This window comes from Myxine glutinosa, chromosome 6 (genome assembly GCF_964187855.1).
Source record: "Myxine glutinosa chromosome 6, kmMyxGlut1.1, whole genome shotgun sequence".
Classification (NCBI taxonomy): Eukaryota; Metazoa; Chordata; class Myxini; order Myxiniformes; family Myxinidae; genus Myxine; species Myxine glutinosa.
Genome location: NC_136266.1, coordinates 8,247,560 through 8,319,648, shown reverse-complemented (window position 1 = coordinate 8,319,648; position 72,089 = coordinate 8,247,560). Strand labels below are relative to the sequence as shown.

The following is a 72,089-nucleotide window of genomic DNA, read 5'->3' as shown; positions in this document are numbered from 1 at the left end:
TTCACACTCACAGGGGGAATGAATGAAGGATGGTTCATGCGCTGAAAGCGCTGGCTCCGTTGTTCAGGAACAGCTCGCCCCGCGTGGCCCTCTGCCGGTCACAGCACGTCCCTCGACGAAGGCAGGCAGGCAGGCAGGAGGGATCTTTGCGGCACGTATCTCGAACCAGGGCAGGCAGGCGAATATGCGCGTCTTTCGCCCAGCTCGGCGGTTCCTCACAGCGCGATTAATCAACAGCGCGCTTTTACTCACGTAACTCAATAGTGGATCTGCCTCAAGCTCAACCGAGTGTTTATCTTGAAACTCAATTCAACACGCGCACTCTCAGAACTGTTCAACAGAGGACCCCAGCTCGTAACTTGTTCAAGCGCCTCTCCCCTCAAAACTTGACGAGCGCCTCTCCCTTCTCATAACTCAAGCTCATCACTCAGCGCATGTCCTTCTTGCATGGGCTTGCCTCATAACTGAGGTGGGGGCTTTGCGCAAAAGGGTTATATTGCCACGCCCTTAGCCCGCATCGAAAGTTCCAAACCACGCCTTTTGACGCAGTGCTAAGCCACTCCCTTCGAGCCCTGATTGACGACTCTTGCTTACCGTCACTCCTTCCCCACCTTCCTTCGCCCTTGATGGACTTGTCAGGCCGGCCTCATGGCATTTTGCGCCAAAGCCAAAGTATCAAGGCGGCATAAAGCATTGGAAGGACCTAACTCTCATTATTCTACTCAACGCAAAACTAACACAGGAAAAGGACTATGCTTACATTTACTATGAAATAACTGAACTATCGCGAGGTAAGAAGGGAAATGAGAAGTGATATGAAAAAGATGGGGGTGGAGATTGGGCGTAAGTTGCGCGAGGAGGTCGCGGTGGTACTCGACGGGGTGAAGCGGTGTGGAGAACACGTGGGGAGTGAGATAAAGAGGAGCACAGCCAAATTGACGGGGGCTATGGGAGTAGTGACGTGGGGGGTAGAGAAGCCGACGATCGTCGAATTGGAAAATAAAATTTGGGGGGCGCCGGCGAAGGCTGAGTTGGAAAAGGAAATTTTAGGGGCGCCGACGATCATCGTGTTAGAAGAAGAAACAATTGGGGTTGAAGAGACGGGAGAGACAGAGAATAAATCACGGGAGATGGAAATGGAATGCGTGCAAGGTTCGTGTTCACACGGTGATGCCATGCTTGCTGACCAAATACGGTCGGGGCGGTCACGGTCGGGGCGGTCATGGTTTTTCGAAGCTGTTCCACGATCTTCTAGCACGCTCGAAGTTAAGTCATGGTCACATTTGTATTTTTGTCGAAACTGTATTTATCTTCCGTGTGTGTACCTTTTGCATGTCCCTCGGCAGATTTATCGGTGTTAATCTTTCATACCTGTAAAAAATAGTCGAGTATTTCGTGCCACGCGGTCCAATGTTGTTGAAGCTTCCGACCTTGACGCTTGGTTCTCTCCGGGCATCCAAAGCGGTTATTTTTTCATTCGTGTGTTTGTCAAATTTCAACTCGTTATTTTATCGTCCATGCATTATTGTTTGTTTATAGTTAGTTTTGGTTTGAATTTCCTGGAACTCGTAATTAATTAATCGTGTTCTGCTCCTCGTGTGCGGCCTTGTACCTCCGTCGGTGTTTGTTAACTTAAGTCCCCTACATCGTGTTTTGCTTGGCTCTTAGTTTTTTCCCTTCTACCCCGAACATAATACTCTTTGTCTAACGTTTTAAATCCCCACCCCACCCCCACCCCCCCCAAAAAATTAAAAAATTAAAAATAACCAAAAACATTTATTTTCCTTTCTCCACATGTGCTGTTGTCTCATCCTGTACTTTCTGTCCAGGTGTGCTGTTCGCCCTGCCCCCATTATCTCCTTGCGATCCACCATTTGCCCTGTTCACGCGACTCGTGGTGGTCCCTCTTGGCCCTCCCCCCGTTGGTATTTTGTGCATATAAGATTGTTTACGGTTCTGTTTCAATATTATTTAAATATGTTTAACCTTTCCCCTTCAGTGTTTTATTCAGTGGTATATTACAACATGCTGTTTTTCTTCCTATTTAAAAGGCTTTTCTCAATTTCCTCTCCAACTCATTCCACGTCAAAAAAAAGAAATTCAATCTCTTATACGTCTCCCTCACTACATGGTCTAAATTCACATTCATTCCACCCCTCCTCCATCGTTCTGAATCGGATTGCTAACTTGAAAATGACAACAAACCCAATTTGTTATCAATGTTCGTCTTTCATTAATCATCCACTTTCTAAACTCCCCTCTTGCCCCTCCCCTCCAAATCCCCCCCCTTGCACCTACGTCCTACACTCCTAAACTCCCCCCTTGCCCCTCCACTCCTAAACTCCCCCCTTGCCCCTTCACTCTTGAACTTCCCCCTTGTCCTTCCCCTCCTAAACTCCCCCTTGCCCCTCCCCTCCAAATCCCCTCCTTGCCCCTCCACTCCTAAACTCCCCCCTTGCCCCTCCCCTCATGAACTCCCCCCTTGCCCCTCCCCTCCTAAACTCCCACCTCACTCCTCCCCTTCAAAACTCCCCCCCAATCCCTCCCATTCAAATCTCCCCCCATACCATTCCTCTCCAATTCTCCCTCCTCCCCCCTCCTCCTCAAAGCTGCCTCCTCCCCACTTCGTCTCCCTTCTTTCTCATACCTCCACCCCCCCCCCCAACCTTCTACTTTCCTCTGCCCCCCCCTCAAACAACCCCTCACTGTGCCTCATCCCTTCACCATCAAACCTTTCATCCTCCTCATCCTTCCCTTTCTTGGAACTCTTCTGTAATCTCTGACACACTATCAACTGCTCTCCCTACCTCCCCCTCTCATCCATCATCTTCCCCTACCCCTCCCCTCCCCTGTCCTGTACCCGATGCTCCCCCTCTCACTTCATTAACGGTATGGACCTCAAACATCCGGGGCCTTCGCTCAAACCTGACTGATCTCTCCATTCAGGTTGCTTCTGACAATCCAGACTTGATCTGCTTAACAGAGACTTTCCTCCTTCAAGATGTCTCTAATTCCTTAATATCTCTTCCTGGTTACTCCCTCCTCCGGTACAATAGACCTGAGCCTCGTCCTGGTGGTGGGGTGGCTATCTTTATCAAAAACTCTCTTCCTCACTCTCCTTGCACTGCCCTCTCTCTTCCTCACCCCCAGGAGTACCTCTGGCTACGGCTTCCTCTCCGCTCCCACCTTTTGTTCATATGTGTTCTGTACCATCCCCCAAACAGTGCTGACTCCATTTACATTTCACTGTCTGACAACATGGACCAACATCTATCCACTCATCCCAACTCTCTCTTCCTCATATGTGGTGACTTCAACTGTCATCATGCCACCTGGTTGGGTGTGGGTTCCTCTCTCACCAGTCATGGCACCTCAGCAAAGGACTTCTGTGACTCACTGGGATTGACACAATCTGTCAATTTCCTGACCCGGATCTCAGCCAATGGAGTATCTTCTCTTCTGGACTTGGTTATGACAAACTTCCCTGCTAATGTCTGTTGCGCTTCTTCTGCTCCAATCGGTTCTTCTGATCATGTGCTTGTCAAAGTGGACATCTCTCTGGCCATTCTCAGAAAGCCTCCTCAGCGTCGACGAGTCTGGAATTTCACTCAGGCCGACTGGGACGGTCGTCAAGCAGCCATCAATCGTCTGGATTGGTCTCCCATCTCCACTGCCTCTGACATCAATTCTTCCTGGGAATTCTTCCAAAGCAAACTGCTCTCTCTCTCATGCACAGATTTATCCCATCTCGTCTTCAGTTGTGTTACCCTTCCTCCAGTCCATGGTACACGGAATCTTATGGTGAGGCAGTTGCCCTGAAACAACTTGGCTTTGCCTCTTGGAAGGCTAATCCAACTGAAGGCAATCTCAGTTCCTTCCACCAAGCTCGGAACAAGTGTGTGTCTACCCTCAGGAGAGCCAGGAAGCACTATCTCTCCTCACTCAAGAATGAACTCTCAAACCTGTCTCCTTCCTCCAAATCCTGGTGGCATCTCGTCAAATCCGTTTCTGGTGTTTGTTCCCCCTCCACCCCCTCCCTTACCTCAAATGGCCACACAGTTGACATCGCATGTGACAAAGCCGAATGCCTCAACTCTCTGTTTGCCTCAAAATCTTTAGTCCCAAACCCATCTCTCTCTGTTCCCACCTTTCCCAGTCGAACCCAACTGCTCCTGGACTCTGTGTCCTTCTCTCCTGACAAGGTGGAAGAGTTTTTGTCTCACCTCGACTCTGATTCTGCAACTGGACCAGACGGCATCAGCCCACGGGTCCTAAAATCCTGCTCTGCCGCTCTATCTCACCCTCTCTCTGTTCTTTTCACCCTATCTTTTGCTCAAGGTCATCTGCCAGCATCCTGGAAATCAGCAAACATTACCGCTTTACAAAAAAAAGGTGCAAAAACAGATCCTTGCAACTACAGACCAATCCGCCTGCTCCCAATTATCAGCAAAGTCATGGAATCCATCATTGCTTCGGATATGAAATCTTTCCTCTTCTCCAATGGCTTGAACTCTGATCATCAATTTGGTTTCAGACCAGGTCACTCTACTCTGGACATGCTGCTTCTGCTGTCTCAACAATGGATGGAGGTCCTCAATGCCAAACAGGAAATCAGAGCTGTCTCCCTTGACATATCACGTGCCTTCGATACGGTCTGGCACCCAGCTCTGCTCACCAAACTCTCCTCCTATGGTATCCATGGAAATCTCCATGCATGGCTTGCGGACTTCCTCTCTGGCCATAGTCAACGTGTGGCCCTGAATGGATTTCTCTCATCTCCCCTTCCTGTTCAGGCTGGAGTTCCCCAAGGCAGTGTGCTGGGCCCTGTGCTTTTTCTGGTCTTTATCAATGATCTCTCCGACTCTCTGGAAAATCCTCTCTATCTCTTTGCTGATGACTCCACTCTCTGCCGCTCCATTCCTCTTCCCTCAAATCGGCAGTCTGCAGTCTCCTCACTCTCTGAAGACCTGGACAAAATCACAGACTGGTCAAACAAGTGGAACATGTCTTTCAATCCTGACAAATCTCACACTCTTACTATGTCTCTCCGAAAAGATCGACTGGACAACCCTCCCATCTACTTTCTCAACAATCCTCTCCAAGACGTTCTGTCGCTCAAGCTTTTGGGTCTCACTCTCTGCCATGATCTTTCTTGGGAAATCCACATTTCCAAGCTGGCCTCCAAAGCCAGTCGCCGACTGGGCATCCTCCGTCGTGTGAAGTCCTTCCTAGGCACACCTGAGCTCCTCACCACATACAAGGCTTTCATCCGCAGCTCAATGGAATACTGTTCTCCCCTAAGGGCTGGTGCTCCTGCCTCACACCTAGCTCGGCTTCACGCTGTTGAAACCAAAGCTTTCAGAATCATTGGAATCTCCTGCGATGAAGCTATCTCTGAAGGCCTTTCACTCACTCACCGCAGGCAGGTAGGTGGTCTTTCTGTCTTCTACCGACTCCTCTCCGGCCTTGCTCCCCCAGCTCTCTCTGTGATCTGTCCCCCAAATATTCCTACAGGTCGCACAAGATCTGCCAGCAACCCTCTGATGGTTAAACTGCCGAAATCTCGGCTCTCTGCTCACCTTCACTCCTTCATTCCTCTTTTCTCCCGCCTTTGGAACAAACTCCCACACTCCCTTCAATCCCACTCCACCCTCCAGGTCTTTAAAACAGCTGTTCACCACCATCTCTTATCTTCCCCCATCCAAAACCTTGATCTTTTCTACCCCCACGAATTCACCCCAGATCCACCTTGTTTGAAATTCCAACCTCTTTCCTGGAAGTCCTGGCAGTGTCCATATGTTGTATACCTCTCCCACCCCCCCCCCCTTCCCATGCCTCCCCCCCAAAGCCCTCTCCCTCCCACAAATCTCTCGATGTCTCCATGTCTCTCGGTCCCTGCTCTCAAATGTTGTTTGTGTCCTTCCCCCTCTATCCCCATCTTGTCTACCGCTCCCGATGTTATTTGTTTTATGTGTCGGTTTGTCTTTGTGTGATTAATGTTCGCTCTTTCACGAGCCTCGATCTTGTATACAAAAAAAAAAAAAAAAAAAAAAAAGTTTGCAGGTGCTGGCGGAGAAACAGGGGAAGGAGAGCCCCGAGGTGAGTGGCGCTAATGGTGAGAATGTGTTTGGCGCGAACGGGTGCTCGGCGAGCTTGGGAGAGAGGCGAGACCCGGGCGTTCACAAAGGGCCCATTGTGCAGTATGCGAGGGAGTGCGTACCGGAGTGCGTGGAGCGAGAGTGTGTTACGGAGTGTGTCGAAGAAAATTGTGCACCGGAGTGTGCGATGGACGAGTGTGTAGAAGAAAAGTGTGCACCAGAGTGCGAGGAAGAATGCACAACAAAGTGTGTGGGGGGCGCGTGTGCGCCTGGTTGTGCGATAGCGGAGTGTGTGGGGGGCGCGTGTGCGCCTGGTTGGGCGATAGCGGAGTGTGTGGGGGGCGCGTATGCGCCTGGGTGTGCGAGTTTGGAGTGGGTCCGCGCGTGGTGAGGATGCGGGCCAGGCATCGACACAGACCGGGGTAGAGCTTAGCGGGACGAGTAGCGTACGTGAGCCCCCGGTGAGTTGTGTGCTGCAAGGACCGGAGGGAATCGGTGCTGCGTCGGCCTCACATGGACCGGCGTGCACGATTCGTGCCTCCGGCCCCTGCACTGTATCGTTGGTGCTGTATGGCGGCGAGGGCGATCGGCCGGGTTCGAGGGGAGATTTTGATTTTAGGAGCCATGCACCTTATCGGGTGAGGTGCTCGGACCGTGGCCGGTTGGATCATCGTGCGTGGGACCGCGAGGCCCCGCACAGGGATGGAGCCCGGCACCTGGGCCCATCAATCCCTCCCCCCGCGGATCGTCAATGCCGGACGGACACCACATACAGGCGACCAACCACCCGCATGGAACGCTCGGCCCTGCGAGGCTGAGCTGTGACAAAGCACCTCCATAGATGGGGGCTCATAGCAGAGAGGACTGGGGAGAGTAGTGTACCCCACGTGGGGGAATGGTAGTGCGACCTTTCCTCCCATGGGGGGGCCATGAGCATTAGTTTAGGGGGATGGCAGTGTTAGGCCTATGGAGGGGCCAGCAATGGTTGCCTCCATGGGGCACCGAAGCTAGCCGAGGGAGGGCTAGGATAATTGTTAAGGATTTAGAAGACCTTAGGGACCAATATTTAAGTAGCGACATCTGAACTGTAGAGGGGATGTAGAGAGTTTAGGTGGTTGTTAAAGAAAAGGGTGTGCATAGTGTAAAGGGACGACGAGGGAAGCACGAGTTTCAGTGGAAATTAGTGAGGCAGATGATGCTGTGTGTTTAATGAGGCATTGTGAGTGAGATAAACGGAGTTGTGTTGAGGTGTGTGGAAGAAAATGGTGTGTGAAAGTAGTTGAGGTGTGAAAGGTCTGAAATAAAAGGTGTGGAATGCATGGTGCGAAGGATCGAATGGGGGGAAGTGGAACCCATTCGCGATAGCCCGGGGGGTCGTTTAAAGCCAGGTGGAGGGCATAGGTAAATTGCATGGATATTGACACCTGTGGTGTGGGTAGTGGAAAGTAGTGTTTTGTAGGGTGCAGTAGACTGTGGAATGGCTGGGCATGTGGCTTATTGGTGAGTATAGTTATTGGGGCACTCCGTCACTGGTAGCTTGTCGGCTAGGTTACGCCGCAGGTAGGCTCTGGGAGCCGGTTAGGGTAGTTGTTTGTGAGTGAGTGGGGCCTGAGGATCCCAGGAGAGGACCCGGGTTGCCCGATGCAGAGGTGGGCATAGAGGGGGTAAGTGCCAGGGAGGGCCTTCCCCGGTTAGAGTAGTCGTGAGGAGCAGGCAAGCCCGGGAGGCGGCTTCAGTGGCGGAGGTGCGCAGGTAGGTGGACCTCCTGGTGGAGCCACACGACCCAGCCCCGAAATTGTGCGAGGGCACAGTGTTAAAATTCGTTGGGTGAGACCCAAATTCGGAGGGCACCACAGTGTGGGCAATGGGAATTCGGGTTCTTAGAACCACATAGTTTAAAGAGGCCGATTGGCAGGGTACGACCCCAGGTAGTTTAACAGTGTGTAATGTTATTAGTGTAGTTAGGATGTGAGATCCCTTCGTACCATCCACAGCCAGTCACCGAGGAGGACGAGCTTCACACTGTAAGGCTCTGTAAGCTGTTTGGATGGTGAGACGCATCATGACGTGAGTGAGACGTTGTTTTTGTTCCATCCCTTCCTTCCTGGGAGGGATTTGGAGACGAATTTGGTATAGAGGGGGATATGGGAGACAAGACATAGAGACGGATTGTAAATACAAGGGGGGTTAGGGTAGTGTAGCTAACGGTGGGGGGTATGGACGGTTAGGGACGAGCTTGCTCCGCTCGCTCTACCGCGTCCCTCGAATCGCACCAGGTATGGTGGTGCCTGGTCACCTTGCTTTTATTTTGCCACCGTGTACCTTTCCTTTTGCTTGTTGCACCTCGTCTTCCCTCCCCGCCCCAAGACCGATTTGAGGCCGAACTGTGCAGCACCATCGCACCTGTGCAGCATCGATTCTGCCATGTCACACCTGTGCAGCCGACCTGTGCAGCATCTTGCTGCAATTCATCTTGCACCTTCGGACCACCTGTTTGAGTGGCACTGACCCCACGCAGTTGGACCACGTGAAAGTGGCCCTGCTGGCCAGTAAAAAGGAAATTGTGTGCTATTGTGTGCCAAGTGTGAAGATAGAAGACTTAAATGGCCCTGATGCTTCACATGGCCTGTATACCGGTCAGGGCCAGCGGATTTTGTTAGCCGCACACAGAAGTGTTGATGCAAGATGCAAGATGCAAGCAGCAAGTGCCATATTGAGTGCTTGATTTTCCTTTCCTCCAATTCTTTCCTAAAGTGCATGTCCTGGGTCATAGAATTGTAAATAAAGGTTAAGTTCTGTGTTGTACATATAAGAATGCATCCACCGGCTATGTGTTTAGTTTGAAGATTCCGGAAATACTTGGATAGTTATGGGTGTGAGTCCGATAGAATAGCTGCTCAACGCATTAGGAGGGACATATCTAGTGTTAAAAATGTCGCACACATGGGTCAGAATAAATGTTAGGGGGATTACACCTATGTATCACATTAAAAGTAATTGTAAAATTGAATGCCAGACTCTACCGGTTGTTCCGACTGGGGTCGACTTGGGACGAGTCTGGTGAGAGAGGGGGGTCGTGTTATAGTTTTGAGAAATAAATGCAAACCCCCCCTCTTAGTTAGTTGCACCACAACATGTAGCCTCGCTTAGTTCAGTTATTTTTTATTAAATGTTAAGTATAGTCTCCTTTCCTGTGTTAGTATGCATTGAGACAGGCCAGTAAGTGTAGGCCTCATTGGGCTGGAATGCCATGTGCTAGGGCCTGGAACAAGTCTGGGAGACCTGAGGGAGGAGCTGAAGGGGAGTGGCCGGTAAGCGGCAAGCAGCGAATGGGAGCTAAAGGGGAGTGGCCAGCGACGGCGGCCAGGGGAGGTGCTTCAAACATTCGGGTGGGACTCTGGGAGGGGCTATAAAACCCGGTCCGGATCCCCGAACACTCTCTCTGCCCCCGAACTCTCTCTAAGCCAGGACTCCGAAGCACGAACTCTCTCTCCGTGGCCAAGCTCCCAGCTCTCTCTGCGCTCTGTGGTTGAAAGCACGAACTCTCTCTCTGTAGTCTGCGTTTTGCCCCTGCCCTGTTCTCTGCCGCCTGTTATAAGCACTTTTGCAGGACAATCTCTCCCGGGGCCCGAGACTCCAACGATCTCCCTGCCTGGGCTCCCTGCATGTGCGCGCGTTGGCCTCACTAACATTGGGACATGCTGGGCGGATTCCCGTGCATGCACGACCGAGGCCGACGTCCGGGCCGCGAACATCCGCAAGGGAACGCCCAACGAGCTGTCTGGGGCGAACTGCACCAACGACCGCGCTTGAGCGCGTTCTCTTCTCTTCCTTACTTTCCACGCATGAGTGAAAGGGCCCTTGTCTGGGGAACCAAGTTAAGGACGTTAAGTTTCTACCCTGTGTCTCTTCCTTGCCTTGACCATTGTACATTTATAAATAAACCTGTGTTCTTTCCTTCCATTTGGCCGTTCACATCTTTTCCCACCATTGGCCTTGCATTTTATGAAATAAAACCGCTCAATCGGGTTCATAATCATTAACGGCATGAGTCACGTGACACGCAAATAGCTCTGGCGTATCAGACTAGCGTGACTCGTGCAAGGTACAGCCCCCGTCTTCTTGGCTGCGTGTGTATAGAAGGTACTTGGGAATTTGACCAGAGACCCTTCAGCACGCTCACTGCGGGGGTGGCGCCTGGAATTGCTCCGCAATCCGCCCCACGAGTGTAAAGTGGGTAGCGGCCTCGTGGACTCGAAGGCCCGAGGGGGAAAAGGGTTTAACCCCCGTCTTTACGTCGACGGCCTCGAGATCCGCAACTATATATATATATATATATATATATATATATATATATATATATATATATATATATATATATATATATATATATATATATATATATATACTGAAACGCAAAAGAAACTTACCACCTTTGAAACCTTTAAATATCAACAATAACACTGTGTGTAGTAAATGTGTGAACTTATTTGTGGACAATAGTGTCCTCGCTGTCAGACAAAACGGTCACGGATGGTCACTTGAACCTTCAATGGTCACTTCATAGCACAGCTGTTGAACAGCCGTTTTGACTGTCAGTGATTAGCCAAGGGGTACTGGATGATTTTAATGAGCTGCACGTGATGTCTTGGCATTGGCTTTAAAAAGGCCAGTGCAAAATGGGCATTTCAATCAACATGCCACGATTGTCAAGGGATCAACGGCAGCGTGCCCTGGGCATGCTGCAAGGTGGACTGAGCTACTGTGAGGTTTGTTCTACAGTACAGAACAGCACAGGGTGCAATGTCAGTCCCCTTTCAATAGCGTGTGTGGCCACCATTGTTTTGGATACAGGCAGTGCATCGTCGGCGTATACTGCCTACCAGTCTTTGGATGGATTGCTGCTGGATTCTGTCCCACTCAGTCCTCAATGTCTGAAGCAGCTCTGCCCGTGTCCTGGCCCTGCCAACTACGCGTCTCCCAAGCGCATCCCACAGGTGCTCTATGGGATTCAGGTCAGGGGAGAGCACAGGCCACTGCATGGTGTTGATGTTCTCGCCTTGGAGAAATGCAGTGGTAAAGCGAGCAGCATGGGGACGAGCGTTGTCATGCTGAAAGGTTCTCAGTTCTGGGTAGTCTAGCAGGAATGGCAGCAGATGAGGTCGCAGGATGTTATCCACATACCGCTGGGCGTTAAGATTCCTATCCACAACCACCATTGGCGTCCTGTACCAGCCTGATATGGCGGCCCATACCATCAAACTTGGGCCACCCCACCTGTTGGCTTGACGCACGCAACAATCGGCATATCGCTCGCCAGTTCTTCTCCAGACACGCTCACGCCCATCAGGACTGTCCACACAGAACCTTGACTCATCGCTGAAAGCGACCTCGTTCCACTGCGCCAAGGTCCACCGCTGATGCTGCTGGCACCATCTCTGTCAGTTGCGGCGATGGGCAGCCGTCATCACGGGGCCTCTGTATGGTCTTCTGGCAGTCAGACCATAGTCATGCAGTGGTCTTCGTGCAGTATCATTGGAGATCCGTGGGTTTGCACGCCCCGGAGTTTCTGCCGCAGTGTGGGATGCTGGACGGAATCGATCCCGCAGGTGACTTCGGGCCATCTGCCTGTCCTGCCTTGCAGTGGTGACTCTGGGCCTCCCTGATCGAGGTCTGTCATCTGCAGAGTTGTGGAGGGTGTCTCTGTCCACCAGGGCCGATATCGTCTGGTGTGAACAGCCAAGGCGACGTGCCACCTCACGGTAGCTCAGTCCGCCTTGCAGCATGCCCAGGGCACGCTGCCGTTGATCCCTTGACAATCGTGGCATGTTGATTGAAATGCCCATTTTGCACGCCTTTTTAAAGCCAATATCAAGACATCACGTGCAGCTCAATAAAATCATCCCATACCCCTTGGCTAATCATTGACAGTCAAAATGGCTGTTCAACAGCTGTGCTATGAAGTGACCATTGAAGGTTCAAGTGACCATCCGTGACCGTTTTGTCTGACAGTGAGGACACTATTGTCCACAAATAAGTTCACACATTTACTACACGCAGTGTTATTGTTGATATTTAAAGGTTTCAAAGGTGGTAAGTTTCTTTTGCGTTTCAGTATATATATATATATATATATATATATATATATATATATATATATATATATATATATATATATATATATATATATATATTGTTGCGGATCTCGAGGCCGTCGATGTATATATATATATTGTTGCGAATATGGAATTTGGCCTCCATATCCGCTTGTAAATATTCCCCTATTTCCCCAATACTCCCCAACTATCCCCAATCCCCCATTCCCTAGTCCCATTGTCTGTAAACAACACTCTGTAGAACCGACCTTCCACTTTTTCCCCCATTAAATGTCGTGCCCAGGTCCACCGCATCCCACGTAGACAACTTTCGGACATCTTGCTAGTTATTCTTAGTCTATGTCAGTTAAGGACTCCTTTCCATTAATTCTGACTCTTCGTTGCACCAGAATGTGATTATATGGCACCAGTAGTGAGTTTAGGACCTTCCCATACCTCCTTCCATCTTCTTCCCCAAACAACAACTACAGCTACAACAACAACTACAACAACAGAGGGGCACGGCGCTGCGCGGGGGAGTGTGCGTCCTCACACCGGCTCGGTTAGCCGCCATTGACAATGCGCTCCGGACCATGCGCTCCACGGGGTTACCACGAAGGGGCTCCCTGTCAGCCCCTCGTCAAGGGTGGAGCCGGTAACCCCCCCGCACGCACCCAATGAGAAGCAACGAGCCGATTCCATCTGGGGCGGAGCTAACGAGCCGAGGGCGTGTCACTCCCCGCCGGATATACGCAGCGACTTACCGGATGTGAGGTCAGATGCGCCCCGAGCTTGAGAAGACAAGAGAGCCACCTCCGAGCGCTGAGAGACCTCCTGCATCTTTTGGGCCGCGCTATCCTGTCCCTGAGCACAAGGTGCACCTTGTGCTGGCCATCGAATACCCGCTTTCCTTGCCATCAATCCCCGTGTGAGTCAGTTTTTGTCCTGTTTATCTGTGGTCTGTCGGGTTAATATAAGATTGTGTCTAAGTGCCTATCTTCCTTTGCTGTCCCTCTTGTAGTTGTAATCTAACCTTCCGAACGAATATAATCTCCTCCGGAGGTCTTGAGAACCGTATCCCTGGTGTCGTGTCATTTTAATCCCAGCCGTGTGTCTTCTCCTTCATTGATCTGGCGTAGCGCGATTAGTCAACGTTCGGGTATAATCGGGTAACTTGTGCAGACGTGGTCATACCAAACCGCTCGGTAAATAACATCTAAGCCGCGTCTGTAACAATTGGTGTCGAGGAGTGAGATCGGACCCGGAGCGCGTTTACGCGCTCGAAATTATAAAGCCGAAATTTGTTTGTTGTATAAAAACCCGAATTTTGAAAGTCGCGCTATGGCGGATCAAGACAGCTGGGGTCCGGTAGTGGAGAGTGAGGCAGGGTCGGTCCAGGACCAAATTGAGGGACGTGAGGAGAGCGAAGCAGCGAGGGTAGCAAACGCACAAAATGGCGCCTCGCTGGTCACCGCGCCCGCGACCGTGGCAGCGCCCCCGGTGGATTTGAACTTGTTTTTAATACAAATGAAGGCCTTTATGGCCCAGAATAGCGAGCAAATGAGGAAGGAAATGAGGGCTCAGAGTGAGCGATTGGAGGGCCAATTGGGGGTAATGAGGGACGAAGCGAGGGGTACCGGTGAGGAGTTAGACAAGAAATTTGGGAAGTTCGACAATAATTTTGAGGGGTTAGACAACGGGATAAAAGAGGTAAAAAATGGGTTAATGGGGGTAGAAAACAGAATGGCCGCTCAAGAGAATCAAATGGAAGGGATGCAAAAGGGGTTAGAGGGGGTAGAAAATAGAATGGCTGCCCAGGAGAATCAGATAGAGGGAGTGAAAAATGGGTTAGAGGGGTTAGAAAACAGGATGGAAGGCAAATTGAGGGACATGAGGGACCAAGCGGAAAGGGAAGTTAACCAAATGGGGCAGCAGATAGAGGGGGTCAGAATGGGGGTAGAAACCAAACTGGATGCTCACAGGGAGGAAATGGAGCAGATGAGGGTGGCATCTGGGCAGGAGATGCAAGTGATGGGAGAGGAGATCAGAAGAGGAGTGAGTGAGGAGGTCGGAGGAGTGCGCGAGGAGGTGAGGCACTGTAAGGAGCACATGGAGAAGGAGGTGAGAAAGGGGACTGTAAAGTTACAAGGGGGCATAGAGGACCTGACGCAGGAGGTGGAGCAGCTAACAGAGGGACAAAAAGAACTAACGGACCAGGTAAAGAGGAACACTGCGGTATTAGGAGGTTTAAAAGCGACACAAAATGACCTAAAAAATGACTTGGTAGCGACGAAGAGGGAATGTCAGATGGTACGTGAGGGACTGACAACGAGGTTGGACGAGGTGGTAGAGGTAATGGAGACGAAGGACCGGCAGGTGAGGACGCACATGGAAACGGTCAAGGTAGCCTTAGAGGATGAGCTTGAGGAGACGTACCGGGGAATGAAAGAGGTGAAGCAGAAACTAGAAGAAGTGGAAGAAGGGATGAGCGAAATTAAGAAGCGACGGAGAGGGGATAAGAAAGAAATAAAAGAGGAGATAAAAGAATTGGTCCAAAGTCTGTGTTTGGATCGTGATGATGTGCTCATTAATCGGATTAGGGATTCGCAGGTGATGGAGGAGAAGCGAAGAGGAAGAGGACCCGGTGTAAGTGGTGACCAATATGGTCGTGCGTATGATGCGCCAGGGGATTTAATAAGCTTGGGGGTCGAGATAGACCCGGGTGTTCGTGAGAGGCCGTTGGTGAAGTGTGCGACAGGTCTGGTGTGCGAAAGAGGAGGTGTGCGAGAAAGTCCGACTCTGGGGTGTGTGAGGAAAAAGTGCGTGCCAAGGAGTGAGGGTGCTGGCGAGAATGAGTCGGTCGTAGCGCGTGTGCGAGGGAGCACATGGAAGCGTGGTGTGATGAGTGTTACAGAGGGTGTGACGGGAGAGTGTGCGCAAGAGTGTGCGCGAGAAAGGTGTGTGACGGACAGGTGCATGGGGAGAGAGTGCGCTGTCAAAGGCAAGGAAGAATGCATGCCTGTGGTGAGTGTTACAGAGGGTGTGACGGGAGAGTGTGCGCAAGAGTGTGCGCGAGAAAGGTGTGTAACGGACAGGTGCCTGAGGAAAGAGTGCGCTGTCAAGAGTAAGGGTGAGTGCGCTGTCAAGAATGGTGGTGAGAGTAGTACGAGTGACAAGGAGAGTGAGTTGGTTGTGACAGGTGAGCGAGGATGAACACCTGGGATGGAAGGATGCACACCTGGAATGGTAGAGCGTGAGTGGGAATGCACGCTGGAATTGGTAGTGAGGCACGTGGTAGGATGTGCGAGTAAGAGCACACCTGTGATTGTCACAGAGGAGGTGACCGAGGAGGGGGCGCGAAGAGGTGTATTGGTGAGGTGTGCGAGCGACGAATGTGTGCCAAGGTGTTCGGTGGTCAGGTGTGTGACCAAGGCTGTGAGTGGAAAGGGTGTACCTGGGTGTGTAAGGAAAGGTACGAGGAGCATGGGAACGGCTGGATGTGTGAGCAAGGAACGGGCTGCGGGGTGTAAGCATGCAGGTGAAGCATCGACGTTACACGGGTTAGAGGTTAGGTCGACTTTTAGCCGAATCGGGCCCTCGGTGCGTGCTGGGCCTCGCTTTGAACGGCCGCGTCCGTGCTCCACGAGGCGGAGCGGGCAGCCCGATAGAAAGGGTCGTCATGGCGACCACTTTTTGTTGAGGCAGTCCGGCAGGTCGAGATCGGGACATGGGATGGCTCCACGCCGAGGTGGTGCGTGGGATCTCGGCCCGGGTAAGCCCCCGTCCCTGTACCGAGTGCCGGACGTATCCAGCCGCTGGCACAGAACAACCCGCATTCATGGCTTGGCTTTACGAAGCCGGGCTTTGGACAGGGATTGGCGCACCGAGAGGTATTAGTGAGTAGACTGGGTGATGAGGTTAGTGTTTTGGCCCCAAAATTAGAGAAAAACAAAATTTGATGATTGGCAAAGGATTGGCAGTAGTGATGGGCAGATGATGGGTAGTGATTGGCAAATTTTTAATTTGTTGAAATTTGATGTGCCAAATTGGTAGTGAGAGACCCCCGATGTGGTGGGATGGCAAATCCACCATCCCTTCCCATGGTGGGGGCAAAGGAGCAATAGATTATGGGGTGTATGGCAGTAAAAACTAGCCCGGGTGGGTTAGGTTATATTGTAGGGATCTAGAAAGATGACATTAGGTAACGTTAAGGTTTAGTTAGTGACTGATACCTGTAGTGGGGACGCAGGTAGTTTAGTGTGGATGATAATGACGTGGGAGCGCAATAGTTTAAAGGGGCGACTGGGAAGCGCAAGTTTCAGAAGGGAGTAGTTAGCTGAGATGATGCCGTGTGTGTGAGAATTGAACAGGTGTGATTGCACAGGTGTGCAACTGGACAGGTGTGTGGAGCAGTGTGTGAGTAATGAGTGTTGTGGATCAGCGCGAATGCGCTTGGGGAGAGAAGGGTGCAGGTGGCACCAGGTGTGAGAGCACAGGTGTGCAAGTACAGGTGTGGGGAGAGAGTTGGAGTAAGTGGTACAGAGTGGTGTGCATGGTGCGAAGGTGTGGATGGGGGAAGAGTGGACCCCTTTCACGGATACCCGGGGCGGGTAGTGTAAGTGTTAGGTAGAGGATACAGGTAAATTGTGGTTGGATATTGGCATCTGTGGTGCGGGTGGCAGAATGGTGTTGTGGATGGGTGCATTAGTGTTGTGGAAATGGCTGGGCGTGTCGCCTGTTAGTGTGTGTAGTTGGTTGGGCACTCCACCACTGTGAGGATGTCGGCCAGGTGAGGCCGCAGGTGGGCTCTGGGAGCCGGTAGAGTTGTGGATGGGGCCCGAGGATCCGGAGGACGGACCCGGGTAGCCCAGTGCCAGAGAGGGCACCGAGTGGGGAGAGAGCCAGAGGGCCTTCCCCAGGTAGTTAGGTTAGGGTGAGGAGCAGGTAAGCTCGGAGGCAACTGCAGTGGTGGAGGTGTGCAGGTGGGTAGACCCACTGGGAGAGGTACACGCCACAGCCCAGAAATTGTGCGAGGGCACCGGGAGATGAATCGGGGGAGTGAGACCCCAAATTGAAGAGCACCACAGTCTGGCCAATGGGAATTGGTTTTTAGAACCCATAGTGTAAGAGGGCCAATGGTTTGGCCGGAGAAAGACCCCGGGTAGTGTAAAGTTGTTAAAGTCACTTAGGAAATAGTTAGGATTGATGAACCTGTCGCACCATATGCAGCCACTTACCTGTGGTGATGATGATGACTCCACACCTGTGTTTTCTTTGTTTGTTGCAGGAAATGAGATTGCTGTGGATTTGTGAGACGCATCACGACGTGGATGAGACATTGGGGTGATTCCATCTCTCCCTCCCTAGGAGGGACTGATGATGAATTGGTAATGGCAAATTTTGATGTTCAGTTGGAGATGGCAGATTTTGATGAAAGTTGAAAATGGCAAATTTGATTGGTTAGGAGGGAGAGAAGACGAATTTGGTTTATGGGAGGAACGGGGAAGACAGTAGGGATGTTTGTTGATTTGTAAAGTAGATGTTTATGGGTAGTGTTGTGTTTTGTGGATACAGTAAGGGGTAAGGGAGGGGCCATGTAGGTTACCTGGTGGGGGGGGGGGGCGTACGGTAGGAACGTACCTGTCTCACCTGGTTCCCATGTGCCCCCAGTGTGCATCACCTTGTATTGCGTGCACTTTTGCGCCCTTACCACCTTACTCACTTGTCTGCTTCTTTTGTCTCCCACCTCCGAGGATCTGGCTTTGGGGGCAGAGAGGGAGGAGAGAGAGGTGCTGGCTACGCAGTTGTGGGCCTGCACTTTCGCTGCTTGCTACCTGGATCGATACACCATATGGACCGCAATGTTTGTGGCCACCCACCATGGACCGCAGTTCTTATGCGGCCAAGCACCACCCGTGGATGGACCTATGGGTCAACGTGGCACCGATGCCATACAAGGTGAACCACTAACAGTTGGCCCCCTGACGGCCACAATAGAGAAATGGACGCGGTTGGCGCCTTTCTTTATTTTTGAAAGAAGTAAGAAGGCCAAGTGCACCACACGAAGGCAAGACCAGCGGCAGAACATCGGCCGGCTGCGACACCACACAATGATTCATAAACACTTTATTGGTGCACCGGATGGTGCTCACTGTGTGATGGGGTGGTGCTTGATGCTTGGAAGGGGTGCTCTGCACATTATTAAAGGCCGTAGGCCACAGAGCACTCGTGGGTTGGTGTATCGATGCTGGCATGCGTGCTCTCTCTATGCATAACATCTGCATGTGTTCCTCCAAAAACAGGTCCTGGATCGTAGTGTAAATATCAGCGTAGTCTTGTGTAAATAATGCTCCCTACCGGCTGTATGTGTAGTTTGAGGATTCTTTCCGGATTCGGTTATCCTGTGGGTGTGTTTCTGTGAGGAGAAGGGTGCAACGTCGCAGGGGGACATATTTACTCATTTGTGAATATCTGTAAAACTGTCGCACTCAGGGTAGAGTTAATAGTAGAGGGAACTACATTGCGTGCCACACTAAAGTAGGTAAAAATTTATCGGGTCGGGACGCCCCGAGGGTAGAGGAGGGTGCAATGTTGCGAATATGGAATTTGGCCTCCATATCCGCTTGTAAATATTCCCCTATTTCCCCAATACTCCCCAACTATCCCCAATCCCCCATTCCCTAGTCCCATTGTCTGTAAACAACACTCTGTAGAACCGACCTTCCCCTTTTTCCCCCATTAAATGTCGTGCCCAGGTCCACCGCATCCCACGTAGACAACTTTCGGACATCTTGCTAGTTATTCTTAGTCTATGTCAGTTAAGGACTCCTTTCCATTAATTCTGACTCTTCGTTGCACCAGAATGTGATTATATGGCACCAGTAGTGAGTTTAGGACCTTCCCATACCTCCTTCCATCTTCTTCCCCAAACAACAACTACAGCTACAACAACAACTACAACAACAGAGGGGCACGGCGCTGCGCGGGGGAGTGTGCGTCCTCACACCGGCTCGGTTAGCCGCCATTGACAATGCGCTCCGGACCATGCGCTCCACGGGGTTACCACGAAGGGGCTCCCTGTCAGCCCCTCGTCAAGGGTGGAGCCGGTAACCCCCCCGCACGCACCCAATGAGAAGCAACGAGCCGATTCCATCTGGGGCGGAGCTAACGAGCCGAGGGCGTGTCACTCCCCGCCGGATATACGCAGCGACTTACCGGATGTGAGGTCAGATGCGCCCCGAGCTTGAGAAGACAAGAGAGCCACCTCCGAGCGCTGAGAGACCTCCTGCATCTTTTGGGCCGCGCTATCCTGTCCCTGAGCACAAGGTGCACCTTGTGCTGGCCATCGAATACCCGCTTTCCTTGCCATCAATCCCCGTGTGAGTCAGTTTTTGTCCTGTTTATCTGTGGTCTGTCGGGTTAATATAAGATTGTGTCTAAGTGCCTATCTTCCTTTGCTGTCCCTCTTGTAGTTGTAATCTAACCTTCCGAACGAATATAATCTCCTCCGGAGGTCTTGAGAACCGTATCCCTGGTGTCGTGTCATTTTAATCCCAGCCGTGTGTCTTCTCCTTCATTGATCTGGCGTAGCGCGATTAGTCAACGTTCGGGTATAATCGGGTAACTTGTGCAGACGTGGTCATACCAAACCGCTCGGTAAATAACATCTAAGCCGCGTCTGTAACAATATATATACAGCAATACCCTGGCCCACATCATTAATTGGTTACATAAGCCGTGACTTAACTCGGTTTTTGACGTAAACCGGGCATAATGCCTATAAAATGCCTTAAAATAAAGACAAACACTGTAAAGCTGACGGCGCTTTTCAAGTGACGTATGCGAAAATACGTTCCCTATCCTGAATGACGCTCGATACCGTCGACCATGGCAGCCCTAAGGCATGCGCTATCACCGACACTTTTTCACCTTTTTATCAGATTTAACTTATCTTCCATCGTAACCACATTACGCTTGGAAACACGAGCACTATCCTTCTTAGGACCCATGGCCAACACAGACACAGTAAAGGAATAATCACAAAAATAACAGTGAAAGGCAAAGCAAGCACGCGACCGCAGCACAGGACAAAATGCATATGGCGTCGCCTTTGTTTTGAATGAGAACCAGCAGCTATGCATACGTATACTGTACGTACATTTTTTATATTGTAATGTGCTTTTTATTGTATTTTAAATTGTTTTCTAGCTTCTTTTATTGTAAATTTTTATGTACTATTTTATTTATTTAAATATATTTTTAAGGAAAAATTAATTTTTTTCACGTCCTCCTATTATGATGTAGGAGTGACGTAAAGTCGCACATAATGACGTTTGCTGAACTGAAATTTACTCTAGAAGAGTGGCATAAAGTCGGATTTGATGCGTAGGTCGAAATGGCGTAAAACGGGGTATTGCTGTATGTATATATATATATATATATATATATATATATATATATATATATATATATATATATATATATATATATATACTGTATATATATATATATATATACAGACTTGGCATTTAATATGGAATTTTTTTTTTGTGTGGGTGAAATTACTTTTCAAGATGTCTTAGAACCAAAAGTTCATTGGAATTATGTTGAAATTATTCCAAATTTTGTTAATGTGACCTTTAAAAGAAACAATAACCACATTTGACATTTCGAAACAAATAAATTGATCCTTGAAAGTGATGTAAACTGATATCGAACTCAATTCATGGACAGTACTGTGTTAAACTTCTGTACGTTTTCCAGAAGTATCTCTTTATTTTGCACATTAGCCCAATTTTTTTTAAACAAAAACAAAAGTTAAATTACAACTGGGATTACGGACAGTAAAATTACAGTTCAGTACTTCGTGTAACCCCCACGAGCATTCAGGAGAGCACGTACACGTTGAGGCATGCTGTTCACGAGGTTTGCCAAGGTTTGGACAGGAATCGCTTGCCATGCAGTGACAATAGCCTGCTGCAATTCACGCACAGAGGTCGGCTGCTGGTCCAAGTGGTCGATTTGACGCATTAATTCTGCCCACAAGTTCTCTATCGGATTCATATCCGGGGACATGGCAGGCCACTCCATATGCTCTACACCACGGTCAGCAAGAAAGTGTTGGATCATGCGAGCACGATGAGGCCGTGCATTGTCATCTTGGAAGACAAAGTTTCCTCGAAAGGCTGCATGAGCAAATGGAAGCAATGTTTCTTCCAGAATGGCCCTGTACTTGAACTGGTTCAGGTTTCCATTCAGAACAACCAGGTCAGTTTTGCCCCCTGCATGAAAAGCAGCCCAAATGGTCACCCCTCCACCTCCAGCTTGGACCCTTGGCACTATACAATCTTTGTTGTCGGCTTCATGCACTTGTCTGCGCACTCGGACACGGCCATCTTTACGATAGACCAGAAATCTTGACTTGTCACTGAAGATCACGTGATTCCAGTGTCCTGGCTGCCATTGACGGTGCTCTCTGGCCCACTGCAATCGGCGCTGGCGGTGTTGTCTGGTCAGGCGTGGCTTTCTCAGGGGACGCCTGGCATGATAGCCTGCTTGAACCAGTCGTTGGTTGACTAGCCTTCTGGATACAGGCACATTTGTCAGTTGCTGCCACTCAGCCCTAAGCCGATTCGCTGACTTGGTACGGCCATTGCGGACTAACCGGTGCAGCTGGCGATCATCCCTTCTTGTGGTTCTGTGGGGACGTCCTGGCCTCGGTATTGGAGTAGGGACACCCCTCTGAGCATTTCGTTTCGGGATCTTTGACACCTGACCTTGAGTGATGCCATACTGCCGAGCAATAGCATGCTGTTTCATGCCGTAATTTCGTAAAGCCACCACTCCATGACAAACAGCATTGTCGAGTTGACGGACCATCTCCAGAGGAAGCGGCAATAACTTTTGGAGACGTGCAGCAGTTGTTTTCCACTAATACAGAACGCAACAACCCTTGTATACCCGACTGTGAAGCCAATCATCAAATGCACCTGTCCGTACATTTTGCCACGCCACCTGTGATATAATCCTATTGTTGACTTCTTGCTGCGACAGACAATCAGTGACATGGTTCTTTCAACAAATAAATCACCAAAGTGTAAAAGAAACTCACCAGATTGATATACTGAGTTAAGAAAGTAAACCCAAGTCAAGAAAAAATATATATTCCATATTAAATGCCAAGTCTGTGTGTGTGTATATATATATATATATATATATATACACACATATACAGTCACGTGAAAAAGTAAGTACACCCCATGTAAAGTTTTGACTTTTTCAACATATTTCAACATACAGCTATTTGACATTCATTTGAACAATATTGACAGATAAAGGTGATATAATATAACAAATATCATGAAACATTTACATTTTGTAGTCCATTGTATAATTTAAATAAACATAATGCAAATTTCACATGTGGAAAAAGTAAGTACACCCCTCCATTTATCACCACTTCAAATAACTAAAATTAGAATCAGGTGCACCAGCTCAGGTGCAAATGATTAGAACATCGTTAGAGAGGATCTTGGAGGAACCTGTTTTATTTAAACCTCAGACATTTAGTTTGGTTTGCTCTTTGTTGTTGAAGTGTGCGGCATCACCATGCCTAAATCAAAAGAGCTCTCTGAGGCCTTCAGAAAGAAGGTTATGGATGCCTATGAGTCTGGGAAGGGATTTAAAAAGATCTCCAAACAATTTGAAATCAATCATTCGACTGTCCGGAAGATCATCTACAAGTGAAGAAGATTCCAAACAACTGCCAACTTGTTCAGGCCAGGCCGCCCCAGCAAGTTCAGCCCGAGAGCAGACCGCAAGATGCTGAAATAAGTCTCTAAGAACCCCATACTTTCATCACGGGATCTTCAGGTTGCTGTTGCCACTGTTGATGTCAAAGTGCACCATTAGAAAGAGGCTGCACAAATTTGATCTACATGGGAGGTGTGCCAGGAGGAAACCTTTGCTCTCCAGAAAGAACATCAGGGCAAGACTAAAGCTTGCTAATGAACACCTAGGCAAAGACCAGCACTTCTGGAACAATGTGCTCTGGACAGATGAGTCAAAAGTAGAGCTATTTGGCCGCAGTACCAGAAGACATGTTTGGTGAAAACCAAAGACAGCATTTGACCACAAGAACCTGATACCAACTGTAAAGCATGGTGGTGGAAATATTATGGTTTGGGGCAGCTTTGCTGCATCAGGGCCTGGGCAGCTCACCATCATAGAATCCACTATGAATTCTTCATTGTACCAGAGGGTGCTTGAGGATAATGTGAGGCCATCTGTCGGAGAAGTTGAAGCTCAACCGAAGGTGGACCTTGCAACATGACAATGACCCTAAACATACCAGTAAATCCACCAACGAATGGCTGAAAAGAAAGAAATGGAGGGTTCTGGAATGGCCAAGTCAACGCCTCAAAGAATGGCCAAGAAAACAGCCCATCGAGATCTTGTGGGGGGATTTGAAACGATCTGTGCATGCAAGAAACCCCTCAATCATTGCACAGCTGAAATAATTCTGCATCGAGGAGTGGGCAAAAATTTCTCCCAGTCGATGTCAGAGACTGGTAGACTTATAAGAAACGCCTACTTGATCTTGTTTCTGCCAAAGGGGGCAATACCACCTATTAGAGCCAAGGGTGTACTTACTTTTTCCACATGCGAAATTTGCATTTATGTTTATTTAAATTACACAATGGACTACAAAATGTAAATGTTTCACGATATTTGTTATATTATATCACCTTTATCTATCAATATTGTTGAAATGAAGATCAATTAGCTGTATGTTGAAATGTGTTGAAAAAGTCAAAACTTTACATGGGTTGTATTTACTTTTTCACGTGACTGTATGGAATATTTTTTTTTTCTTGACTTGGGTTTACTTTCTGAACTCAGTATATCAATCTGGTGAGGTTACTTTCCCTTCGGTGATGTCTTTGTTGAGAGAACCATGTCACTGATTGTCTTTCGCAGCAAGAAGTCAATAACAGGATGATATCACAGGTGGCGTGACAAAATGTAAGGACAGGTACATTTGACGATTGGCTTCACAATTGGGTATATAAGGGTTGTTGCGTTCTGTATTAGTGGAAAACAACTGCTGCACGTCTACAAAAGTTATTGCCGCTTCCTCTGGAGATGGTCCGTCAACTTGACAATGCTGTTTGTCATGGTGTGGTGGCTTTACGAAATTCTGGCATGAAACAGCGTGCTATTGCTGGGCAGTATGGCATCACTCAAGGTCAGGTGTCAAAGATCCTGAAACGAAATGCTCAGAGGGGTGTCCCTACTCCAATACCGAGGCCAGGACGTCCACGCAGAATCACAAGGAGAGATGATCGCCAGCTGCACCGGTTAGTGTGCAATGGCCGTACCAAGTCAGCTAATCGGCTTCGGCTGAGTGGCAGCAACTGACAAATGTGCCTGTATCCAGAAGGCTCGTCAACCAACGACTGGTTCAAGCAGGCTATCGTGCCAGGCGACCCCTGAGAAAGCCACGCCTGACCAGACAACACAGCCAGCGCCGATTGCAGTGGGCCAGAGAGCACCGTCAATGGCAGCCAGGACACTGGAATCACGTGACCTTCAGTGAAGAGTCTAGATTTCTGGTCTATCGTCAAGATGGCCGCGTCCGAGTGCGCAGACAAGTGTATGAAGCCCACAACGAAGATTGTATAGTGCCAAGAGTCCAAGCTGGAGGTGGTGGGGTGACCGTTTGGGCTGCTTTTCATGCAGGGGGCAAAACTGACCTGGTTGTTCTGAATGGAAGCCTGAACCAGTTCAAGTACAGGGTCATTCTGGAAGAAACATTGCTCCATTTGCTCGTGCAGCCTTTCGAGGAAACTTTGTCTTCCAAGATGACAATGCACAGCCTCATCGTGCTCGCATAATCCAACACTTTCTTGCTGACCATGGTGTAGAGCATATGGAGTGGCCTGCCATGTCCCCGGATATGAATCCGAAAGAGAACGTGTGGGCAGAATTAACATGTCAAATCGACAACTTGGACCAGCGGCCTACCTCTGTGCGTGAATTGCAGCAGGCTATTGTCACTGCATGGCAAGCGATTCCTGTCCAAACTTTGGCAAATCTCGTGAACAGCATGCCTCGACGTGTGCGTGCTCTCCTGAATGCTCGTGGGGGTTACACGAAGTACTGAACTGTAATTTTACTGTCCATAATCCCAGTCATAATTTAGCTTTTGTTTTTGTTGAAATTGTTTTTGGCTAATGTGCAAAATAAAGAGATACTTCTGGAAAAAGTACAGAAGTTTAACACAGTACTGTCCGTGAATGGAGTTCGATATCAGTTTACATCACTTTCAAGGATCAATTTATTTGCTTCGAAATGTCAAATGTGGTTTTTGTTTCTTTTAAAGGTCACATTAACAAAATCTAGAATAATTTCAACATAATTCCAATGAACTTTTGGTTCTAAGACATCTTGAAAAGTAAGTTCACCCTCCCAAAAAAAAAATTCCATCTTAAATGCCAAGTCTGTGTGTGTATATATATATATATATATATATATATAGACATATATATATATATATATATATATATATATATATATATATATATATATATATATATATATATATATATGTATAGTTGCGGTTTTTGAGGTTGTACAATAAAGGTTAATTGTTCCCCCTCATAGTTTAGTCACATAACAACATGTAGCCTCGCGATAGTTCAGTTATTTCTTAGTATGTGTGAGAATAATCCTTTTCCTGTGTTAGTCTTGCGTTGAGTAGAATAATGAGTAGGTCCTCCATTGCCGTATGCCGCCTCCATTGCTGTATGCCGCCTCCATTGCCGTATGCCACCTCCATTGCCATATGCCGCCTTACGCCTCCTTATGCTGCCTTTGGCTTTTTGGCGCGAATTAACACGAGGCAGCCTGGCAAATCGAGGCAAGACCGAATGAGGGCGGCGGAGAAGCTGACTTTTAAGCGCGAGCCGCCAATCAGGGCTCAAAGGGAGTGGCTGCGGCACTGCATCACAGGGTGTGGTTGGAACATTCGAGAGGGCTAAGGGCGTGGCAATAAAACCCGTTGCGCGAAGCCCCCACCAGCAGTTCTGTGAAGGGGTGAGCTTGTAAGTTATTAAAGTCCTGTGAGAGTTGAGCAGTTCTGCGAAGGGGTGAGCTTGCAAGTTATTAAAGTCCTGTGAGAGTTGAGCAGTTCTGCAAAGGGAGGCGCTTGACTAAGTTCTGTGAGAGTTGAGTGTTGTACAAGAGAGAAGACGTGCATGAACTAAGTTATAAGCGCACTTACCAAATTGGACGCTCGGGTGAGCTTGAGGCCGAGCCTCTATTGGGTTACGCAAGTGATAGCCTGCCGGTAACTAAACGCGCTGTGGAAAACCGCCAAGCCGGCGAGAGATGCGTACAGTTCCCTCCTGCCTCCTCTGTCCGTTGCTCGAGAGACGCGCTACAAGGATCCCTTCCACCTTCTGCTTGCCTTCATCAACAGACGTGCTGTGACCGGGGACAGCCACGCTGGGCGGGGCCGTTCCTGGACGACCAAGGCAGTGCGTGAACACCATTCTACCTGCATTTCCCCTTTGTGAGTGTGATCGGGCCCATGTCTGGGTTTTATATAAGACTGCTTAAGACTGCCCTGTGTCTCTTCTTCTACCGAATCATTGTACATATTAGTGTAAATAATAATTAAATCGTGTTCTTCCTTTATTCGACCGTCTTGTGTTTTCCATCATTGACTAAGCATGGTACGAATATAACCGCTTGAATCAGGTTCCAATACTAACGGTAACTGCATGCACCACGTGGTACGCAATCCGCTCGGTGTACCCAAATTACATGTGGCTCGTGCGAGACTTGATTCCCCGCTTCCGCGGCGGTGCAGGTATCTAGGTACGTGCGAGACTTGTCCTGAAACCCTACCTTGCGTTTTCCCAGGAGGGGCGTTTCAAGTCTCGGTTATGCCGGCCCAGAAAGAACAAGGGGCTTAATCTCCCCTTGGTAAGGGTAGGAAGGGCGGCGGAAAACCGTAACAATATATTGTTGCGGATCTCCCAAAGCCCGTTCCCGTTACAAAGGGTGAATTAAACCCCTTCCCCCTCCTGGGTCTTCGTGTCCACGAGGCCGAATTGCCACTTCCGGAGCAAACGTGAAAAAGGGTATCGGGTCAACGTCGCACGTACCTTTAACCCACGCTGCCACGAAAGCGGGGACTGAACCTCGCACAAGCCACGCTTAAACGAATACGCCCGGGCGGTATGCGTACCATGTGACTCGTGCTGTTACTTTTATGGAACCCGATTCGAGTGGTTCTAGTCGTTACCATGCGAGGCCAATGGATGGAAGGGACGGGAACGGTCGAATCAGAGGAAGAACACAATTTATTATTATTTACAATGATCAGGATGAAGGAAAGGGGACAGAGAGCAGAAGCTTAATCGATCTTAACAAATACCCAGACACAGGGCCCACTCACGCACACGGGGAGAAGAAGAGAAGAAGTTCGCGCACCAAACGCGCTTTGCCACCGGTCGCTCCGGGGCAGCCCGCCCGGCGTGGCCCTCGGATGTTCACGGCACGTATGCTGGAGAAGGCAGGCAGGAGGAAATCACGCGTCTCTGGCCCGGCACAGGTCGTCCTCTCGAGGGCGCGATTAAATACAGCGCAGAGCGCAGGGCACGGGGCATGGGGCATGGGGAAAGTTCATGTACAATCTCGATCACCGGCAGTTCAATGCACTCGTTCTGCGGCGTGCCACAGAATGGCCCCGCCACAGAGTCTCACTCGAATGTTCCAAACCCCACCTCTCATCGTCGTGGTTAGTCACTCCCCTCGAGCCCTGATTGGCGGCTCGTTGATTAACTGCCACTCCTCCTGCAGCGCCTCCCTTCGGCCTCACCAGACTTGTTCAGGCCTGCCACGTGGCATGCTATCGCCAAAAGACCGCCCTACTCACGGGCCTGCTCAACGCAAAACTAAACACAGGAAAGGACTACACTTACATTCACGAAGAAATAACTGAACTATCGCGAGGCTTAATGTTGTGGTGCGTCTACCTACGAAGGGGAATTATCCTTTATTCCAAAACCACAACAATATATATGTGTGTGTGTGTATAATATTAAATATAAATTTTCCTTATTGGGTGTAGGTACGGGAGTGTTTTATGGCGCTTTTCCATTGCACAGAATGGTATGGTACGGCACTGTACAGTACGGTTCGGTACGGTGCGGTATTCCATGTGTTGTTTTTCCATCGCACAACAGAACCATGGAAATAGACTGAGTTATCTGAAGTGACGAAAAAAAAGCACCCAAAACGGTCTGCAGTATTGCTAGTACCACCCATAGGTCCAGGTTCGGCTCGCATGGCACCGATACATAGCAGGAACCAAATTTAGCATGGGCACTTAGGTACGGTGCGGTTCGCTTGGCAATGGAAAAATGAAAAAAACAAGTACAGATACATTCAAAGTACACCGCCCCCATGCCAAATAATTAAATATCCTACAGCGCGGCATTGCCGGGGCGCCTCCGGCACCCGGCAATACCGCAGTGCAGCTCATAGAGAGGTGTACGCTAATTGATTGATTAATTGTATAATTAAAATCAATAAAAGATTATCACAAAATATTTTCTTAATCAATTGGCTAATCGCATAACTAAACCACTCGTGCTTCATCCGAAGATGTATCTTTTAGAAATTTAATTAAATAAGTCATTAATAAAAAATTAAATAATTAATTGATTAATCAATAAATAATTAATCAATTAATCAATAAATAATTGATCGATTAAATGATTAATCAATAAATCAAAAATATCCTTGACAGCCACATCACTTGGTCACTGTCATGTCCAAATATTAGCTTCCCAGCTCAAAAGGTGCCTGACATATTGGCCAAATGAGAATGAAAATAAATAAATAATAATCATTAAAAAATTAAATTATTATTCAATTCGGTGACAGAACACATAAACCACCACCATTTCATCAGAATCTGTAACTGATTATTTTATTTTTTTAGCAATTAATCGAATAATTAAATAATTAATCGATTAATTGATTAATCAATAAATCAAAAATATCCTTGATAGCCACATCACTTGGTCACTCATGTCCAAATATTAGCTTCTGAGCTCAAAAGGTGCCTGAGATATTAGCCAAATGAGAAAGAAAATAAATAAATGATTAATAATGAAAATAAATAAATAATAATCATTAAAAAATTCAATTATGAATCAATTCGGTCATAGAACACATAAACCACCACCATTTCATCAGAATCTGTATCTTAAAAAAAAAAAAAAAAAAATTTAGTCATTTATCGAATAATTAAATAATTAATCGATTAATTGATGAATTGATTAATTAATAAATCAAAAATAGCATTTGCAGCCAAATCACCTCGTCAATGGCATGTCCAAATATTAGCTTCCTAACTCAAAAGGTGCGTGAGTTAATGGTCAGAAGAGAAAGGGAATTTGATTAATTAAATAAGTACATAATTAATCGCTAATAATTAAATAACTCCTCAATTAATTGATGAATTGATTAATTAATAAATCAAAAATAGCATTTGCAGCCAAATCACCTCGTCAATGGCATGTCCAAATATTAGCTTCCTAACTCAAAAGGTGCGTGAGTTAATGGTCAGAAGAGAAAGGGAATTTGATTAATTAAATAAGTACATAATTAATCGCTAATAATTAAATAACTCCTCAATTAATTGATTAATCAAAAAACAAAAAATAGAGTTTTTGACAAAGCACTTGCTCACTATTGTGCCGAAATTTCAGCTTCCTAGCTCAAAGGATGGCTGAGATATCGCCCAGAAAAACAAGAAAACAAGAAAGCAAGAATACAAGAAAGCAAGAAAACAAACAACCAGAGTGAAAACTGAGTACTCCCTTTCAGCATGCGTCACTGCCGAGCCCCCTTCGGTGCCCGGCAATGACGTTTTGCAATGCCTGGAGATGGTATAGGAAAGGTGCGGTGGTCAAAAACAAGAAAGAAAACAAACAAATAGAGTGAAAACTGAGTACTCCCTTTCAGCGTGCGTCACTGCCCCCTTCGGTGCCCAGCAATGACGATTTGCAATGCCTGGAGATGGCATCGGAAAGGTGCGGTGTACAAAACGGATTTTGGTTACAGTACGGTACGGTACAGTACCGCGGTGGGAAAGCGGCATCAGACGCCTACAAAAAATAGAAACAAAAAAACCAAATTGATTTCCCTTAACCACGGCATGTGTTTGGTCTGATGAAAATACGGAAACCTCCTTCGTTATGGTAGGTTGATTTCAAAAATGGTTTTTGAAGGGGATCAGGATGATGGGGGCCCGGATGAAGCGGGCCCGGATGAAGGGGGCCCGGATGAAAGGGGTCAGGATGAAGCTGGCCTGGATGAAGGGGGCCCAGATGAAGGGGGCCCAGATGAAGGGGGTCCGGAGGAAGGTGTCCCGACACTTGGTGTTGTCCAGTGGCCCATTCTGGCTCTCGGTGGCCCTGCTGATTGCTAACATGTTGTGGGTGCATCCAAGGATGTTATGGGACTTGATATGCACCTAATTTGCTGCTTTACCAAGTTAATGGGGAGTTCAATACGTATACTACCGTTTATATCATACTTGCAGAAGTACCCGGCGTTGCTGGGCGAGGGAGTAGAGGGGAGGAGGTAGGGGAGGGAGGGGAGGGGTTAGGAGAGGGGGGAGGGGGGAGGAAGGGGAGGGAAAGGAGGAAGAGGAGGGGGAGAGGAGAGGGGGGAGGGGAGGAGGAGAGGAGAGGGGGGAGGGGAGGCGGAGAGGAGGGGGAGGGGAGGAGGGGAAGGGGGGAGGGGATGGGAGTGTAAGGGGGGGAAGGGGAGGGAAAGGGAGGCAGGAGAGGAAGGGAGTTCATATATATGCTGGTGGGTGAATGTGGCGTTCATCATGTTTCTGAGTTAAGTATGTTGCAGATCAGGAAGAGTAAGAAGCCATACTACCAACTTCGTACACTTCCGGAATTGTTTGATTTATTTGTATTCAAATGTCTGGTAGTTTTGTATTTATTTATGTGAATGTGTACTTATATATAACTGTCATTAATTTTAAAAGGCTTCGGCACTATCGAGCGATTATTATTATTTTTTAACTCCAAAAAAACGAACTTTTTTTTTCGCCTAAAACACACCCAGGCACTCATTGATGAACCTCTGAAAGTTTGATGAAGATCCGTTCAGCCATCTCTGAATAAAACCCGGACACACAAAAACTGGACACACACACACACACACACACACACACACACACACACACACACACACACACACACACACACACACACACACACACACACACACACACACACACACACACACACCTCGCGTTTATATAATTATATAGATTCCTGAAGTGGCATTGCTCCCACGGTTTCCAATACCATTTAAACATGTCTCTTTTACATCTGATCTGGTGTATCTGGCGATGCCCATGTCCACACCTGCTTCCCACGTGCTTCCCACGTGCTTCTAGGAATCAGCTGGAAGCGTCTCATTAATTATACAAACTTGACGCACAGTCGAACGCTTTTATAACCTCTCGCAAAGTATATAATAAATTACATTTAATCTTCGTTCTATGGTGTTGTAGTTATAACAGCGTTTTCAATTGAAAGTCGTTTACTATTTTTGGAAAGTGAAACGGATGACCTCTACACGTGACATAAGGACGTTTCTTCCATGTGCCTCAACGATTATATTGGGGACACAGCAACTGTAGGCAATGTCACCCATGAGACAGCCGTCTGGGCTTCAGCTGATACGTGATGACGTAGGACGGCGACGACGCAAGATGATGCTGCGCGTACATCCTGAACTTAGCCGCACTGCGGCAAGCCACAAACGACGGAACGAGATCGTCATCCGCATTGAAAAATAGTGCGGTCGGCCTCGGCGCTTCACAGACCCGTGAAAATGCCCCAGGGGGTAACGAGCGAAGATAATGTCTGATACTACGTCGTCTTTCTCACCAGCGCCATAAGAGGTGCAGCCGAGGTACGTAAGAAGACTCCCGAGCGGGGCGAGAACCGAGTAGGAGGTGGTGGCTGGCGGAGTGATCCCAACACCGCGCCCCTGTGGAGTGTGGACGAGCCGGCGTGAGGCCTTGAAGTCGCAGATCGCAGGTGCAGCACATCGCTTCACCTCAGGAGAGAAGTGGAGCGCGCGGTGCGGGCGGGAAGGTCTCGCGCGTACAGAACAACCCGACGAGCCGAGTTCGAGGTGAGCGCGAGTTGCTGCCGTGAGGTGTCCATTTACATTTGATGGGAGTCTCAGTCACGAGGCGCGTTTGACAGGCGAAGACGCCATGTCAGTGCACATGTCCCTCCGTAGCGTCCGGCAGCAGGCCTCCACCGCTCGGCGAACCCCGCGCCTCGGCTCCTAGGTTCGAACGACCCCTCCGCGTTTCCTCCTGGAGTGCCGAGGCTCGACCGCGGCTCCATTTGCCTCTCCCGGAGGCTCGGCGCTGCCGTAGCTCGGTCTGGCGGCGTGAGGCGTTTACTCGGCTAGCGGCCATTCAGTAGCTTATGGGCGAGGTCGGGCCGCGATGTTACTACACTAGACTAGACTAGACTAGACTAGATGATCTTTTATTATTATTTTATTGGTATTTGTGCCTGTGCGTCCTCGTCCCGCCTGCTTTTAAAAAGCGATTGATGAATTTGAGATGGGATGAACCGCAGCCGGCAGGGAGACCGATTGGACAACGCACGGAGCATGTTTGTTTGGACTTTAGTACTGGTCGAGTGGTCGCGTCGCGTCTTCACAAAACTTATCGGAGTCACCTTTCCACAAGTTACGTTCCCATCCGCGTGACGCACACCATGTGTTCACGACTAACTCTATGGGCGTGGTCGGGAGCAATGACACGCCCCCTTTATGCTACTTCGAATTGCAGGCGAAACAATTGCAGGCTACTTCGAATTGCAGGCGAAACAATTGCAGGCTACCTCGAAACAATTGCAGGCTACCTCGAAACAATTGCAGGCTACCTCGAAACAATTGCAGGCTACCTCGAAACAATTGCAGGCTACTTCGAAACAATTGCATTTGCAGGCTACTTCGAAACAATTGCAGGCTACTTCGAAACGATTGCAGGCTACTTCGAATTGCAGGGTTTTCCGACCAATCACCAAACCCTCGAGAGATTGATGATGGGATTCATTTCGGATTGATCATCATCCGTGATTTACTACCTCGCACACAGTGGCGTAATCGATTATTATAGATGTCGTATGAGTGATAATTGTGTGATATTCTTGATGTGACAATATTTTTGGACTTTCACATCTGATGTTTCAAAAAGATCCCGATTTGAAGACAATTTTGATCGTATCTCATTCCTCCGACCGAACTGGACCAATGAATCGTTCCTAATATCTAACTTTACGGTTTACTTTTTTGCCGTGCGATGTTCAGTCGGAACTAAGTTTGAAGTTCGAGTCGGAACTCTGCTAATGGATGCCTTATTAGTCCCCTACCGGTGTACACGGGAGGGGACTATAGGTTTGCATTCCGTCCCTCCGCCTGTCAGTCTGTCCGTCTGTCAGTCCGTCACGCAAAGAACAGTTTTCCGGACTTTTTTTCTAAACTCTTAATGCTAAAGATTTCAAACTTGGTACATGGTTTCCTCATGATAAGTTACAGATCAAGTTCGAACTTCACGACGTTTCGATTATTTTTGACAAAGTTATGGCACTTTGAACTTTGGTAATTTCTCCAACAGTTTTCTGGACGACAGACTGCCGGTAGGGGACATGTATTGCAGCGGAATACTCAGAATGCTTGTTAAAATTTACTTTGCCACTGAACGCACTTCATACATTACCTCCATGTATTTGATGTTGAGCATCTTTTACTCGCTGTTTGAAGTTGGAGTCGGGCCTCGTGCCTTATTCTCCCCACTCCTTATCCACAGCACGTTGTCCTTCCCGTCTCTTCCGCCACGTGTGGGTTCCCGTTGCATTTCCGGACGAGGGAAATCGTCATGACTTCGGACAAAGACTACGAGGTCGTGGCCGAGATGGCTCAAGGCAGCGTCCTGCCGGTGGGTGTCTGTGTGGTACTGTCCCGCGAGCACCTCTTCGGCACTGTCTCGCGAGCGCGTATTCGGCACCGTCTCGTGTGCGCGTATTCGGCACCGTCTCGCGAGCGCGTATTCAGCACCGTCTCCAAAGCCCCTCTTCGGCGCCATCCCGCGAGCCCCTCTTCAGCGCTGTCTTGCGAGCGCCTCTTCGGCGCCATCTCGCGATCTCTTCGGCGCCATCTCGCGAGCCCCCCCCGCGTCTCCGGCGCCGTCTCGCGAGCCCCTCCCGCGTCTCCGGCACCGTCTCGCGAGCCCCTCCCGCGTCTCCGGCGCCGTCTCGCGAGCCCCTCCCGCGTCTCCGTCTCGCGAGCCCCTCCCGCGTCTCCGTCTCGCGAGCCCCTCCCGCGTCTCCGTCTCGCGAGCCCCTCCCGCGTCTCCGTCTCACGAGCCCCTCCCGCGTCTCCGGCGCCGTCTCGCGAGCTCCTCCCGCGTCTCCGGCGCCGTCTCGCGAGCCCCTCCCGCGTCTCCGGCGCCGTCTCGCGAGCCCCTCCCGCGTCTCCGGCGCCGTCTCGCGAGCCCCTCCCGCGTCTCCGGCGCCGTCTCGCGAGCCCCTCCCGCGTCTCCGGCGCCGTCTCGCGAGCCCCTCCCGCGTCTCCGGCGCCGTCTCGCGAGCCCCTCCCGCGTCTCCGGCGCCGTCTCGCGAGCCCCTCCCGCGTCTCCGGCGCCGTCTCGCGAGCCCCTCCCGCGTCTCCGGCGCCGTCTCGCGAGCCCCTCCCGCGTCTCCGTCTCCGTCTCGCGAGCCCCTCCCGCGTCTCCGTCTCCGTCTCGCGAGCCCCTCCCGCGTCTCCGTCTCCGGCGCCGTCTCGCGAGCCCCTCCCGCGTCTCCGTCTCCGGCGCCGTCTCGCGAGCCCCTCCCGCGTCTCCGTCTCCGTCTCCGGCGCCGTCTCGCGAGCCCCTCCCGCGTCTCCGTCTCCGGCGCCGTCTCGCGAGCCCCTCCCGCGTCTCCGTCTCCGGCGCCGTCTCGCGAGCCCCTCCCGCGTCTCCGTCTCCGGCGCCGTCTCGCGAGCCCCTCCCGCGTCTCCGTCTCCGGCGCCGTCTCGCGAGCCCCTCCCGCGTCTCCGTCTCCGGCGCCGTCTCGCGAGCCCCTCCCGCGTCTCCGTCTCCGGCGCCGTCTCGCGAGCCCCTCCCGCGTCTCCGTCTCCGGCGCCGTCTCGCGAGCCCCTCCCGCGTCTCCGTCTCCGGCGCCGTCTCGCGAGCCCCTCCCGCGTCTCCGTCTCCGGCGCCGTCTCGCGAGCCCCTCCCGCGTCTCCGTCTCCGGCGCCGTCTCGCGAGCCCCTCCCGCGTCTCCGTCTCCGGCGCCGTCTCGCGAGCCCCTCCCGCGTCTCCGTCTCCGGCGCCGTCTCGCGAGCCCCTCCCGCGTCTCCGGCGCCGTCTCGCGAGCCCCTCCCGCGTCTCCGGCGCCGTCTCGCGAGCCCCTCCCGCGTCTCCGTCTCCGGCGCCGTCTCGCGAGCCCCTCCCGCGTCTCCGTCTCCGGCGCCGTCTCGCGAGCCCCTCCCGCGTCTCCGTCTCCGGCGCCGTCTCGCGAGCCCCTCCCGCGTCTCCGTCTCCGGCGCCGTCTCGCGAGCCCCTCCCGCGTCTCCGTCTCCGGCGCCGTCTCGCGAGCCCCTCCCGCGCCTCCAGCGCCGTCTCGCGAGCCCCTCCCACGTAATCGGCCCTGCCTCACGAGCCCCTCCCACTTAATCGGCCCTGCCTCACGAGACCCGTGGGCCCTTCCTCGCGAGGAATTCCCACCTCTTCGGCGCTGGCTCGCGAGGTCCTCCAGCGTTTCGTGAAACTTTAGGCCTATGAGCACGGTAATGTGCGTGGAAGAAAATGGCATGCTGGAGCAGCTGTGCCTCGCTGCCCAAGGCACCTTGACGTCCCTGCACGGTCTCTGTCTCTGTCTGTGTCTGTGTCTGTCTATATCAAATCAAAATTGTGCTTCAAACGAGCGTAACCCAGAGGTTTGTCTGTAATACTGCTTAATATGTTGAATGCAGTGAACACTCGTATCCCCATTTCTGTCCCCCGTCGCACCAAGGAGCGAAAGGGGGACTATGCTTTTCCCGTGCGTGCGTGCGTAAGCGAAGGACCGAATTCTAATTTGGTGTGTGGGTGCAACCCACGTCAAAATACAAGATGGCCGTCGCCATGTATGTCTGACGCCATGTATGTCTGAACCTTGTGAGCGGAATAGCGAAGTACCAACTTCTAATCTGGTGTGTGGGTGTATCTAGGCATAAGGAAGAACGCTATTTAAAATTGGGTCGCCACGTCAAAATCCAAGATGGCCACCGCCATGTATGTCTGAACCTTGTGAGTGGAATATCTTGAAAAATAAGCGAAGTACCAACTTCTAATCTGGTGTGTGGGTGTATCTAGGCATAAGGAAGAACGCTATTGAAAATTGGGGTGCCTCGTCAAAATCCAAGATGGCCGCCACCATATATATATATATGTCTGAACCTTGTGAGCAAAATATCTTGAAAAATAAACAAACTACTAACTTCTAATCTGGTGTGTAGGTGTACCTACACATAAGGGAGAACGCTATTGAAAATTGGGGCGCCACGTCAAAATCCAAGATGGCCGCCTTGTGTCTTCCACTTTGTCAACTCACATCACTTCAACGACGGGGGACCTAGGCGTAACGCTTGTTTCACATTTCGTTATGTTGCAGCCTCATGCTGAAATCGTTTGAATTCATTTTTCCCTCATCAATCTACACTCAATACCCCATTATGACAAAGAGAAAACAGGATTTTAAAAAGTTTTGCAAATTTATTAAAAATAAAAAAAAAGAAATATCACATTTACATAAGTATTCAGACACTTTGCTATGACACTTGAAATTTAGCTCAGGTGCCTCCCATTTCTCTTGATCATCTTTGAGATGTTTCTACACCTTGATTGGAGTCCACCTGTGGTAAATTCAATTGATTGGACATGATTTGGAAAGGCACACACCTGTCTATATCAGGTCTCACAGCTGACAATGCATATCAGAGCAAAAACCAAGCCATGAGGTCGAAGGAACTGCCTGCAGAGCTCAGAGACAGGATTGTGTCGAGGCACAGATCTGGGGAAGCCAACAAAATTTCTGCTGCATTGAAGGTTCCCAAGAGCACAGTGGCCTCCATAATTCATAAATGGAAGAAGTTTGGAACAACAAGGACTCTTCCTAGAGCTGGAGACGCCCGGCAAAACTGAGCAATCGGGGGAGAAGGGCCTTGGTAAGAGAGGTGACCAAGAACCCGATGGTCACTGGCTGAGCTCCAGAGATTCTGTGTGGAGATGGGAGAAACTTCCAGAAGGACAACCATCACTGCAACACTCCACCGATCTGGGCTTTATGGCAGAGTGGCCAGACGGAAGCCTCTCCTCAGTGAAAGACATAAAAGCCCACAGAATCTTGTTTCTCACAGAGTCCTTTCGGTGCTTTTTTGCAAACTCCAAGCGGGCTTTCATGTGTCTTGATGGTCGTCTACTGTTTTGCTGTTATTAGTAAGGCTATTCATGTTGTTGATTACACTGGGATGTTGTTGTTAAGAAAATGTGTGTAATATTTGCATGAATATTTTGCTTCACTGGCAGGCCTGTTTTTTTTTGGTTTTTTTTGTGACCATGACCCAGTTTTTGAACATAATGCACATTTATTTGTTATTTTTGCTTGCAATCACCCTGACTGAATTTGTCATTAATCAGGGTGCTGTTAATGGCGAACCGCTCAATCCTCTGGCCGAGGCTTGGAAGACCCCGGCTCCTCCAAATGAACCCCTTACTCCTGAATCGTCTCACGTCAATGGTGGTTGGCAGGATGCAGAGGTGTCATTTTCTAAAGGTGGTGAATTGCGCTGTATTGCACTCTGTATTTTCTTTGTCATCTTTGCATGTGCAAGACAGACACTTGAGGCTGTATAGTTGATACCGGAGATTTTCACGTTTTGGTGATTTTCGCATTTGTAAGGTTATCTGTAATGTTTGTGAGTTACTCTCAGCTTTCATATCCATGCATCTCACTTACTGGTCAAGGAATTATTAGATTATAATGTAATTCCGCTGAAAAGCCAGAAATGTTTTAGAATTACACTCGCCGAATGCTTTTGCTAACGTGTGCTGATTTGCTCGTTCATTTGACAAATGCCCTTTTGTACTGATTCATTCCGTAACCTCTACTGAAAGTTTATCGTGTAAACTCCAATGAAAGGCTTATCCTGTAAACTCCATATACATTCTCTAGTGCATGCTGAAATTGGCCAGTATTGCTGTTTTGTAAATGCATGACTTGGAGGTGTGATTGGTTGTAAAATTTCTAAAAAGTATCACCAGTTTCTCCTTGGGTTTGAAACGAAAGGGCATTCCAATGCTTAACGCACACTGGATTTGCAAGAGAATGGTTATTGCCTTTTAAAACGTACTTGCGCCATGGACTTTTATCTTACTTGATAACGTTGATTATTCTTTTTAAAAAATAGGGACTGGAGAAGAGAGGGCAGTTCGGCAATAAACAAGAACAGAACTAAATAATACGGGGAGGAGAAACGGAAGTTTTTTATTTTTTATTTTTTTATTTTGGCACTGCTTGATAACCCCCATTTGATGCTAATTTGCTGAGTTTGAAAATGCTGCACTTTTTTGTTCTTTGTGCTTTTGAATGTACAAAGTTCTGCGATGAAGATAAATATATGAAGTCACAGGGTTGGTGGAATACTCAGGAACATGGAATGGTCGATAATAGCTTTGAGAGATACAGTGCATTCAGAAAGTATTCAGACCCCTTCACTTTTTTCACATTTCGTTATGTTGCAGCCTTATGCTGAAATCGTTTAAATTCATTTTTTCCCTCATCAATCTACACCCAATACCCCATAATGACAAAGAAGAAACAGGATTTTACAAAGTTTTGCAAATTTATTAAAAAGAAAAAACTGAAATATCACATTTACATAAGTATTCATACCCTTTGCGATGACACTTGAAATTTAGCTCAGGTGCCTCCCATTTCTCTTGATCATCTTTGAGATGTTTCTACACCTTGATTGGAGTCAACTTGCATATCAGAGCAAAAACCAAGCCATGAGGTCGAAGGAACTGCCTGCAGAGCTCAGAGACAGGATTGTGTCGAGGCACAGATCTGGAGAAGCCTACAAATTTTTTTTTGCTGCATTGAAGGTTCCCAAGAGCACAGTGGCCTCCATAATTCTTAAATGGAAGAAGTTTGGAACAACCAGGACTCTTCCTGGAGCTGGCCGCCCGGCCAAACTGAGCAATCGGGGGAGAAGCGCTTTGGTAAGGGAAGTGACCAAGAACCCGATGGTCACTGGCTGAGCTCCAGAGATCCTGTGTGGAGATGGGAGAAACTTCCAGAAGGACAACCATCACTGCAACACTCCACCGATCTGGGGCTTTATGGCAGAGTGGACAGACGGGAGCCAAACAGTTCAATCTTGGTTTCATCAGACCACAGAATATTGTTTCTCACAGTCTGAGAGTCCTTTCGGTGCTTTTTTGCAAACTCCAAGTGGGCTTTCATGTGTCTTTCACTAAGGAGAGGCTTCCGTCTGGCCACTCTGCCATAAAGCCCAGATCGGTGGAGTGTTGCAGTGATGGTTGTCCTGGAAGTTTCTCCCATCTCCACACAGAATCTCTGGAGCTCAGCCAGTGACCATCGGGTTCTTGGTCACCTCTCTTACCAAGGCCCTTCTCCCCCGATTGCTCAGTTTGGCTGGGCGGCCAGCTCTTGGAAGAGTCCTGGTTGTTCCAAACTTCTTCCATTTAAGAATTATGGAGGCCACTGTGCTCTTGGGAACCTTCAATGGAGCAGAGATTTTTTTTGTTGGCTTCCCCAGATCTGTGCCTCGACACAATCCTGTCTCTGAGCTCTGCAGGCAGTTCCTTCGACCTCATCGCTTGGTTTTTGCTCTGATATGCATTGTCAGCTGTGAGACCTTATCCAGTCACGTTAAAAAGTAAGTACACCCCATGTAAAGTTTTCACTTTTTCAACATATTTAAACATGCTGCTATTTGATCTTCATTTCAACAATATTGATAGATAAAGGTGATATAATATAACAAATATCATGAAACATTTACATTTTGTAGTCCATTGTATAATTTAAATAAACATAAATGCAAATTTCGCATGTGGAAAAAGTAAGTACACCCTTACATTTATCACTACTTCAAATACCTAAAATTAGAATCAGGTGCACCAGCTCAGGTGCAAATGATTAGAACATCGTTAGAGAGGATCTTGGAGGAACCTGTCTTATTTAAACCTCAGATATTTAGTTTGGTTTTTCCCTTTGTTGTTGAAGTGTGCGGCGTCACAATGCCCAGATCAAAAGAGCTCTCTGAGGCCTTCAGAAAGAAGGTTATAGATGCATACGAGTCTGGGAAGGGATTTAAAAAGATCTCCAAACAATTTGAAATCAATCATTCGACCGTTCGGAAGATCATCTACAAGTGGAGAAGATTACAAACAACTGCCAACTTGTTCAAGCCAGGCCGCCCCAGCAAGTTCAGCCCGAGAGCAGAACGCAAGATGCTGAAAGAAGTCTCTTAAGAACCCCAGAATGTCATCACGGGACCTACAGGTAGCTCTTGCCACTGTTGATGTCAAAGTGCACGAGTCTACCATTAGAAAGAGGCTGCACAAATTTGATCTACATAGGAGGTGTGCCAGGAGGAAACCTTTGCTGTCCAGAAAGAACATCAGGGCAAGACTAAAGTTTGCCAATGAACAACTCGGCAAAGACGAGCACTTCTGGAACAATGTGCTCTGGACAGATGAGTCAAAGGTAGAGCTATTTGGCCACAGTCCCAGAAGACATGTTTGGCGAAAACCAAAGACAGCATTTGACCACAAGAACCTGATACCAACTGTAAAGCATGGTGGTGGAAATATTATGGTTTGGGGCAGCTTTGCTGCATCAGGGCCTGGGCAGCTCAACATCATATAATCCACTATGAATTCTTCATTGTACCAGAGGATGCTTGAGGATAATGTGAGGCCATCTGTCGGAAAGTTGAAGCTCAACCGAAGGTGGACTTTGCAACATGACAATGACCCTAAACATACCAGTAAATGCATCAAGGAATGGCTGAAAAGAAAGAAATGGAGGGTTCTGGAATGGCCAAGTCAAAGCCCGGAGCTGAATTCCATCGAGATGTTGTGGAGGGATTTGAAACGAGCTTTGCATGCAAGAAACCCCTCAAACATCGCACGGCTGAAATAATTCTGCATGGAGGAGTGGGCAAAAAATTCTCCCTGTCGATGTCAGAGACTGGTAGACAGTTATAAGAAACGCCTACTTGAGGTTGTTTCTGCCAAAGGGGGCAATACCACCTATTAGAGCCAAGGGTGTACTTACTTTTTCGACATGCGAAATTTGCATTTATGTTTATTTAAATTATACAATGGACTACAAAATGTAAATGTTTCATGATATTTGTTATATTATATCACCTTTATCTATCAATATTGTTGAAATGAAGATCAAATAGCTGTATGTTGAAATATGTTGAAAACGTCAAAACTTTACATGGGGTGTACTTACTTTTTCACATGACTGTATAGACAGGTGTGTGACTTTCCAAATCATGTCCAATCAATTGAATTTACCACAGGTGGACTCCAATCAAGGTGTAGAAACATCTCTGGTCAAGACAAATGTGAGGCACCTGAGCTAAATTTCAAGTGTCATCGCAAAGCGTATGAATACTTATGTCAATGTGATATTTCAGTTTTTTATTTTTAATAAATTTGCAAAACTTTTAAAAATCCTGTTTCTCTTTGTCATTATGGGGTAATGAGTGTAGATTGATGAGGGAAAAAATGAATTAAAAAAATTTCAGCATAAGGCTGCAACATAACAAAATGTGAAAAAAGTTAAGGGGTCTGAATACTTTCTGAATGCACTATATGTTTTGTTAGATTTTGCCTCAAGTGTTTGTGGAAACATTCGTCCTGGGAGGGAGGGGGGGTGGGGGGGGGGGGGGGAGTGGCAGTGAGTGGTGGTTGTGCAGGTTGGGGGTGGGGGAGGGGAGGTTCGGGTTGGGAAGGTGGATGATGACGCTAACCGACAGCAGTGTTTGGTTCAGGGGTAACTTTAACGAATTTTGGTTTCCTGCCAATAGTGAACGTTTATTTGTGAGGAAAATAAAATTTCTGTACATACTATCCCTCATGACCATTCAGCTTGGCCTCACACACTTTTTGGGATTGCCATCCTCTGTATGAAATGCCATACTTTTTGGGATATCAATCCTATTAAACAACCTAGGTATGAAACGCCACTTTTTTAAACCAACCTTGTCATTCTCGATTGTTTTAAAAATTCTCCAGAGGATAAAATGTTATTGTTTTTTTGTTTTTTTTTACCTAGGCGAAACACTTGTCAACAATGAATAAATGAATGATGGTTTATGGCCATTTTCCCAGCGAGCAGGGGATAGCCTTGCGGGGCACCATGACAATCGTGGTTCCCTGTTTGAGGCAATGTTTTATGGCCGGATGCCCTTAGTCGCCTCTTACGATGCGCAGGGATACGGTGTACCTATTCTAAATTGGGGTACACACCGGGATCATTCATCCCAGCAAGCTGGTACTCAATTTGCCGACCTCGGAAGGATGACAGGCTGAGTCAATGCCCCTGGTGTTAATTCAGCGATCGACCGGGATTCAAACTCGGGATCCTCGGATCCCAAGCCGGCACCCTAACCGCTAAGCCAACACCAGGCTAATCGCTTTCAACAATTAAACGATATCTAGATAAAGATAGAATAGAAGAGATTACATCGAGGGCAAGGCAACAAGTGGCAAAAGAGATTAGAGTGAGGGGAGCTAAGTACTCGCTTGAAGGTGAAGACAGAGATCGCAGGAATTTGCCTGAGATGGCATGAGAAGAACTTTTGGCTGTGCAACGAGACGGGGCACCAAACCCCGATATAGAGCCGGACCAAAGGCTACGAAGAAAGAGTGTGGCAACAGGAAAGAATGATGGTATCCCCCTGAATGAGGGGCAAGACTGGTTCAGAGACGAAGACCGGGGGTGTCAGGCACAAACAAAGGTGAAAAGAATGGAAAAGGTACATAGTGATCGGGAGAGCAACAGAATGAGGGAGATGAGAATGATGAAGATGCTGAAGAGCAGCATAGACTGGAAGAAGAGTTAGCCAACGATATAGAAGAGATGAAATTGAGAACTCGGACAAAGACCAAAACTTTATCACATAGAAAACAATAAACGGACAAAAATTTTAGTGAGGTGAACCAACCATTCAATTGGAAAGATTATTTCAAAATCCTCCACCTTGAAGGAAATCAATGTTGTCTGTTTCGCAGCGGCACTGTTCATTCAAGAAAAAGTAATGAGCAAACAGCACCAGAAGAAAAAACCAGGCCCTACAAATAGAACCCAAATTCCACCTTGGAGACAGAGACACAAAGAGAGCAACTGCGGAAGGAAGTAGGACAGATACAACAGTTCAGGAAAGGAAATAGACACCCAAAACTAAAAAAGAGAATCCAAAGAATAATAAAAAAGAAATACAACATTGAAGACAAAGACCTCGTGATTGGGTGCTGAAAACAAACTCAAAATAGAAATGATAGCAAGGAAGATTTAAAAATACTATGGAGAAGGAAACAACAGGAGAAAACAAAAAACCACATGTTTGAAAGTAACACCAAGATTTTACCGTGAATTGGGGAAACAAAAGCAGGATGTGTTAACTCCTCCTGAAAAAGAACAAGTACAAAAAGTTTTAATTAAGACAAAAGCCGCGTCGATGTTACACAATGCCTAGATGCAGCTGTGCCTATAACGTCGATGTTATAGGCACAGGACATTCCTATTGATTCGATTACTTGATGTTATTTTTGTGCAAAGTGAAAATATATCTCGGCAATTTCCCGTGTGTGGCGACGAATTTTTAATATATCTCGGCATTTTCCCATCTGTTATTTCAGGCGGTGTATGACTGACCATGCCGCGATTTAAAAAATATATATCTCGGCAATTTCCCGTATGTGGCGACACGTGAACGAAGCGATGCTCCTCTCTCCACATTATTGTGACGACGTATAAATTAAATATTTCATCGTGACGATTGTCATCAAATGGACGAATTTTTAATATATCTCAGCATTTTCCCGTCTGTTATTTCGGGCGGTGTATGACTGACCATGCCGCGATTTAAACAAAATATATATATCTCGGCATTTTCCCGTCTGTTATTTCGGGCGGTGTATGACTGACCATGCCGCGATTTAAAATAAATATATCTCAATGGACTTGAAGTTACAGGCCTTTGAGAATTCATTTCGTTCTATAAAGGGCAACTTTCATCGGATTTTCTTCCCGTTTTTTTTCAACTGAGTCTAAAACTATGTTAGCGACTGTGAAAAATGAAATGATATATCGAATTTGATTTGAAATAAAACTGTGTGAGAGAGGAAGACACCACAGGCCTACAAAACAGACCTCAAAGCTATGCGAGTTAATAAAATGGTGGATATTTGTTTATCTCGGCTCTCTGCTCACCTTCACTCTTTCATTCCTCTTTTCTCCCGCCTCTGGAACAAACTCCCACACTCACTTCAATCACACTCCTCCCTCCAGGTCTTCAAAACAGCTGTTCACCACCATCTCTTATCTTCCCCCATCCAAAACCTTGATCTTTTTTACCCCCACTAATTCACCCCAGATCCACCTTGTTTGAAATTCCAACTTCTTTCCTGGAAGTCTTGGCAGTGTCCATATGTTTTATACCTCTCCCACCCACCCCCCCCCCCCCCCCTTCTCATGCCTCCTCCCCAAAGCCCTCTCCCTCCCACAGTTCTCTCGATGTCTCCATGTCTCTCGGTCCCTGCTCTCAAATGTTGTGTTTGTGTCCTTCCCCCTCTCTCCCCATCTTGTCTACCGCTCCCGATGTTATTTGTTTTGTGTGTCTGTTTGTCTTTCTGTGTGATTAATGTTCGCTCTTTCACGAGCCTCGATCTTGTATACAAAAAAAAAAAAAAAATAAATATGAAGCCTCTCCCACAATGGGTGGAGCTGTGGTTCCCAGAATGGGTGGAGCTTTGAGGTTTTGTCTTCTCTGCAAGAGCAAGAAGAACAAGAAGAAGAACAAGAAGAACAACAACAGCAGAGGGCACTCTATGACCAGCGTCTTGCGACACGGCTAAAAACTGGAGAAATTCTGGAAAGGAATTTTTGAAGATCCAAAAGAACACAACAATGAAGCAAAATGGATCTCAAACTTGGAAAAGAAGCAACATCTAAAGGAATGCCCCCATTGATTTATTGATGAAGAGAAAATAAAAAAACAACTTTAAAATGCCAAACTTCAAAAGCCCTGGCCCAGATGGAATTCCAAATTTCTGGCTAAAGTAACTTGATGCTGTTCGCACTCACTACACCAGGACATTTAATGAACTGATCCAAGAGGAAAAGGCAGTGGATGAGTGGCTCATAGAAGGGCACTCATTTCTCATCCCCAAATAGGAGGAAACCCAACTTCCCCACAAATACCGGCCTGATAACATGCCAACCATCCACATACAAACTGCTGATAGGAATCATCACAGAAATGATGTGCCATCATCTAACACAGCAAGGAGGATTACAGGCAGAACAAAAGGGATGTAAAAGAGGGTGTTATGGAACAATTGACCACCTACTACTGAACAAGGCCATACTTGAAAATTGCAAAATGCGAAGAACTAAATTGTCCACCGCCTGGATAGACTATAAGAAAGCTTTTGACAGTGTCCCACATTCTTGGATGTTAAAGTGCATGCAAATATACAAAATCAATCCCCAAATAATCAATTGAGAAAGCAATGGAGCTCTGGAATACCTCATTGATATTACAGCACTCAGAAGGGAATTTCGAAATACCAGATGTGAAGGTACAGCGTGGAATCTTCCAGGGAGACAGTCCCCCCGCCCCCCCCCCTTCCCCCTTCTGTTTTGTCTGGCTCTGGACCCGCCAAGCAACCTCATCAATGAACAAGAACACTGATACACCCTAACCACCAATATAAGGACATCCAAAGAAATAGGGAAGGTGTCACATCTACTCGACATGGATAATTTAAAGTTCTTCTCGCCAAATGACAAAAAAATTGACAGAACAACTACACCTAGTATATCAGTTTTCCGAGGACATTGAAATGGAATTTGGACTGGACAAGTGCGCCTAGTGTGCATTTGTACAAGGTAAACCAACAAAAACAGACAACATAAAAATTGACCTTGAAAGTGTTTGGTTGAAACAAGTATATGAAATGATCAACAGACTATCAGATGCCATTTGTAAACAAACATGAACACACTACACCTGATAAAGTATCCCTAATCCACCTTGCAGCGAATTTCCAAAAACAGGTGTGAATAGCAGATGTCGCACAGGAAAATGAAACGGCAACAAATACAGCCTCAACAATTGCAAAAAAGACAAAAGAAACATACAACATGAAATGTCCAGAAATATACACCAACAACAACAGAAATATAGAAATATACAACAACCAGGAATGTCAAAAGAGCAGGAAAGCAAGCGTTACGCCTAGGTCCCCCGTCGGGGAAGTGATGTGAGTTGACAAAGTGGAAGACGCAGAAAACATGCTATGATATGATATTTCGCTCACAAGGTTCAGACATACATGGTGGCGGCCATCTTGGATTTTGACGTGGCAACCCAATTTTCAACAGGGTTCTTCCTTATGCCGAGACACACCCACACACCAGATTAGAAGTTGGTACTTCGCTTATTAGTCCCCTACCGGTGTACACCGGAGGGGACTATAGGTTTGCACGCTGTCCCTCCCTCCGTCCGTCAGTCTGTCAGTCTGTCAGTCCGTCAGTCCGTCACGCAAAGAACAGTTTTCCGGACTTTTTTTCTAAGCGCTTAATGCTAATGATTTCAAACTTGGCACATGATTTCCTCATGATAAGTTACAGATCAAGTTCGAACTTCACGACGTTTCGATCATTTTTGACAAAGTTATGGCACTTTGAACTTTGGTAATTCTGATGATCCTTAACTCAGTGCCATTTTAAGCACAGTGACGTCGTGCGTCACAGGGTTTCAGAGTTATGACGTTTTAAAGCATGAACCTTTAAAACCGAGCCCCTCCCTCATTTTTGATCCAATCGAGGGGAAACTTCACAGATCTGTTCCGCATGTCAGTCTACTAAAATGTCCTTTTAGAATTTGCGATAGCTCACGTGGTTTGGCAGATATCGTTAATTAAACGAAAATATTTAGAAAATGGATATCTCTTGAATCGCTTTATTGATCGACGTGAAACTTCATACTATAGTAGAAGTTATGAAGAGTAACAAGTGTGCAAAATTTCAAGATGATTGGATGTACGGTCTGGAAGCTACGTGAAGAAGAGGCGTCAAGTGTGCGGATTTAATTGTTCATCACATGCACAGACTGAAGGGATCGTTGGACACGATCTCTCGCGGTCATTTTAACCTCAAACAAAATTATAATTTAAGATTTGTCAATAGCTGAGGTATATTAATAAACGAATGAAACAGATTTGGTCAAATTCTGACTTTTTTAACTCGATCGCATTTGACAGAGTTGTGACAAGCTGAGGAACAAGAAACCTCGCATTGGCTTCTCAAATGTGCCATAAAAAAATGGATATCTCTTGAATCGCTAGTACCTCAGACCGTGAGTTGGTAATAATTTATATAATTCACACTGCAATACGTGCAGGCCGCTCCACGGAGTGACCTTGCGGGCTTATCAATGAGGCGAGGCGTGACACACGTGTCTCAGCATACCTCAGATCAAGTTTGAAAACCAGCATCAACCGTGCATAAATTTGCATATTCGATCATTTTTGACAAAGTTATGGCACTTTGAACTTTGGTAGGGGACATGTATTGCAGCGCAATACTCAGAATGCTTGTTTTTCCAAGATATTCCGCTCACAAGGTTCAGACATACATGGCGGCGGCCATCTTGGATTTTGACGTGGCGACCCAATTTTCAATAGGGTTCTTCCTTATGCCTAGATACACCCACACACCAGATTAGAAGTTGGTACTTCGCTTATTAGTCCCCTAGCGGTGTACACCGGAGGGGACTATAGGTTTGCACGCCGTCCCTCCGTCTGTCAGTCCGTCAGTCCGTCACGCAAAGAACAGTTTTCCGGACTTTCTTTTCTAAACACTCAATGCTAATGATTTTAAACTTGGGACATCGTTTCCTCATGATAAGATACAGATCAAGTTCGAACTTCACGACGTTTCGATCATTTTTGACAAAGTTATGGCACTTTGAACTTTGGGAATTCTGATAATTCTGATGATCCTTAACTCAGTACCATTTTAAGTTTTAATTTCCTTTAAAAAAGATTTTCTCTGCAATAATAGGACCAATTGAGATCAAATTTTCACCATAGGAGGGACTCGGTCTGTAGAATATTTTAATGGTAATTATGACGTCACAGGTCACGTGGTTTGGGCGCCATATTGTTTTTCGTGAAAACACGAAAACCCCTTTTTCTCTGCAACGGCTGAACAGATCGAGGCCAAACTTTGCAGGCAGAATCGCATACCCATGACGAACAAAAAAGTCAACGAGCATGACCATGCGTCACATGGTTTCAGAGTTATGACGTTTTAAAGCCTGAATCTTTAAAACCGAGCCCCTCCCTCATTTTTGGTCCAATCGAGGGGAAACCTCACAGATCTGTTCCGCATGCCAGTCTACTAAAATGTCCTTTTGGAATTTGCGATAGCTCACGTGGTTTGGCAGATATCGTTAATTAAACGAAAATATTTTAAAAATGGATATCTCTTGAATTGCTTTATTGATCGACGTGAAACTTCATGCTATAGTAGAAGTCATGAAGCGTAACAAGTGTGCAAAATGTCAAGATGATTGGATGTACGGTCTGGAAGCTAGACGTTGTTATTGCGTGAAGAAGAAGAGGCGTCAAGTGTGCGGATTTAATTATTTATCACATGTACAGACTGAAAGCATCGTTGGACACGACATGTCGCGGTCATTTTAACCTCAAATAAAATTCTAATTTAAGATTTGTCAATAGCTGAGGTATATTAACAAACGAATAAAACAGATTTGGTCAAATTCTGACCTTTTTAACTCGATCGCATTTGACAGAGTTGTGACAAGCTGAGGAAGAAGAAACCTCGCATTGGCTTCTCCAATGTGCCATAAAAAAAATGGATATCTCTTGAATCGCTAGTACCTCAGACAGTGAGTTGGTAATAATTTATATAATTCACACAATGCAATACGTGCAGGCCGCTCCACGGAGCGACCTTGCGGGCTTATCAACGAGGTGAGGCGTGACACACGTGTCTCAGCATACATCAGATCAAGTTTGAAAAACAGCATCAACCGTGCATAAATTTGCATATTCGATCATTTTTGACAAAGTTATGGCACTTTGAACTTTGGTAGGGGACATGTATTGCAACGCAATACTCAGAATGCTTGTTTTTCAAGATATTCCGCTCACAAGGTTCAGACATACATGGCATCAGACATACATGGTGGTGGCCATCTTGGATTTTGACGTGGGTTGCACCCACACACCAAATTCGAATGCGGTCCTTCACTTACACACGCACGCACGGACGGACGGACGGGCACACGGACGGAGGGGAAAACCATAGTCCCCCTTTCGCTCCGCGGTGCGACGGGGGACAATATAAATATATATAACCACCTTTAGAGGCCATTTTTCCCCGCAAGCGGGGGTTGGCCTTTTTCGGGAACCGTGGTTGTTGTTGTTTTTTGGTCCCCTTTTTGAAGCAATGTTTTACGGCCGATGCCCTTCCTGACGCCAACCCTTTTTGCCGCCTTTAGCGACAAACAGGGAATTACCAGTGAACTGGTACTCAATTAGCCGACCTCGGAAGGATGACAGGCTGAGTCAACCCCCCTGGCGTTAATTCAGCGATCGACCGGGATTCGAACCCAGGATCCTAGGATCCTAAGCCGGCACCCTAGGCGCTAGCCCAACACCAGGGGACAATACAAAAAATAATTGGACAGAGTCGGATCGACAAAGAAGGCTCATTGGAATGGCTAAGAAGAGGTCAGCTCAACTGGGACGGAGAACGGATCATATTAAATGCCCAAGATCAAGGACACTACACCACCTTTAGAGGCCATTTTTCCCCACAGAGCGGGGGTTGGCCTTTTTCGGGCACCGTGGTCCCCTTTTTGAAGCAATGTTTTACAGCCGGATGCCCTTCCTGCCACCAACCCTGTTAGTCGCCTCTTGCAACACACGGAATTACCAGTGAACTGGTACTCAATTTGCCGACCTTGGAAGGATGACAGGCTGAGTCAACCCCCCTGGCATAAATTCAGCGATAGACCGGAATTCAAACCATGATCCTAGGATCCAAAGCCGGCACCCTAACTGCTAAGCCAACCCCAGGCTTTAAGGACACTACACCAATGGATTAAAAAAGATGGCGGGTGTGAGTCAGACAGACAAGTGTAGTTTCTGCAAGACAGAAACAGGAAGTACGAGTCACTTGCTCTCGGATGCAAAAAACTATTATCAGAACAACTTTACACACAGGCACAACAAAGTATGTAAAGCGATTCATTGGCATATATGCAAATATTTTAACATCCCAGTACCAGAAAACTCATGGAAACACGAACCAAGGGCAATCATTGAAAATGAGGATGTCATGCTCACGTATGACCTGATTATTCCATCGAGCATGAACAAAGAAAACAAACATTGCGTCTGGAGATTGTATTCAGGAACAAAAGGGAAAAGACAGCATTGATGATTTGAGATATCAGTATCCAGCGATTGTGGCCTAAACAACGCAGAAATCAAGAAAATGACCAAATACCAGGACCTCAAAAATATGGTCAAGAGATCTTGGAAGCTGAAGAGCATCGAAATTGGGCCAACAGGAATGATGAAGAAGAACCTCACTGATATTTTAAATACCATCCCCGGTAATATTACCACAAATGAACTACAACTGGAGGCAATCCTGGGTTCGGTGACGATCCTGAAAAGAGTCCTTGGAACAAAACTCTGATAAAGTTGAACAATTTGGTCCTTGAACCGTGATCCCTTACCGAAGCGGAGATGGATACTTTGGGTCCTGGGAGGAATTCCGTTCCACCTCCTGAAACCCGCAAGTGCAGATAACAACAAACGGCACACACCACATCACGCACAGCTGGAATTTGCAAAAAGGCACGTGAAAGGCTGAGCATGAGGCAAAAGACTCTGTGGTCTGATGAGATGAAAATTGAAGTCTTTGGCCTGAATCCAAAGCGCTATATCTGGCGGAAACTGAGCATAGCTCATCACCCATCTAACACCATCCTTACCGTGAAGCATGGTGGTTGCTGCATCATGGTATGGGGATGTGTTTCAGCGGCAAGGACTGAGAGACTGGAAAAGAGAGAGGGAACAAGAATGGAGCCAAACACAGGCAAATCCTTGAGGAGAACCTGCTTCAGAGTGCAAAAGAACTTAGACTGTGATTAATATTGTTACGGTTTCTGCGCGACCCTCCTGCCCTTACCAAGGGGAGATTAAGCCCCTTGTTCTTTTCGGGTCGGCGCAACCGAGAGACTTGAATCGCCCCTCCCGGGCAAACGCAGGGTAGGGTTCCGGGACGATGTTTGCACGTACCTAAGTACCTGCGCCACCGCGGAAGCGGGGAATCGAGCCTCGCACGAGCCACGCGTAATTTGAGTACACCGAGCGGATTGCGTACCACGTGGTCCGTGCAATTACCTTTGGTATTGGAACCCGATTAGAGCGGTTTTATTCATACCACGCTTAGTCAATAGATGGAAGGGACGAGACAGTCGAATAAAAGGAAGAACACAGGTTTAATAATTATTCACACTATTATGTACAAAGCAAAGAGACACAGAGCAGTCTTATACAGTCTTAAGTTATCCCTAGACACGGGCCCGATCGCACTCACAGGGGGAAATGAAGGAAGGATGATGTTCACTCGCCAAACGCGCCGACTTGGTCGTCCAGGAACGGCTCCGCCCGGCGTGGCTCTCCCCGGTCACAGCACGTCCCGTGATGAAGGCAAGCAGTCAGTGGGAGGGATCCTTGCAGCGCGTCTCTCGAACAAAGGGCAGAGCAGGCAGGCGGGAGGGAAATGTACGCGTCTCTCGCCAGGCTTGGCGGTTTCTCGCAGCGCGATTAATTACCGGCGCGCTCACTCGCGTAACTCGATAGAGGTTCTGCCTCAAGCTCAACTGAGCGTTTAATTTGTAAGAGCGCTTTATAACTTGGTTCATGCGCGTCTTCTCTCTCTCTCTCTTGTTCAGCTCACCTCTCCGCAGAACTGCGTGGGGGGCTTCGTGCAACGTGTTATATTGCCAACCCCCTTAGCTCGCTCGGATGTTCTAACCACGCCTTTTGACGCAGTGACGCAGCCACTCCCTTCGAGCCCTGATTGGCGGCTCGCTCTTACCGTCGGCTTCTCCTCCACCTTCCTTCGGTCTTGCCTCGACTTGCCAGGCCTGCCTCGTGTTAATTTGCGCCAAAAACCAAAGGCGGCATAAGCAATGAAAGGGACCTAACTCTCATTATTCTACTCAATGCAAAACTAACACAGGAAAAGGACGATGCTTACATTTACTAAGACATAACTGAACTATTGCGAGGCTACGTGTTGTAGTGTGACTAAACTATGAGGGGGAAATTAACCTTTATTGTACAAACTCAAAACCGCAACACTACCCCTCTCCCTTGTCAGACTCGTCCCCGAGTCGAACCCAACAAAATGGAACGACTGGTTTTGAGAATGATCTGCAAAATGAACTTTACTTTTACATGTGACATATAGGTGTGGTTCCCCCTAACATTTACTCTAACCCGTGGGTGCGACAGTTTTAAAACACGAAATATGTCCCCCCTATTGCATTGAGTAGCTAATCTAACAGAATCACGCCCACAACTAACCGAAATCCGGAATTTGTCAAACTAAACACATAGCCGGTGGGCAGCATTTTATATTTACAAGCACAAAAAAAAACTTATTCTTATTTACAATTCTATGACCCATGACCTGTCCTTTTTGAAGAGAAGATTGGAGGGGAGAGAAAGCACAGCAAAATCACCAAAAACACACTCAAAAATTCATAACATTTGCTGCTTGCTTCGTGCATCTTGCTTTTTGCGTCTTCTGTGTGCCTATGAAACCGGCTAGCCCCCGGACCAGCATACAGGCCATTCCTGATCTTCAGGGCTATCTACCTTACAAATCTTCTCATCCCTAGCGCACCATAATAAAAATGCACAAAACATGCTTTTATTGTATGGCTTTGCCAAGCAGGGCCAACCTCATGTGGCCTGACTGTGTGACATTAATGCCACTCAAAACAAGTGGTCCGAAGATGCAAGGTGATGCTGCAGCAAGGTGCTGCACAGCAGAGGTGTAAGGCCACAAACAAGGTGCTGCACAGCAGAGGTGTAAGGTAGTTATAACAAAAGGATATGGCAGCAAATGCTGTGCCGTTCAGCTGCACAGAGGTAGCAAGGGTGCAGCAGAAGGATACGGCAGCAAAGTGCTGCACAGTTTGGCTGCACAGATGTAACAAGGTGCAGAAAGATGCTGCACAGGTCGATGGTGCTGCACAGTTCCACCTCCAAAATGGTCCTGAGGTGGGGGGAGAGACAAAGCACGACCAGCAAAGCGGAAAGGGCGCAAAGGTACACAGCAAAACAAGGTAATGCAGCACAAGGGGCGCGGAAGAGTGAGCAGAGCAGGCTCCGCCCCAAGCCAAACCGTTCGTACCCCCCCCCCCCCCCCCCAACGTCGGCTTACACTACCCTAGCCCTTTTGGTATTTACAAATTCGTCTCTACGTCTTGTCTCCCATTTCCCCCTCTAATCCAAATTCATCTCCCAATCCCTCCCAGGAAGGAAGGAATGGAACAACCACAATGTCATATTACGTCATGATGCGTCTTTACCACTCAAACAGTTTACAAAGCCCTGGTGTGGAGCTTCGTCCTCCTCGGTGACTGGCTGTGGATGGTGTGAAGGGATTTCTCATCTCCTAACTACTCTAATGACATTTACTTTTAACCTACCCGGGGTCGTACCCTGCCAATCGGCCTCTTTAAACTATGTGGTTCTAAAAACCTGAATTCCCATTGTCCACTCTGTGATGCTCTTCAAATTTGGGTCTCACTCCCAACGAATTTTCTCTCTGTGCCCTTGCACAATTTCGGGGCTGTGTCGTGTGGCTCCACTAGCAGGTCCAACTACTTGTGCACCACCGTCACTGAAGTCGCCACCCGAGCTTACCTGCTCCTGCGACTACATAAACTGGGGAAGGCCCCTCCTGGCACTTTACCCGCTGATGCCCACCTTGGCATTGGGCAACCCGGGTCCTTCCTTTGGATCCTCAAGCCCCACTCAACTCACAACTACCCTAACTGGCTCCCAGAGCCTACCTGCGGCCTCACCTGGCCGACAAACTACCAGTGGTGGAGTGCCCCAATAACCATATGCACCAATTAAACCACACGCCCAGCCATTCCACTGTCTCACGCACCCTCCAAACCACCACTTGCTACTACCTGCACCACAGGTGTCAATATCCATACAAATTTTGCCTAATCCCTCTACCTGGGTTTACACTACCCACCCTGGCGTCCGTGAATGGGTTCCATCTCCCCCCACTCACTCCTTCGCACCATGCATTCCACACCTTTTATTCCACACCAAGCATTCCACACCAAATATTCTCACACACCTTTTGTCTCGCACACCTTTTGTGCTCACACACCTCTTTCCATACACTTCAACACAATTCCAATTATTTTACTCACAATTCCTCACACACACAGCATCATCTAACTAACTGGTATTCCCCTAAAACTCGTGCTTCCCCGACATCCCTTTACACTATGCACTCCCTTCGTCATTAACAACCATCTAAACTACCTACGTCCCCACTATAGTTCAGATGTCACTACTTAAATCTCATGTCTTCTACAGCCTGGTGTAGCCTGGTGTTGGCTTAGCTGTTAGGGTGCCGGCTTGGGATCCTAGGATCCTGGGTTCGAATCCCGGTCGATCGCTGAATTAACGCCAGGGTGGTTGACTCAGCCTGTCATCCTTCCGAGGTCGGCAAATTGAGTACCAGCTTGCTGGGATGAATGATCACGGTGTGTACCCCAATTTAGAATATGTACACGGTATCCCTGCGCATCGTAAGAGCGTGACCAAGGGTTGGCGTCAGAAAGGGCATCCGGCCATAAAAAAAAACCTTACCTCAAAAAGGGAACCATGATTGTCATGGGGCCCACAAGGCTAGCCCCCGCTCTAGCAGGGAAAAATGGCCTTAAAGTGATCATTCATTCATTTCATTCTACAGTCTGCCAGATCCCTATCGTTATCCTAGCCCTCCCTCAGCTAGCTTTGGTGCCCCATGGAGGTAACCATTGTTGGCACCCCCATGTGCCTGTCACTGCCATCCCCCTAAACTAATGCTCATGGGCCCTGGGTGAGGAATGGTAACACTTCATTCCCCCCACGTAGGGTACACTATCCTCATTCGTCCACTCCACTTGAGCCTCTTCATGTGGAAATACGTCGTCACAGCTCGGCTTTGAAAGGCCGAGCGATCCAAGGGGGTGGTTTGTCTCCTGTATGGGGTGTCCGTCCGGCTTTTTGATCCAAAGGGGGAGGTATGGACGGGCCGAGGTTCAGGGCTCCATCCCTACGCGGGGCGTCGCGGTCCCACGCACGATGGCCCCAACCGCCCACGGTCGGAGCACCGCACCCGCCAAGGTGCGCGGCTCTGAAATCTCCTACCACCCCTTGAACCCCGCCGATTGCCTTTGCCGCCACGGCTTAGCACCAACCATACAGTGCGGGGGCCGGCACGAATCGTGCTCGCCGGCCCTTGTGAAACGGGCGCGGCACCGATCCCCGCCGTTCCCTGCTGCACACAACTCACCGAGGGCTCGCGTCGGCTATCCGTCCTGCTAAATGCTACCCCAGTCGGTGTCGATGCTTGAGCCGCACTCTCACCACTCGCATACCCAGGCGTCCCCGCGTCTCTCATACCCTCCGTTACCGCACACCTAGGCGCACTCACGCACTCACACACTTCAGTACGCACTCTTCTTCAACGCACTCTTCGACCGCACAACCAGGTGCACACGCGCCTTCCACACACTTCATTCGCGCACACCCTGGCACACACTCTTCCGTTACACACTCTGTAACACCCCCGGGTGTGCACTCCTGCACACACTCTGCAACATGCTCTGGTGTGAACTACTGCACACTCTAACACACTCTCCCCGCACACAGTCCGGTGTGCATTCTCCCTCACTCTCTGTAACACCCTTGGGTGTGCACTCTCCTGTTACACACCCAATCATCGCACACTTTTTCTCCATGCACTCTTGTGCACATTCCGTCATACACTTTTCTCTCACATGCTTTGGCGCACACTCTCTCTCATACTGCGCACCAGTCGCCCTCGTACACCGCACAATGGACCTTCCGCGACCGCCCGGGTTTCGTCTCTGTCCCAAGCGCGCCAAAAACCCTATCGCACCAAACACATTCGCGCCATTAATTCTACTCACCTTGGGGTCCTCCTTTTCCGCCAGCACCTGCAAACTTTTTATTTCGTTAGCAAGCACGGCATCACGGTGTAAATGCAAACTTTGTGTGCATTCCATTACCTTTTCCCGTGATTTATTTCCTATCTCTCCCGTCTCTTCGGCCCCAATTATTTATTTTTCTACCTCGACCGTCAGCGCCCATAAAATTTCGTCTTCCAATTCGACCTTCCCCGGCGCCCCCGACATTTCTTTATCCAATTTGACGATCGCCGGTTTTTCTACACCCGGCCCCAATTGCGATTGTGAGGTGTGAGGGCGCGATTTCCATACCCCCGGTCAACTTGGCTGCGCCTCGCTCTACCTCACTCCACGCGCTCCTCACACCGCATCACCTCGTCGCGCCTCATTGCGACCTCCTCGCTCAACCTGCGCCTTATGTCCTCCCCCGCTTTTTTAATGTCCTTCTTTCACGCTGCCATCATTTTTTCCAAATGATTATTTTGGGCCTCCATTGTTTTTCAATTCGCCCTTGTTACACCTTGCTTCGTCCCTCATTTCTTCCATCTTATTCTCTTGGATGTCCATTTTCCCATTTATTTTATTCATGTTATCATTTAGTCCCCGCATTTCGTCCTTCATTTGGGTCGGGAACAGTTGCATGCACCTTGGCATCGCGGGCTCGGCTCTCGCTGCCACGTGCGAGGCGCCGCCATTTTCTTCGCCAGCTACCGCCCCCTCTTCGGCTTCCTCCATTACCAACTGTCCCTCTCGGTCCTGGGTTATCAATTCTACCTCTACCTCATATTCTATTACTCCCACCGGCATTCGACTGCCTTGGCGAGCCCATGGTACGAATATAAATTTGATTCTTAAATTAAATTTCATCCGCTCGCAATTTTAGTGCGTGAAGCGCACCCCCGGTCCAATCCCACTCCCAGACATCAAATGCTACGGCCAATATGTACAATTTGGTGTCCAAAAATCCCACTCCTGACTACCAAATGTTACGGTTTACGCGCGACCCTCCTGCCCTTACCAAGGGGAGATTAAGCCCCTTGTTCTTTTCGGGTCAGCGCAACCGAGAGACTTGATTCGCCCCTCCCGGGCAAACGCAGGGTAGGGTTCCGGGACGATGTTCGCACGTACCTAAGTACCTGCGCCGCCGCGGAAGCGGGGAATCATGCCTCACACGAGCCACGCGCAATTTGAGTACACCGAGCGGATTGCGTACCACGTGGTCCGTGCAATTACCTTTGGTATTGGAACCCGATTAGAGCGGTTTTATTCGGACCACGCTTAGTCAATAGATGGAAGGGACGAGACGGTCAAATAAAAGGAAGAACACAGGTTTAATAATTATTCACACTATTATGTACAAAGCGAAGAGACACAGAGCAGTCTTATACAGTCTTAAGTTATCCCCAGACACGGGCCCGATCACACTCACAGGGGGAAATGAAGGAAGGATCATGTTCACTTGCCGAACGCGCCGACTTGGTCGTCCAGGAACGGCTCCGCCCGGCGTGGCTCTCCCCGGTCACAGCACGTCCCGCGATGAAGGCAAGCAGGCGGTGGGAGGGATCCTTGCAGCGCGTCTCTCGAACAAAGGGCAGAGCAGGCAGGCGGGAGGGAAATGTACGCGTCTCTCGCCAGGCTTGGTGGTTTCTCGCAGCGCGATTAATTACCGGCGCGCTCTCACTCGCGTAACTCGATAAAGGTTCTGCCTCAAGCTCAACCGAGCGTTTAATTTGTAAGAGCGCCTTATAACTTGGTTCATGCGCGTCTTCTCTCTCTCTCTCTCTCTTGTTCAGCTCACCTCTCCGCAGAACTGCATGGGGGGCTTCGCGCAAAGGGTTATATTGCCAACCCCCTTAGCTCGCTCGGATGTTCTAACCACGCCTTTTGACGCAGTGACGCAGCCACTCCCTTTGAGCCCTCATTGGCGTCTCGCTCTTACCGTCGGCTTCTCCTCCACCTTCCTTCGGTCTTGCCTCGACTTGCCAGGCCTGCCTCGTGTTAATTTGCTCCAAAAACCAAAGGTGGCATAAGCAATGAAAGGGACCTAACTCTCATTATTCTACTCAACGCAAAACTAACACAGTAAAAGGACTATGCTTACATTTACTAAGACATAACTGAACTATCGCGAGGCTACCTGTTGTAGTGTGACTAAACTATGAGGGGGAAATTAACCTTTATTGTACAAACTCAAAACCGCAACAATATTTATGTTCTATCATGACGATGACCCCAATAATACAGCCAAAGCAACACTGGAATGGCTTCAGAACAAGAATGTAAAAGTCCAAAGCCAGACTTTAATCCCATTGAGAATCTGTGGAAAGACTTGAAAATTGCTATTCACCGACGCTCCCCATCCAACTTGACAGAGCTTGAACAAATCTGCAAGGAAGAATGGTGGAAACTCCCCAAATCCAGATGTGCAAAGCTGATATAAACATACCCAATAAAACACGAAGCTGTAATCGCTGTCGAAGGCGCTTCTCCGAAGTATTGCCCCAGGGAGTTGAATACTTATGTGAATTAGAAATTTATATTTCATTTTTAATTATGTTGTAAAATGTCGAAAAAAAAATTCCACCTTGACATTATGAGGTATTGTGTAGGGCAGCAGTTTAGCTGTTTTTTCCATCTACCTCAGGGAATGACATCCCTGCCCGATCCGAGCTCAGCTGGCTCCAGCTGGCAGTACCTGGTATGGGCCCATTGCCCAGAGTAACGGATCCCCACTGCATTGTGGGGGAATTTTTTATTTATTAATTTATTTATTTTATTATCTGAGGAATACAACAACAACAACATGCATTTTAAGGCCATTTTGCCTGCAAGAGCGGGGGTTAGCCTTGCGGTCCCCATGACAATCTTCTCCATCTTGCCCTATTTTCTGCATCTCTCCTTGTTAACCCCCTTGCCCGCATTTCTTCCTCCACCATCTTTGGCCAAGTCTTTCTCGGTCTTCCCCGTCCTCTACTTCCTTCTACATTCATTTCCATCACTCTTCTCAACCAGTCACTTTCATCCTTCCTCAACACAGGACCAAACCATCTCAACCTGTTCCTCTTCACAGCATCAATCACAGGCTCTATTCCCATCATTTTTCGCAATTCATCATTTGTCTTCCTCTCTCTCAACGATACTCCGCACATCCATCGAACCATTCGCATTTCCACCCTTTCCAACCTTCGTTGCTGCTCTACGTTCATTACCCATGTCTCGCTCCCATAAATCATAACACTTCTCACACATGCAGCATACACCTTTCCCTTCAGCTTCAACGACACTCCCCTCCTCATCAACACGCCACTCAGTTCCCGAAACTTCTTCCATGCACATCTCACTCTAGCAACCGTTGCCGAGTCTGATCCACCTTCTCCATTCAGCATGTCTCCGAGGTAGCAAAATGTTTTCACACCTTCCAGCTTCACACCGTCTCCAAGATCCAACTCAACATTTCCTCCATCTGCAGCTCTCTCTGTGCACACCTTACATTTGAATGTAGCTGCCACACTGGTTAATGACCCTCTCAGACAACTACATTTTTGATGAACCCACTCAGCGCACATTTTACATTGAATAGAGTTCACTCCGACACCCTTCCTGCACACAGCACAGGGCCACTTCCCAGTTCTTTCCACCTCACCACATGCTTTACCACTTGCCATCACCTTAGTCTTTCCGATATTCACCTTCAGACCTTTTGTCTCCATACATTCCTTCCACTTGTTCATCTTTTCCTTCAGTCCATCCATATTTTCCGCAATCAACACCAGATCATCTGCATACAACAACTCCCACGGTAAACCCTCCTTTACGTTCTGACCCAGCACCTCCAACCTCCATCACAGCTACGAATAGTAGTGGACTTAGTATCGACCCCTGATGCACTCCCACCTTCACCTCAAACTCACCACTGTTCCCGTCCTTCGTCCTTACAGCTGTGCGTGCTCTTTTGTACATTGCCATCACTACTCTGATCAACCATTCCTCCACTCCTAACTTCCTCATTGCCCATGTCAATACTTTGCGTGGAACCCTATCGAATGCTTTCTCCAGATCAACAAACCCAAAAAACAACTTCTTCCTCTTCTCCATATACTTCTCCTGCAACTGCCTCACAATAAAAAGCGCGTCTGTCGTTCCTCTTCCTGGCATAAATCCAAACTTCATTTCGTCGATCTTCACTTTCTTCCTTATCCTCCTCTCCAACACCCTTTCCAATACCTTCATTCCATGCTCCAATAACTTTATCGCTCGGTACGATTCACACTCCAGAGGGTCACCTTTCCCCTTGTATGGAGGGACGAGGGTACTCAGTTCCCAAACCACTGGAATGCGGCCTTCTTTCACTGCCAGATTACAGATCTCTGTCATTCTCTTCACACCCCAACTTCCTGCTGCCTTCAACATATGTCCCACAACTCCCGTCGGCCCTCCCGCTTTTCTACTCTTCATTGCTTTTATCACTTCCTCAACTTCCTTCTCAGTTATCTTCTCTGCCGGTCCTAAAACTGGGGTACTCTCTATGTTGCCATCCCATTCATTCTCTGCATTCAACAGCATTTCCATACATCTTTTCCATCTTCCTTTAATTCCATCTGGGTCCACAACGATTTATCCCACTTCATCCTTCAAGCAACTCTCCCCCATCACATCACACCTCTCTTTCGCTATCTGCTTTGCAATCCTGAATACTGCTCTCTGACCCTCTTCCGAATCCAAGCGTTCTCCGAACATTTTCCAACATGCCTCCTGCGCCTTTGCTACCTCTTTCTTTGCAGCCTTCCTGGCTGCCTTATAACTTTCATGCTCTGCTGTTTCTGCTCCCGTACCCTTTGCCTTCTGCCACTCCTTGAACTTCTTCCACTTCTCGTCAAACCTCTTTCCAACTTCATCATCCCACCACCATGTTTCCGAGTGCCTCGGTGGTCCTTTTGTCCATCCACATACCTCACCAACGGCTCCCAACAGACTAGCTTTCATTGACATCCAACCACTTTCAAGCTCAACCACATCATCCTCTACCCTACTCAGCCTCTCTTTTAATGCCTCCCTTACTGTCACCTCTTTCAACCTCCACACCTTCATTCTCGGTTGGTACTTCACCCGCCGAGCTCTACTCGCACCTTTCACCCTTATGTCGCAGACATCCAAGTGGTGCTGTGAAACAGCCTCCTCCCCCGGGATCATCTTTGTGTCCCGGAGGTGCCCCCTATCTCGCCTACGCACCGTCAGGTCGTCAACGGTTGTCGTCGACCCACCTGACGTGTATGTAACAAGCTTATTATCCTCTTTCTGGAACTGAGTATTACAAATCAACAAATCGGCTCCATCAGCAAACTCCAAAATCCTTTCACCTTCTCCATTTCTCACACCATATCCGTAACCCCCATGAACTCCCTCAAAACCATCCATACTCCTTCCCACATGTCCATTTAGGTCTCCTCTTACCACAACAACTTCCTCATCTTTCACGTTTTCCATCAGCTTCTCCATCGCACACCAGAACTTGTCCTTGTCTTCATCGCTCCGACCAACCTGCGGAGCATATCCCGAGATGACGTTCACCAAGAGCTTTCCAATCATCATTTTCACCATCATCAACCTATCACTCACTCTCGTCACACTCACCACACTGTCTACAAACTCCTCAGAAAACAGGACACCAACACCATTCACGCCCTCCAGGCACCCGTGCCACACAAACTTGCATTTCTGTCCCTGCCTACCCTTCACCATTCTCACACCACTTCCCTTCCATCTCATCTCTTGCACACAACATATGTCCATTCTTCTTCTGACCAATACTTCCACCACTTCTCCTGATTTCCCTGTCATTGTCCCTACATTCCATGTCCCAAACCTCAGAAACCAATCTCCACTTCGGGCTGTACCCTGCCCATATGTAGTTGTAATTGTCATGGTTCTCTTTTTGAGGCAATGTTTTTATGGCCCGATGCCCTTCCTGACGCCAACCCTCTGAGTCGTCTCTTACGACATGCAGGGATACGGTATACCTATTCTAATCCAGGGTACACTCTTGGAAACGTTTAAAACATGGAAATTGTGGGGTTGGGGGGGGGGGGTCATCACGGCTGCGGGGGCCCCGTCAGCACCACGTCATGTTTGCCCGGTCAGCACCACAGCGGCCTGGTCAGCACCACACCCTTGGAAAGGACTTCGATGCACATCGGACCAGAGTCTGGCGCGAAGTCCAAGCACATCAGCACGTCATCCGAAAACAGCTCCGGTTTATGCGAACCACTCGGTCAATGGCGCGAACCAGGTCCCGACACGCCCTTGCTCGCTTGGTCCCGATGAAGGCCTCGCTGGGTGTTCTCCAAACGGGCAAAATTACCCAAGCCGCGCTGGATTTCGGCAGCGGAAGCCTTGCTCGCTCGGCCCCGATGAAGGCCTCGCTGGGTGTTCTCCAAACAGGGGCAGAATCGCCCAAGCCGCGCTGGATTTCGGCGGCGGAAAGCAGCCACGAAGCGACAATATTCGGTCGGGCTTTTCGTTGAATCTATGCTGCTGAATATCACACACGTCGGCCCGGTCGGCCCAGAGCCTGGCGCGAAGTCCAAGGACATCAGCACGTCATCCGAAAACAGCGCCGAAAAACGCTTCCCTCCGAGCTGCTCTTGAACCTCGTCAGGAATCGTCCCGGTTCGTCTCAGGCCTCCACGTCCTAGCGCAGGAAACCGCAAGCTATTATCTGGGGAATAAACTTATTTATTGAATTTTATTATCTTATTTTATTTATCTGGACAAAATCACAGAATGGGCAAACAAGTGGAACATGTCTTTCAATCCTGACAAATCTCACACTCTTACTATGTCTCTCTGAAAAGATCGACTGGACAACCCTCCCATCTACTTTCTCAACAATCCTCTCCAAGAAGTTCTGTCACTCAAGCTTTTGGGTCTCACTATCTGCCATGATCTTTCTTGGGAAAACCACATTTCCAAGCTGGCCTCCAAAGCCAGTCGCCGACTGGGCATCCTCCGTCGTGTGAAGTCCTTCCTTGGCACACCTGAGCTCCTCACCACATACAAGGCTTTCATCTGCAGCTCAATGGAATACTGCTCTCCCCTCTGGGCTGGTACTCCTGCCTCACACCTAGATCGTCTTCACGCTGTTGAAACCAAAGCGTTCAGAATCATTGGAATCTCCCACGATGAAGCTAACTCCAAGGGCCTTTCACTCACTCACCGCAGGCAGGTTGGTGGTCTTTCCGTCTTCTACCGACTCCTCTCTGGCCTTGCCCCCCCAGCTCTCTCTGGGCTCTGTCCCCCAAATATTCCTACAGGTCGCACAAGATCTACCTGCAACCCTCTTCTGGTTAAACTGCCAAAATCAAGACTCTCTGCTCACCTTCATTCCTCTTTTCTCCCGCCTCTGGAACAAACTCCCTCACTCTCTTCAATCCCACTCCACCCTCCAGGTCTTTAAAACAGCTGTTCACCACCATCTCTTATCTTCCCCCATCCAAGACCTTGATCTTTTCTACCCCCGCTAATTTCACCCCAAATCCACTTTTTTGAAATACCAACTTCTGTCCTGGAAGTCCTTGGTGTCCTTGTGTTTTATACTTCTCCCCCCTTCCCACGCCTCCTCCCCCCAAGCCCTCTCCCTCCCACACATCTGTCTGCTCTCAGGTGTTGTGTTTGTGTGCTTCCCCATCTCTCCCCATCTTGTCTTCCGCTCCCTCTTTTTGTGTGTTTTGTTTGTCTGGTTGATTTGTTTGTGAAATAAATGTTTGCTCTTTCACGAGCCTCAATTCAGTGTACCCCCAAAAAAAAAAAAAAATCGATTTTTCTTGCTATTATATTTTTATTATTCAATATTATTATATATATATATTTTTTTTTTTCTGCACTCTTATTTATTTTTAATTTATTTACAGACTTGGCATTTAATATGGAATATTTTTTTTGTGGGGGTGAACTTACTTTTCAAGATGTCTTAGAACCAAAAGTTCATTGGAATTATGTTGAAATTATTCTAGATTTTGTTAACGTGACCTTTAAAAGAAACAAAAACCACATTTGACATTTCGAAACAAATAAATTGATCCCTGAAAGTGATGTAAACTGATATCGAACTCAATTCATGGACAGTACTGTGTTAAACTTCTGTACGTTTTCCAGAAGTATCTCTTTATTTTGCACATTAGCCAAAATTTTTTTTAACAAAAACAAAAGTTAAATTACGACTGGGATTACGGACAGTAAAATTACAGTTCAGTACTTCGTGTAACCCCCACGAGCATTCAGGAGAGCACGTACACGTTGAGGCAAGCTGTTCACGAGATTTGCCAAGGTTTGGAGAGGAATCGCTTGCCATGCAGTGACAATAGCCTGCTGCAATTCACGCACAGAGGTCGGCTGCTGGTCCAAGTGGTCGATTTGACGCGTTAATTATGCGCACAAGTTCTCTATCGGATTCATATCCGGGGACATGGCAGGCCACTCCATATGCTCTACACCACGGTCAGCAAGAAAGTGTTGGATCATGCGAGCACGATGAGGCCGTGCATTGTCATCTTGGAAGACAAAGTTTCCTCGAAAGGCTGCACGAGCAAATGGAAGCTATGTTTCTTCCAGAATGGCCCTGTACTTGAACTGGTTCAGGTTTCCATTCAGAACAACCAGGTCAGTTTTGCCCCCTGCATGAAAAGCAGCCCAAACAGTCACCCCACCACCTCCAGCTTGGACTCTTGGCACTATACAATCTTTGTTGTAGGCTTCATGCACTTGTCTGCGCACTGGGACGCGGCCATCTTGACGATAGACCAGAAATCTAGACTCGTCACTGAAGATCACGTGATTCCAGTGTCCTGGCTGCCATTGACGCTGCTCTCTGGCCCACTGCAATCGGCGCTGGCGGTGTTGTCTGGTCAGGCGTGGCTTTCTCAGGGGACGCCTGGCACGATAGCCTGCTTGAACCAGTCGTTGGTTGACTAGCCTTCTGGATACAGGCACATTTGTCAGTTGCTGCCACTCAACCCTAAGCCGATTAGCTGACTTGGTACGGCCATTGCGGACTAACCGGTGCAGCTGGCGATCATCCCTCCTTGTGGTTCTGCGTGGACGTCCTGGCCTCGGTATTGGAGCAGGGACACCCCTCTGAGCATTTCGTTTCAGGATCTTTGACACCTGCCCTTGAGTGATGCCATACTGCCGAGCAATAGCACGCTGTTTCATGCCGGTATTTCGTAAAGCCACCACTCCATGACAAACAGCATTGTCGAGTTGACGGACCATCTCCAGAGGAAGCGGCAATAACTTTTGGAGACATGCAGCAGTTGTTTTCCACTAATACAGAACGCAACAACCCTTGTATACCCGACTGTGAAGCCAATCATCAAATGCACCTGTCCGTACATTTTGCCACGTCACCTGTGATATAATCCTCTGGTTGACTTCTTGCTGCGACAGACAATCAGTGACATGGTTCTTTTGACAAATAAATCACCTAAGTATAAAATAAACTCACCAGATTGATATACTAAGTTAAGAAAGTAAACCCAAGTCAAGAAAAAAAAAAATTCCATATTAAATGCCAAGTCTGTATTTTTGTATACCGAATCGAGGCTCATGTAACAGCTAACACATTGAACATGAAAACATGCACAGACACATAAAACATACAATGAAGGGAGCAGGAAACAAGAGGGTGGGAGAGTCAAGCACACAAGCACATCAACAGAAGAGAACATGTACATCGGTAGATCTGTGGAAGGGGAAGGGCAGGGGAAAGAGAGAGTGGTACACTGTTTAAAGCATATGAACACGACTAGGAGTTTCAGGAAAGGAGTCAGAGGTTGAAAGAGGTGGATTACGATTTGTATTAACGGGGGTAGAAAAGATCAAGGTTATGGATGGGGGAAGATAAGAGATGGTGATGAACAGCTGTTTTAAAGACCTGGAGGGAGGAGAGGGATTGAAGAGAGTGTGGGAGTTTGTTCCAGAGGCGGGAGAAAAGAGGAATGAAAGTGTGAGGTGAGCAGAGAGTCTTGATTTTGGCAGTTTCAACAGAGAGGGTTGTTGGCAGATCTTGTGTGTCCTGCAAGATTACGTGAGCACAGACAGAGTAGGGGGAGCTAGGCTGGAGAGGAGGCGGTGGAAGACAGAAAGACCACCAGCCTGCCTGCGGTGAGAGAGAGGCCCTCAGAATCGGCTTCATTGCGGGAGATACCAATGATTGTGAATGCTTTGGTTTCAACTGCGTGAAGCCGAGCTAGGTGTGAGGCAAGAGCACCAGCCCAGAGGGGAGAGCAGTATTCCATTGAGCTGCGGATGAAAGCTTTTTATGTGGTGAGGAGCTCAGAAGTGCACAGAAAGGACTTTACATGATGGAGGATGCCCAGACAGTGACTGGGTTTGGAGGCTAGCTTGGAAATGTGATTTTTTTCCAGGAAAGATCATGGCAGATAGTGAGACCCAAAAGATTGAGTGACAGAACTTCTTCAAGAAGGTTGTTCAGAAAGTAGATGGGAGGGTTGTCCAGACTGTATTTTCGGAGAGACAAAGTGAGAGTGTGAGATTTGTCAGGATTGAAAGACATGTTCCGCTTGTTTGACCAGTTTGTGATGTTATCCAGGTCTGCAGAGAGTGAAGAGGCTGCTGCTTGAGGATCTGAGGGTTGAGATATGGAGCGGCAGAGAGTGGAGTCATCAGTAAAGAGATAGTGGATTTTCCAGAGATTCGGAGAGATCATTAATGAAGACCAGAAAAAGCACAGGGCCCAGAATTTAATCCATTTTTAATTCAGGCTGTAACACAACAAAATGTAAAAAAGTCAAGGGGTGTGAATACTTTCTAAATGCACTGTGCAGATGAACATACGTGACACAAGACTGTTAGACGAGACAAACGCAGCCACTGAGCTTGGGGGAAGTGCCGCCACTTCCCAGGGTACCCTGGCTACTGCGGATGTCACAGCAATGGTGCCGCTTTTCTCACCATAGTGGCATTTCCGCGTGGCATTTCCCAAGGAGGAATTTCCTCCTCCCCAGTGACGCCAACCTATGCGGATTGTCTGTGCTCTTAACTTTTTTAATCCTGAACTTCAAGCTAGGATGCAGTCAGTACGTACCCTTTTTAAAGTCTTTGGTGTGCCTCTGCCGGTGTTTGAACTGCCGACCTTGACTTGTAGCCGACATTAACCATTACACCACTGAGTCTTTTGGTAATCGAGCTTTCTTCAGACATGGAAATGAAGGTTTCTGCCTGTTAAAGTTTGCACTGCTTCTTTTAACGCTGTCTTTGGATCTCTTGAAATCCCATTTTTTGTCGTTTTGTTTTAATTTTTTAATTACCTCCGCCACCAAAGGTGGATGGAGGTTATGTTTTCACCCCTGTCTGTTTGTCTGTCCCTTTGCCTGAACAAGATATCTCAAAGTTGTGGATGGATTCGGCCGAAATTTGCCAGAAATGTAGCGTTTGTGATGAGGATGAAATGATTAGATTTTGGCGAAGATCCGGATTCGGATACGGCTACGAGAATTTTTTCAGTGATTCTTCACCATTGGGAGATAGGGCCAAAAACGATGCATCGCAGGATATCTCAAAAAGTTGTGGATGGATTTGGACGAAACTTGTTGGACATGTGTTTGTGACGAGGAAGAATCGATTCAATTTTGGTGAAGATCGGGATCTGGATCCAGCTAGTAGCATTTTTAAAGTGATTCTTCACCATTGAGTGATTTGGCCAACCAGGCGGAGGTATGCTCTCTACTGAGTGCCGTTCTTTTTGTAAAGTGCTTTGACATTTTACTTTTCAATTAAAATTATTTAAACAAATTTATTGATTATGCTGTCGCATGGTCTGGTGTTGGCTTAGCGGTTAGGGTGCCGGCTTGGGATCCTAGGATCCTGGGTTCGAATCCCGGTCGATTGCTGAATTAACGCCAGGGGGGTTGACTCAGCCTGTCATCCTTCCGAGGTCGGCAAATTGAGTACCAGCTTGTTGGACATGTACTTGTCCAACAAGTTGGACGTGTTTGTATACTGAATCGAGGCTCGTGAAAGAGCTAAATCTTTCTAAAAGCTAAGGAGCTAAAAGAGCTAAAAAGAGTACACCGTATCCCTGCGCAAAGTACGCATCCTAAGAGTGTGACCAAGGGTTGGCGTCAGGAAGGGCATCCGGCCATAAAAACATTGCCTCAAACAGGGAACCATGATTGTCATGGGGCCCGCAAGGCCCCTGCTCTTGCGGGGAAAATGGCCTTAAAGGGCCACAGACACAGAAAATCATGTTTGGTTTAATTAATAGATATTGCTTCACTTAACACTTAATCGTCCTTTTGTTTTGAATAAATATCACTCGATTGGCCCCCGCCACCCAAAAAACGGCGATTTGATTGCTCATGTGACTGGCTACGTCATCGAGGGAATTTTTGTTGCTGCTGGTAGTTTTTAATAATGATTTTGACTATCAGAAGATTCTTGGTCATGCAGTTATCATTGCGTGCTGAGAAACCTTTCCCTCGAGTACATCACACAGGTGACATCATGAATGAACATCACGATTTTAGGGGCGGGACTCCACTACCAGCTAAAAACTACCAGCAGCAACAAAAATTCCCTCGATGACAAAGCCAGTCACATGAGCAATCAAATCGCCGTTTTTTGGGTGGCGGGGGCCAATCGAGTGATATTTATTCCAAAAAAAAAAGGACGATTAAGTGTTAAGTGAAGCAATATCTATTAATTAAACCAAACATGATTTTCTGTGTCTGTGGCCCTTTAAACGATCATTCATTCATTCATTCATCAGGTGCACTTAGAGGAAAGGCATTTAGCAGACTCTAATAATCCCCACAACTGAGCTCATTTGCATGCTTAAAGACCATGATGGGCTTTTCCCATTCCTTATAAAAAGCTTCTTACTCTAGACGTAGGAATACCCCCTCCATGAACAAACCTAAACCCCCTACCTGCCCTTGCCTCATCCTTTGTGCTTTGCACACTTACAGGCAAGCCCCTATGCACCCTATCTTTGGCTTCACAAAAAATTGATTTTCTTCCATTTTTAGGGGTTGGGGGGACTTGCTGTGATGTAATACAATTTGGTCTTGTGCTGCAAATACCGCTTGCTAATATGCTAATATAAGAAGGGTGAAGCATTGCAGTTAAAATAAATTATTAACACTTTTGCCTGTGCGTTGCGACGATCGCTTGCTTTCATGTTGGGGCAGAGCATACGAGCCTGTCATGGTTATTTTTATGACACTTTCATTCTCTGCCATTTATACTGAAAGGATGTTTATTATTTGGTTGATTTAGGTCAGAAAATGCAAGACTAATGATATTTGTTTCATAATCATGCATGTCCACCTCTTAGCCTCTGGCATTGAGCTTTGTTTGTTCACCCACTTGTAGGTTCTGCTCAGGTGAACGGTGATGCTTCTGAGCACACCGATGATGGTTCGGAGCCTCCGATTCCATCTACTGAGAGCGCTCAAAAGCGTGTGTTGAATTCTAAAGTGACCAAGGAGAGAAAAGATGAGGCCATCCCTTGTGAGCTTGTCCGTTCTTCCGATTCCCATAACATGAATGGAGAAGTTGTGTTAAAATATCGTGGTGTTGGCTCCAGCAAGAAAACGATTGAGGCGGGTAAGTCATTGTAATTGTATTCGATTTAGAAATACAAAGCTTGCTAATATGCTAACAATGCCGGGTAACAATATTAGAAATACAAAGAGTGTTAAAAAAGTTGTACGAACAACAACAACAACAACAACAACATGCATTTTAAGGCCATTTTCCCTGCTAGAGCGGGGGTTAGCCTTGCGGTCCCCATGACAATCTTCTCCATTTTGCCCTATTTTCTGCATCTCTCCTTGTTAACCCCCTTGTCCGCATTTCTTCTTCCACCATCTTTAGCCAAGTCTTTGTTGGTCTTCCCTGGCCTCTACTTCCTTCTACATTCATTTCCATCACTCTTCTCAACCAGTCACTTTCATCCTTCCTCAACACATGACCAAACCATCTCAACCTGTTCCTCTTCACAGCATCAATCACAGGCTCTATTCCCATCATCTTTCGCAATTCATCATTTGTCTTCCTCTCTCTCAACGATACTCCGCACATCCACCGAACCATTCGCATTTCCACCCTTTCCAGCCTTCGTTGCTGCTCTACATTCATGACCCATGTCTCGCTCCCATAAATCATAACACTTCTCACACATGCAGCATACACCTTTCCCTTCAGCTTCAACGACACTCCCCTCCTCATCAGCATGCCACTCAGTTCCCGAAACTTCTTCCATGCACATCTCACTCGAGCAACCGTTGCCGAGTCTGATCCACCTTCTCCATTCAGCATGTCTCCGAGGTAGCAAAATGTTTTCACACCTTCCAGCTTCACGCCGTCTCCAAGATCCAACTCAACATTTCCTCCATCTGCAGCTCCCTCTGTGCACACCTTACATTTGAATGTAGCTGCCACACTGGTTAATGACCCTCTCAGACCGCTACATTTTTGATGAACCCACTCAGCGCACATTGTACATTGAATGGATTTCACTCCTACACCCTTCCTGCACACAGCACATGGCCACTTCCCAGTTCTTTCCACCTCACCACATGCTTTACCCCTTGCCATCACCCTCGTCTTTCCTATATTCACCTTCAGACCTTTTGTCTCCATACATTCCTTCCACTTGTTCATCTTTTCCTTCAGTCCATCCATACTTTCCGCAATCAACACCAGATCATCTGCATACAACAACTGCCATGGTAAACCCTCCTTTACGTTCTGAGCCAGCACCTCCATCACAGCTACAAATAGTAGTGGACTTAGTACCGACCCCTAGTGCACTCCCACCTTCACCTCAAACTCACCACTGTTCCTGTCCTTCGTCCTTACAGCTGTGCGTGCTCTTTTGTACATTGCCATCACTACTCTGATCAACTATTCCTCCACTTCTAACTTCCTCAATGCCCATGTCAATACTTCGCGTGGAACCCTATCGAATGCTTTCTCCAGATCAACAAACCCAAGAAACAACTTCTTCGTCTTCTCCATGTACTTCTCCTGCAACTGCCTCACAAAAAAGAGCGCGTCTGTCGTTCCTCTTCCTGGCATAAATCCAAACTGCATTTCGTCGATCTTCACCTTCTTCCTTATACTCCTCTCCAACACCCTTTCCAATACCTTCATTCCA

General features: G+C 47.9%; 1 protein-coding gene across 1 annotated transcript; it reads left to right on the top strand.

The window, feature by feature from the left end:
- Positions 1-32,084: 32,084 nt before the first annotated feature.
- On the top strand, positions 32,085-70,708 carry LOC144892487 (uncharacterized). The gene is made up of 4 exons (XM_078779453.1): positions 32,085-32,440; positions 34,137-34,265; positions 37,989-38,124; positions 70,301-70,708. The coding sequence occupies exons 2-4, from the start codon at positions 34,206-34,208 to the stop codon at positions 70,546-70,548; spliced, it is 444 nt and encodes a 147-aa protein (XP_078635579.1). The 5' UTR covers positions 32,085-32,440; positions 34,137-34,205; the 3' UTR covers positions 70,549-70,708.
- Positions 70,709-72,089: the final 1,381 nt, after the last annotated feature.

Coding starts and splice junctions, on each gene's coding strand:
- LOC144892487 (XM_078779453.1), top strand. CDS start 34,206: ATGACTTCGGACAAAGACTACGAGGTCGTGGCCGAGATGGCTCAAGGC. Junction 34,266..37,988: donor CTCAAGGCAGCGTCCTGCCG/GTGGGTGTCTGT, acceptor GTCATTAATCAG/GGTGCTGTTAATGGCGAACC. Junction 38,125..70,300: donor AGAGGTGTCATTTTCTAAAG/GTGGTGAATTGC, acceptor ACCCACTTGTAG/GTTCTGCTCAGGTGAACGGT.